General features: G+C 35.8%; 4 protein-coding genes and 1 long non-coding RNA gene across 6 annotated transcripts in view; 3 read left to right on the forward strand and 2 right to left on the reverse strand.

Annotated features, from left to right (window-relative positions):
* Positions 1-2,574: 2,574 nt before the first annotated feature.
* LOC120344450 (small ribosomal subunit protein uS7) lies at positions 2,575-6,692 on the reverse strand. Its single transcript, XM_039413675.2, has 6 exons — positions 6,654-6,692; positions 6,414-6,524; positions 4,263-4,472; positions 3,643-3,735; positions 2,993-3,127; positions 2,575-2,684 (listed from the first exon to the last, which is right to left on the reverse strand). The coding sequence occupies exons 2-6, from the start codon at positions 6,522-6,524 to the stop codon at positions 2,616-2,618; spliced, it is 618 nt and encodes a 205-aa protein (XP_039269609.2). The 5' UTR covers positions 6,654-6,692; the 3' UTR covers positions 2,575-2,615.
* An 8,949-nt stretch (positions 6,693-15,641) lies between these two features.
* Positions 15,642-31,411, reverse strand: LOC120344155 (epsin-2-like). Its single transcript, XM_039413247.2, has 5 exons — positions 30,790-31,411; positions 29,475-29,576; positions 28,354-28,589; positions 22,981-23,218; positions 15,642-18,476 (listed from the first exon to the last, which is right to left on the reverse strand). The coding sequence occupies exons 1-5, from the start codon at positions 31,276-31,278 to the stop codon at positions 17,802-17,804; spliced, it is 1,740 nt and encodes a 579-aa protein (XP_039269181.2). The 5' UTR covers positions 31,279-31,411; the 3' UTR covers positions 15,642-17,801.
* A 22,787-nt stretch (positions 31,412-54,198) lies between these two features.
* Positions 54,199-56,458, forward strand: LOC120328802 (uncharacterized). Its single transcript, XR_013475428.1, has 4 exons — positions 54,199-54,612; positions 54,898-55,095; positions 55,382-55,457; positions 55,943-56,458. It is a non-coding gene; the product is annotated as an uncharacterized LOC120328802 (long non-coding RNA).
* Positions 56,459-61,914: 5,456 nt separating this feature from the next.
* On the forward strand, positions 61,915-62,841 carry LOC120344736 (zinc finger BED domain-containing protein 5-like). Its single transcript, XM_078113180.1, has one exon. The coding sequence runs from the start codon at positions 61,915-61,917 to the stop codon at positions 62,839-62,841; it is 927 nt and encodes a 308-aa protein (XP_077969306.1).
* Positions 62,842-66,520: 3,679 nt separating this feature from the next.
* LOC120344796 (uncharacterized) overlaps positions 66,521-72,089 on the forward strand; it is a 5,979-nt gene continuing 410 nt past the window's right edge. The window contains exons 1-11 of one of the 2 annotated variants that reach the window (XM_039414103.2): positions 66,521-66,844; positions 67,344-67,489; positions 67,802-67,942; positions 68,222-68,297; positions 68,427-68,577; positions 69,099-69,200; positions 70,095-70,196; positions 70,310-70,627; positions 70,931-70,990; positions 71,234-71,385; positions 71,811-72,089. The exon at positions 71,811-72,089 is cut by the window's right edge and continues 410 nt beyond it. In XM_039414103.2, the coding sequence (XP_039270037.2) occupies positions 66,540-66,844; positions 67,344-67,489; positions 67,802-67,942; positions 68,222-68,297; positions 68,427-68,577; positions 69,099-69,200; positions 70,095-70,196; positions 70,310-70,627; positions 70,931-70,990; positions 71,234-71,385; positions 71,811-71,889 (1,632 nt within the window). In that variant the 5' untranslated portion in view covers positions 66,521-66,539 and the 3' untranslated portion in view covers positions 71,890-72,089. The remainder of the gene's footprint in view (positions 66,845-67,343; positions 67,490-67,801; positions 67,943-68,221; positions 68,298-68,426; positions 68,578-69,098; positions 69,201-70,094; positions 70,197-70,309; positions 70,628-70,930; positions 70,991-71,233; positions 71,386-71,810) is intronic. The other variant, XM_039414105.2, reaches the window with a different exon arrangement.

The raw sequence follows: 72,089 nt of genomic DNA on the forward strand, positions 1-72,089 counted from the left end.
TATAGTCAATTACTTGCAGTGGGCAGAAGTCCACCATACACGGTCACAATGGATTTAGGTTTCAGAATTTGGAATCAAAATCAATTCAAAGCAATTTCAGAAGAAAGAAAGTCTTGATTCTATTAAAGATAACATGAGGCGATTGCCCGATGCAGCGACGTTGTCGCGACATCGACCAAAAGCGTTTATTTCCCCCACGTTTACAGCTTTCACAAGTCGTAACACTCCGGGTTGTTATATTTCATATTGGTAGCAGCTTTAGAGGCTCTCTCAATTTTTTTTTAGACTACTCGAAATGTTAGGAAGTTTTACAAATGGGTCATCATAAACGTTTCTACAAATTACGTACAAATTTCAATTTAATGATAACAACATCATTGCATTATCACTTTTAAAAACATAGGTCTGCGATGCTTCCCTCGTTATCATTTGCTTTCCTTATAATCATGGCGCACAGTGATTTCCCTACACCCCCCCTATAGGGGGTGAACACCCCCCCTAAAATTTCAGGTGAATTTTGAGGTGAGATTCCACACTGTAATTCCTAACTCAAGTATAATTGTATTCAAATATAACGCCTATGGCATATTCATCAGTGTAGATGAGGGGTTCCAAACCGCAGTCTGCGGGCCAATTACGGCTCGCGTGACGATTTAAAATGGCCCGCCGAACTTGATTGAAATAGTTTAACCCTTCATGTGGTACCTTTTGAGTTTTAGATACCGACTATTGTTACATCATTATCACAGTTTAAGGACGTTTATTTCGAAACAATTGAATTATATCGGTATCTTATGTATACGTATGAGTATTAGGATTACACACTGCAGTATTTTAGATATCAGCCGTATATTAGGAAAGCTTAATAACGTCACAAAACGAAAACTAGGCACCGAAAACAGACGTTTTTTAGATGAATGACAGCGTTTTTATTTTTTTATTGAAAAGAATCAAATTTCAGCGATTTGTCTTCTTACCAACAAAATATTTCAGTTCTGAAGGAATACAACATTATGCGCCATTATGATCAGTTGACGCGCGTATTTCAAAATTTAATTCATTGCATAATTCATACAAAAGTCAAACAAACATGTTCAAAAAAATGTGAAATGTGTAACAAAACAAGCCATAAGTAGTAGCCATTCATACAATGCCACTATCAGTTGCAAATTACTTGTTGAAACCTAGTAGTATATAGTTACGGTTGAAAGCCTTGCTTTATTATCTATTTCCCGGGAGTTCTATCAGCTAAATATTATAATTATTGATTTCATTACATAACAAACTGCGATGCTAGGTGTATCTAAAATCAAGCTCAGAGCCTATTTTGGTGCCTATTTCTCAAAATTTTCTCAGGGCGCTTAAGCGCGCCCTGAACCCCAGCCGTGCCGTCCCGCACTTTTCCTCGCTGTCCTTTTCTGGCCCTACAATTTTATTCTGCTGTGGATTTTGGCTCGCCGTCAATCAACTTGGGGGGCCCCTCTTGTACATCGTTTCTTATATACATACCATTTTTTTAAGAATACAAATAGCCTAGTTTTATCCCAAATAGCAAATTATTTACCATCCCCTAATTTTCGAAACACCCCCCTAAATGGAAAAGCTGGGGAACATACTGATGGCGCAAGAGGTACTGACGCATATTTCACTGGCGTTGATCATAATTTGTTTGCTCAACTGATTATGAAAACAGTTCTTATCACTTATTTTATAGCCTGTTTTGCTAATTATGAAATCGCAATAAACTTATATACAACCTACAACAAGATATCATGAAGGTTGTACCTATGGGAATGTTAAATTATAGGGCAAATATTAATATGTATATTTATATCAAATTAATTAATTGGATGTAAATGTAATGTGAAGTTTTGTATATTTTAAAGCAAGGGAATGAATGTGATACTGATTAATATTGATCCCCATAAATAAGATGATATATCTTTTTTTTTATTACAAAATTTTTGAGAAATTGGGTTTGCATAACTTTTGCTTTTAAAATGAATTATGTGTAATATATAAATAGTACATATATATATAAAAGGGAAACATGAAACAATTTAAAACAAAATTATTGTTTCTTTTACTGTCATTCTGATTTTCCTTTCCAGTAAAAACAAAGCCAGGAATGAGGGATATTTCAGGAAATGGTCAAGGTGTATAATGTGAAAGAGCCTGAATCTGTTAGTTACATATTCATGAATCCTGGAAATTTTGATTATGTTTTTGACCATTAAAAAACACTCGGGAAGAAAATAATGCCAGGATAATTGCAAATCTCCCCCTCTAACTGCACTAAGCAGAATTAAAAACCAATGCACGTCGTTCACAAGCGGGATTTCCAGAAACATAAAATATACATATTGGCAACAGCACCAATGATAACCTTGTCTCTAGTCTACTTTTTTACACTCAACCAATGAGATGCCATTGACCAAAGCTACATGTCATATATTCAAGCTTATTTCGCTACCCTACGATGGTACAACCGATTCACCCACACTTAAATAAATAAACACTCCCTGACAAGTTTTCAAAACTGAACATCCCTTTACTCCAATTAAACATTGTCAATAGATGTTGAACATGTTTTATTAACAAACAAGATCACAATTCTAACGATTGGATTTTGCAACACGTTCCAATTCATCCTTCTTCTTGATGGCATACGAATTCGATGATCCCTGCGGAAGAATTGAAATCGATAAATTAAAAACTACAAAAAAATTGTTAGTTATAAAGGTCAATCAGATAGTTATGGGTCTGAATAACAAATCACAATAAACATATTACAGGGTAATTTTCAAACACTAGTACATAGAAATTAACAGAATGCCAAAAATTCATAACATACCCCTCCAAATTGATGATTCCAAGAAGAACATGTCACAAAGGTGCAAGTCAAAGAATTATAGTATAGTATATTGCAAACATTTTTAATCAATAACAAATACAACATTCAGTAAAAAAGTATATCAAGAAATGATATTACCTTTGCAGCATTAATAAGTTCATCTGCCAAACATTCAGCAATTGTTTTGATGTTACGGAAGGAAGCCTCTCTCGCACCCGTACATAAAAGCCAGATGGCTTGATTGACACGACGAAGAGGTGACACATCAACAGCCTGAATAAGTTACTTCCATAAGTATTTTGCTACAAAACTAATGAATTCACTAAATAACCAGTATAAAGAATTTGTGGTTCACAGTAGAAAATTTGATCATATACATAGTCTTAATTTCGCATTATGTAAATGGAAATATATACTGTGTGATTCTTGGTGACCATTTTTGGTGTCTGAATTATATAATTAAAAGTGAATCTAATGCTGGCAAAACAAAATGATCTTCAAAGTGCAGTAAGTTTATTAATAGTAGTGACTGGCGGAACTAATAGGTATTTGATTATATTTAAACAATACACATAGGCCGTCGGATCACAATGAAATATAGCAGAACCCTGGACTGCACTGGCGGAACCCGATTAAAAGCAGTCCAGGGAATTTAAGAGCGTCGAAAGTAATATCCACCTCAAATTTCGCCAGACTCTGTATTTTACTCTTGCTTCATACAATTCACAAATAGTGTCATTGCACTTTGATCATACAAGCATTGTACAAAATGAGCATGCTTCGCTTACCTGTCTCCTGACTGTACCAGCACGTCCAATTCTAGTTGAATCTTCTCTTGGCCCACCGTTGATTATTGCATTGACAAGAACTTGGAGTGGGTTCTGCAAGGTAGTAAGTATATATGAAGAAATATATGAAAAATAGAAGTTATACAAGACACGAAAATAGAGGTATTTAGAATACTGATGAGTGAAAAGTTGACCTTTGACCACTTTTACATAATACAAATTATGACCTGGTAACTATGAACTAGAATGCTAATAGACCCGTACCACACTTGCACGTTTTGAAAATGAAGTTACGGGAGTGGAGCATAAAGATATCCCACCTTGTGTTATAAAGAAAGAAAATTGAAAAGACCATCTTAATTTTCTTTTAAATCTTATCAACATTTGATATTATTGAAGCCATTTCAGTATACTATTTTATAGTGTTTCAGGTAGCTTCCTCAGCAGAGTTATGAGAATATTTCATCTTTCAAGTGTATATGTTCCCGACCCAGGCAAAATTTAAAACATGATGGTGTACTGTCACACAAAATAATAGGTTTATAAAGCACTTGTTTAGAAGGCAACCAGATTTCCGAAGCAAACCGAGTGTATATTATGTATAAAACAAAAATATTTACCTCCGATGTCAATAGATGGATGATTTCGAATGCATGTTTCACAATGCGTACTGTAAGCAGCTTCTTTCCATTGTTTCTACCATGCATCATCATTGAATTGACCAAACGCTCAACAATTGGGCATTGTGCCTTTCGAAATCTTTTCACCTGGTACCTACCAGAACTGTGGGGAAGATATTTGGAATACTTGTCCTTTACAGGAAGGTAATCCTAAAAAAAAATGTTTTCAAAAATTTATATAAGCTAAAAGGAACAAATTGGACATAAAACTCAATAATACGAACATGAATTAAAATATAAAAGTAAAAAAAAGCTGAAACATTGTACATGGTCCTAGCAATAAATCTTTAAGCCATTTTCAGAGTTACGTCCCTATGTGTTAAAGCGGGGATTCCTTCGATTTTTTTTCATTAGTTTAATATTTTTCCAAAAGCAATATTGCACCACTCCAATTTTAAAAGACATGATTTGCGTCCCTTACAGTACTTTCTATCATTGCTATTTCGCTCTGTTTGCAGAATTTTACACTGTATTCAGTATTTAGTAAGAAGGGTGTCAATGTGGTAGTCAACGTTATATATAATCTATTTAAACTGAACATCAATAATATTGCTTTTATAAAGACCACAAATTCTCACGATAGGATTTTCATATTAATCTAGGGTGAGTGGAATAACTATGAGGCAGTTTAATCTTGTGGCAAACCACGAAATTGAAGGTTTTCTAATGCTCCGCATGATTCGCCGCCCCTTAGCCTTCCTTGTTCAGTTGTGTGTGACACTATTTTAATAGTCTCATCAAAGTCGGGTATCGAAGCTATAAAATGTACTGAATGTATGGCTACAAACTGCAGAACTGGCAAATCCTGAAATTGGTCGTTTAACAGAAAATAACTTGTCAGAGTTTTATGCATTTCTATGTTAACCACTGCACATAGCAAATTTGTTCAAGTGCAGAAGTGGGGTCTGGTATAGTTTAGTACCACAAGTACTTCCTCTGGGCGTACCATAACAAATTTTGCACATGTTATTTCTAACCCCCACCTGACTATGTCATCCAAAAATAACGTCACAATCACGTCATAGAGCTCGCCAAAGTTTAGCTATGATCGCCCGAAATGGCATCTGCGCTGACAATAACGAACTCACTAATGCCAGCAGTCTCTCCCATAATAGGATCGTTGCGACAAGGAAACGAGAGAAATGGCTTGCTCGGTGTCGTGTGATCGTCTGCAGGTTTTGAACGACCATCCGTACGTACATTTTGGAAGTCTTTATTGCGCCACTGTGACGTAGTCAGGTGGGGGTTAGGAATGACATATGCAAAAATTGTTAAGCCAGGCCAACTAGAAGTACATGTGGTACTAAACTATACCAGACCCCAGAAGTGCACTGAAAGAGCAAATTTAAAAATATCAATGGTTTAAAAATTAGTATTGCTAGTTCAGATTTAACAGTGCTGAAAGTTTAGTTAGGATAAGATATACAATTCCTGCCAATAATGCGTGCATGCTTGGTGACGTGGTCAGGTGGGGGTTGGGAATGACGGGTCTGGTATAGTTTAGTACCACATGCACTTCTAGTTGGCCTGATTCAACAATTTTTGCATATGTCAATCCTAACCATCACCTGACTACGTCACCCAAAAATGACGTCATTTCGACGTCACAGTGGCGTAATAATGCCCACCAAAGTATGCGAATGGTCCCCAAAACGCGCAGACGAGCACCCGAAATCGAGCAAGCTATCTCTCTCGTTTTCTCGTCACAACGATCACAATAGGAGAGAGATCGCCGGCTTTAGCGAGTTCGTTATCGGCGGCGCAGATGTCATTTCGGGCGATCGTAATTATACTTTGGCAAGACCTATGACGTGATGGCGACATCGTAGTGACGTAATTTTTGGATGGCATAGTCAGGTGGGGATTAGGAATAACATATGCAAAATTCGTTATGCTACGCCCACTGGAAGTACCTGTGGTACTAAACTATACTAGACCCGGAATGACATATGTAAAAATTGTTGATACCACTGTCAAGCTATACTAGACCCAATTCTGCAATTCTTGGAGTTACAGTATCACAAACCTCTCGACCATTGGAGCATCTGCAGACCGAATATTTACAAAGTTTGTTAAAAAATATAACTTTACCGTGAGTGATATATCGTTAATTTGAACATCACTGGTGGTCCACCGTCCGAAAAGTTTGATTTCAGGCGCATCAGCTACAATAGCTTCTTCAGCGAGCTCCTCGGACGTCATCTGTAAATGTATAAATAGATGTTATAGAAAAAATATAGGCATAAATAAAAGAAAATACTATCAATTAACATAGTTCTGTAAAGGCGATTAGATTAATACTGTATTTTTAACACTGGAAATGGCACCCACGTTTTCGACTGAATCAGAAGCAAAAGACCGACGAAGTCATTCACTCCACTTACTTGGGTTAACCGCCACTATCGGCGCTATATACATATATATCTTCGTATGCTTCATGCGCCCCGCCCCGTCTGCATATGCATATGATTGTTATTTGCGTAAATACGCCGAATTCAGAAGCATAAACCAAGTGCTTAGTGTTTATGCTCAATATGCTACTTTAATTAGCGTTAGCGATGATACCGCTAAGAGAAATGAGAAAATCTCAATACACAAAGGAAAATATGGGACGAATTCAAAGAAGAGAGAGAGAGGCTTATGTTTTCGTCAACCAAAAAAGAAATAACAGTCATCCTAATAATAAAAATAATAATAAGTAATACCTTTGTTTGGTGTAGACAGGAAGGAGTGAGACGACCAGGCGGTCATCAAAGTCAACTCCCCCCCTTCACGCTATTATGTTTAAGATTCACAGTTCCAGATGACTAAATATTAAGGTTTTTTAATGTGCGTATTGTGACACAGTTACATTTTATTTTTGCATTATTGTTTCGTGTGGCAGTGCTAGAAGCTTACTCACTCACTCGCATGCTATATCAGGGGCGGGCGCGTATTTTTACGTTTTTAACTTTGTCTTTAATTTATGCTCGTCCTCCAGGTCCTCTGCATTTTGTTTGTCCATTTGCTGTTGTTTTGTTTTATGCCAGAGTGACCAAAATAAAATCGGTTGATTGAAGGTAAAACATTTCAGAGTTTAAAATAATATTCACAAAATGGAAGAATAAAATTGGGGAGGGGAATAATAGAGTAAATCATTTTTATCTGTGTATGTGGAGTGGGGTTTCAAAATTTAAAGAGCTTCCAATGGGTTTCCGCATTTAGACAGGGATTTCACAGATAATTACACTGAACGAATTCAAATAATTTATGTATGTATGTATGTATGTATGTTTATTCGTCTCGTGATAGTGATACATAAATAAATGAACAATTATTATTATTTAAGACGGGATGCATGCACAAGACATACTGGCCTAAAATACAAATGTGCGGCATGCACCTCTTTTGACAAATATGAAACAAAGAACATTAGATTAAATATGTATAATGTGGCGCCTTATATGAACAGTTGTGTAAGGTGGAGCGGACGATGGGTCGGTTGGTGTGATGAAAATCAGAAAGTAGCAGTGGCGGCGCGTCAATAGGGCCAACCGGGGCAATGCCCCGGTTGTTTTTTCGATATAATAAAAAATATTCGAAAAATACCTCAATATCGGTTGCACAGACTGTCTACACTAGCCATATTCTCCCGACATGGTTCATTTTTCGCTCGCAAAGCCTTCGCCGAACGTCGACGGGGCGACGCCGATTTTGCCCCGGTTGCTCATTGTATATCGTATTCTCTCTTTTATCTTCCACTCGCCGCGTTTGTCTCGTTTGTTTTCTGTTTCTTTTACTAAATCATCGGGGCCAAAGTGACTATAACTTTGATCTAACTATTGACTTTGATCGAGGCTAGCCCCGAAATTATGACGACACAATGCCGACGTTTCTTACAACAACGTGTCGACATATTCACGCATTCCTTCTTGTTCGTTGGTTGCTTGAAGAGTTGATAGTTTCCTCGCCTTCGTTTTTGTCGCTTGTTTCGCTATTTGAATCAGTTAGAGACCTTTAGTCCATTTGCTTTCGATTTTTCACATTCCTTTTGAGCTCCTCACTTCTTTCCGGCTTCGCATTTCTTAGCCTTAGACCTCATAATGAATAAGGTTGATGCACTACTTCGCACTCCGTTTTCGCAACTGCCGCTGGAACAAAAATTAGAGGTACAACGTCTTGGGCCTTATCAACCAAAAAATTGTTCACTGGAACAATCCCATGACGGAGGAAAGCGTCGGCGTACATTCTGCGCAGAAACTTGGTATAAAAAACACGAATGGTTGTGTTACAGCGAGGACAAAAATGCACTTTTTTGTTTTTATTGCCTACTTTTTGCTACCGCCCGTGACTCCCGTTGGTGTAAATTTGGTTTTAGAGATCTTAAACATCTTTCCGAGCGTGCCAGGGATCATCAATCTTCTATGGAGCATCTGGACAATGCAGTAAAATACCGAACATTCGGAAATGTTAATATTGCAGCACAGTTGGATGAAGGACGCGCGGTTTCTATTCGTCGGCACAACCAAAACGTCGAGAAAAACCGCCATGTTCTCGGTCGATTGATAGATGTTTTGAAGTTCATTGGTTGTCACGAGCTGTCCCTCCGTGGGCACGATGAACGGGCTGGCTCTTCTAATAGAGGGGTATTTTTGGATAATACACCGCATCCCTAGATACAGTATTGAGAGATCATCTTGATGCCGCAACTGTTTCGAAAGGGACATTAAGGATATCCAAAATGATTTGCTCGACTCAATGTATAAAATTTATTTACAACATTTGGCTCTGGAAATTGAGAATTGCCAGTTCCTTTCGATTCAGTCTGACGAGACAACTGACATCACGTGCGTTTCCCAACTGGCTGTGATTTTTCGGTTTGTGAAAGATGGTAAACCTACCGAGAGATTTCACAGCTTTGTACCAATCGTTGATCGCACGGCTTGCGGGATATCGGCTGTACTGAAAGAAGTGTTACAGCCTTACAACGCGAAGTCAAAATTGATAGCTCAAACTTATGACGGCGCGGCAGTCATGAGTGGGTCGAGACATGGTGTTCAAGTTTATATGAAAGAAGATTTTCCTCATGCGCATATTTTACATTGTTATGCACACCAATTTAACCTCGTTATTAAAAATATTAGCTTGATACCCCTCTCGTCCGTATATTTTTTGCAAATATTTCGGGGTTTTCTTCATTTTTTTCCGTTTCGCCGAAGCGCTCTGACCTCCTTCGCCAGATATGTAGCCGCCGTCTCCCAGCTTGTGCACCAACACGTTGGAACTTCCAATCACGCGTGGTGCAGGGCGTGTCCGAAATTAGGTCTGAGCTCATTGAGTGTTTCAATGGCATTCAGAGCTCTCCGGTTTGGGACGAACGCTCTGTGAGGGAGGCGACAGGTCTGTGTGTGTGAACCACACAGATTTTGGTGAATCACTTCAGTTCGCGTATCAAATTCGTAGGTCTTCTTGTTTAATTTATAAAATTAAAGCCGAATTTGGTAAGAATTGAACGAAAAATAAACTCAATGAAAAGCATTTCAACAAAACCTATCATGATTGCATTTTTGGCAGAAGAAAAGAAATGTATAAAAGTAGGCTACTATTTATTTAAGGCTAATATTTTATAAAAAGAAGTATTGTTTCCATGTCATGGGTTGTGCCCTAATTGTATTAGAATCACACTAGTATAATATAGTTTCCTGGGGTGAGGGAAGGGAGGTATATATTTGATTTTGTGCGATGACCTATATGAGAAAGAAAGGGCCCAGCATGATACTTTGACAAAAAGAATTGTTTCTATTGATGGCTGGATTGAAGTTACCGTATATGTGATTAATTAGCAGAAATGTTTCATTTCATGGCATTGAAGATATAGCTAACGAGAATTTACTTTGACTTGCCAGGTTAAGAAAAACAATCAGTCTTTCAGGCAATGCCATCAAATTGGCAAGAGTAAGGCCTAACAAGCATTATTTCAGCGTAATTTTATAATTATAAATATTTTGTTTGCAGAGGAGTGTCGAAGTAAGATATAAGACAAGTACATGACAAATAACAAATATAAACAAATATAATAGTGGTTCCTCATGCGCATATTTTACATTGTTATGCACACCAATTTAACCTCGTTATTAAAAATACGTGTCTTGATACCCCTCTCGTCCGTATATTTTTTGCAAATATTTCGGGGTTTTCTTCATTTTTTTCCGTTTCGCCGAAGCGCTCTGACCTCCTTCGCCAGATATGTAGCCGCCGTCTCCCAGCTTGTGCACCAACACGTTGGAACTTCCAATCACGCGTGGTGCAGGGCGTGTCCGAAATTAGGTCTGAGCTCATTGAGTGTTTCAATGGCATTCAGAGCTCTCCGGTTTGGGACGAACGCTCTGTGAGGGAGGCGACAGGTCTAAAGCGTCTGCTAGAAGATGGTGAGTTTTCATTTTTTCTCGCTTTTTTCTCCACAATATTCTATCACGTGGATGTATTATACGGCGCATTGCAGTCAAGGCTAATGGATGGAGAGTCTGTGCAGTCGTGTATTTCAGACTTCTGCGATGCTGTATCTCGTATCCGAGAAACAATAAAATACGACGACACATGGAGTGCTTCTTTACGCCGCGGGCAAACAACGCAGCGTTTGATTTTGCCTGCAAAGGAATGCTGTGACATTCTGGTGAATCAAATAGGCGATCGTCTGCGCACTGAACACCTTGCCGCGTTCTCTTTGATGAACCCCAAAAATTTTTCAAAATTTGCACGTCAATTTCTCATCCATTTGTTGGCTACTGTCTCCAAATTTTACCCCATGATAAACGTGGGTAAATTGGAAAATGAATTGCGATGTATATACACCAATCAAACTTTTTTGAACATCACATCAACTTGCGCGCTCTATGGGTTCCTCATAGATAACACTCTAGTAACTACCTTTGCGGCGTCTGCAAAATTTCTGGACATCATTTTGACGACGCCTATTTCTTCCGCCGACGCAGAGCGAACATTCAGCACGTTGAAGCGTATTAAAACGTATCTCAGAAACACAATGAAGCAAGATAGATTAAATTCCTTGGCTGTTTTATCCATTCACAGAGACGTTATTTCTGGGATGCATGACTTTAATCAGCGCGTTATTGAGCATTTTGCTTCCAAGAAACCGCGGCGTGTTGCATATATGTTCAAAATTTCCATAGGTGCAATGGCATGCAAGTGCAATTGTCGTGGGTTCAAATGTAATTGAACCATATTCAAGCAGTAGAAGTCTAGCAGCATATATATCTATGAGTGAGCGACGCATGTCCTTATCTTTGCAATAACTTTCCTTTCTTCATAGTAACGTTTTAAACCTTATTTTAGGTTTTGTCTGCTTTCCCGAAGTTTCTGTTAATATGTCATTATATTTATCTGGGTAAATATTGCCTTTCCTTTTGAAAGAGGTTTCAAAATAAACTATGTCTATATTTATTAATCCCTTGACTTGGACCGGTTTTAAAGACACTTTCTTATCGTTAAAAATTGTCGCTTTGCCGATTGGTTGTTACCGATGGAATGGTTTTTATACTCATAAAATGATGGGAGAACTTACAGCGCTCATCCTGTCCCCGTAGATGGGTGTGACTTGGTCCCGCAGTAGCTTGCCCCGGTTGTCAAAATGACCACGCGCCGCCACTGGAAAGTAGTAAGGGAGGAAGGAGTATGCAAAACTGTTTATACAGGGGAGGTTATAAGACAAGACAATATATATAAATAGAGACAACAAAACACAAATACACATTCTACATAATAATGAAATCAAAATTTAGGCGTAAATACTGCACCTTTGAACGGTGAGACCGTATAATTTGAATAGGCGAAGTATAAGAGATAAATTAGCGGTTCTTGTGCCTATATGGTACGCGTCACTCAGGGGTGCTAGTGGAGTCTTTGATAGAATATGGCTATTTCAGCAAAAATGTGAATCACACAGATTTTGGTGAAATACTTCAGTTCGCGTATCAAATTCTCAGGTCTTCTTGTTTAATTTATAAAATTAAAGCCGAATTTGGTAAGAATTGAACGAAAAATAAACTCAATGAAAAGCATTTCAACAAAACCTATCATGATTGCATTTTTGGCAGAAGAAAAGAAATGTATAAAAGTAGGCTACTATTTATTTACGGCTAATATTTTATAAAAAGAAGTATTGTTACCATGTCATGGGTTGTGCCCTAATTGTATTAGAATCACACTAGTATAATATAGTTTCCTGGGGTGAGGGAAGGGAGGTATATATTTGATTTTGTGCGATGACCTAAATGAGAAAGAAAGGGCCCAGCATGATACTTTGACAAAAAGAATTGTTTCTATTGGTGGCTGGATTAAAGTTACCGTATATGTGATTAATTAGCAGAAATGTTTCATTTCATGGCATTGAAGATATAGCTAACGTGAATTTACTTTGACTTGCCAGGTTAAGAAAAACAATCAGTCTTTCAGCAAATGCAATCAAATTGGCAAGAGTAAGGCCTAACAAGCATTATTTCAGCGTAATTTTATAATTATAAATATTTTGTTTGCAGAGGAGTGTCGAAGTAAGATATAAGACAAGTACATGACAAATAACAAATATAATAGTGGTTCGAGTCTATATTCGAATCAGAGTCGCAGCAAATTTCGAAGTTTATGTTGCAAGGTTAGTTATAGTAATTCCAATTCCCAAGTCGAAACGCTGATATCACATGTCAAAACGTATATAGGCTACTGACCTACAATAAAATGAATAAATCTGAGTCACATTGACACTAGGGCTTGAAATGTCCCTGGCAGAGGTTGCGCATTTTTTACTTTGATGATACAAAAAGAATTCTCAAAACTAGCACTAGGGAACATCAACGAGATGTTAAACAGAATGAAATTAGAAAAGTCGGCCCTCTAGAAACATGCCTTTTCATCAGATCACAGCTTTGATTTGGGAAACGGCATGGTATTAGAAAATGGAACCCACCACAGAAAATATAAACTATTTCTCGAATCATATCACATAGACAAAGAGAAGAATTTGATGAAGAAGACTTTTTTGTCCTGAACTTAAATACAATATTCAACTGCAATAGTCGGTTTAACATGTCATATAAGGTCTAGTTTTTATGCCGAGCTTGCTCTGCTATTTTTCTTTATCTAGGAGTGTTAACTGTAATGGTGAGAGAGATACATTTCCAAACATTTGAGCAAGCAACTATTTCCATATACAGTAGGCCTACAGTCAATTTCTAATCATTAATTCACAAAAAGCCTCAAATAGTTTTGTTTTGAATAAACAATTTGCTATTTTATTTCATAAATTGGAGACGGGGCTTTTCTGAACTACTTTAGCATTTACTCAATCTTGTAACAATCGATTTTCCTTTATTACAAACCTCAACAATAGCAGATGCATCAATTTTCCCATTTGCGCATATATATTTTATCACGTGTCTCTTTTCCGGACCTTGTGATAATATTCTGAGAAAGTGAAGAGAAAAAAATAATGGTCAAGTGAAACGACTGAAAGAGAAGTTCTCCGAGTGGATTCGTTCAGAATTACGTTGGAAAATATTAAATTATGTCGGCTTGCAAAAATAGAAATAAAAACAGTAAAATTATCAGTGGCAATATAGACTGTCTCTGATAGCTTTTCAAAGCTCATCATAAACTATCACAATTTAAAAAAGAAATATATATATACTATTTTCATTTCCATTTTTCATTCATTTTCTAATCCCACTCGATCTTTTATTTTGTAATTTATGTTCAAAAAACTTTAAACAATGGGGAAATTATTTTGGAACAGCTTTCTGACTTTCTTTACAACGAATTTTATTTCTTCACGTAATTTTTGCATTAATTTTGCTCCGAATAAAAATTTTCAAACTCACGTTTATAATAATTTCTAATTATTTTGCAGATACAACATGATTTTTCATAGTCTAGAAAGAATCATTTTCTGAATCATCATGACTGACTGAACAAATTCTTATTCTTCTTCGCCTAGCGTTGAATTGTTAATTTAACCAAAGGTATAGTTTGTTGAATTTCCGTGGTTGGTCACAGCAGAATCAGCATTATCTTCATCCTCAATGATGTTTGATTTTGTCAGATATTCCGGTGTAGTTGAAAGTTCCATTTCTGAAAACAGGATCATTTTATGCCTATCATCTGTGCTTTGTTTTTGTTTCTCAATGAAAAAAATTTCTGGTTGTTTATGATCGGATGTTTTCGCACAGTCTCCTTTATTTTTCTCCGACCATTTAGACTTTAGAGAAACGTTGAGATATCCCATTTTTTCATTTTGCCAGAATTACTTGAATCGCCAACAGCATTGACCTCATGTTCATTTATTAGCAGTTTAGTTTTGTATGACTTGTTTTCATCAACAAAACTCACTGAATAACCTTTTCCGCCGATAACACTCGCAAATTTATCGGCAATTTTATGGCTGACTTGGGCACGTTTCAATGCTTGCAAACCTATTTGTCTCCGTAGAAATCTTTTTTTCCTCCGAATGACTAGAAATACTATTATTTTTAGAAAGTTGTCGAGAAATCTCGCTAAAGATTTCGAGAGACGGAGTTGGGTCTATTTTTATCTGTACATCTACAGTCTCAATACAATACGTCTCGGTTCGACCACATTTTCAATAGACGCTGATCTCAATTCTGTATTGCCAGCAAGTATTTTTAATTCGCATCTGTTGTAGATATATATGGTGTGGCAAACCATTTCTATTTTAAACTTTTCTCATTTATTTACTATGTAATCTATCTAAAGTTTCTCCTCTCTTCTATAAACCATACTTGAGCTGTTGTTTGTCGTCCTGATTCTATAATCAGTTTTTATTTGTTTTCATCGCCTGTTGTGCTGATTATGGACACGAAAGCCGAAACGAAGTGGTATCAAACCCTGGCTCTGCGATTTCGCGCTAAGGGTTAGGAATAAGGTCATCACCTGGTTACCCAGCCTTACTCCACTCCATAAAAGTTCGATGTGAAAAACGAATCCCATAAAGCGCACAGAAATATTTGAAAAATTAAAAGTAACAGCCTTCTAGTGACACCAACAAGCGTTAATCAATGAAAATTTCAAAGCAATCGATCCAGTAGTTGAAAAGAAAAGTTTTTTTTCCACAACAACAACATAATAACAAACCGATCCATAGGTCCACTTCGCATCCAATAATGACATGCCAGAAATAAATGGGATTTCAAGCAAACACCAAATCTTTAGTTTTTCATCATAAGCCATTCCTGGACTGACCACTCTATCCTTATCGCAATTGAAGGATAGTATATGTGCTGAGGAAAAAGTTTATAAAAGTTGGAAATAGGGTAGGTATGCACTTTGGACATTTATTAATAACATACCAGGTTACATGAAAGGAAAATTCAACGATAGCGTTGTTTATAACAGTAGAACTGTACAAAAATCAAAGAAGCGACTTCTCAGAAATGAATCCAACCTCAAGTTTGGCAGCAAAGATTTTTAATGTCCAAAGAATCCAAAATCAATTGTGATTAAAATAAAACTTCCTTTTTCAGCAGAAGCTACTGTATTATCAGTGAAAGTCCTTCAGGGAAGGAGCCTGACATATAAAGTATGCTGTATGCTGTAATGAAACCATTCCAACCTGTGTAACTTTGTGTACAGTAATATAAGATATTGTATCACACTCTACATTTATAAAGTTGTTGCCAAAAATGGTGTATAGATCATTCTAATAGAGTGGAAAGATCAAGAAAAGAAGCCTTTTGTAAGAAAGCTAAATACAACAGAATATAGCACACTACATATGGGTAGACGACTATGCAAGTAAATATCATTAATTACGCAATAGATATATACAATAGTATGAAAAATAAAGATACACTACAAATGCACAAGGCAGTCACTGACATAAAACACGGCAACAACAAACTGCACACTATATTTAAATAAAAACGCCAAAATGTTTTGGTAATCTCATCTTACCTCATATATATCAACTGCATAATTGAATCAGATTACCCGATTCACACCAAGCTTGTTCATATTGTCATTTCAATTAATATTTGTCCAAGACAAAGTTTCGAAAACTAAAACATTCGATTCATTTGGTCAGAGTTAGGTGTGTTGGATCATAAAACCTAATCCAAAAAAAACATTTACAGTTGATGAATAACATATTAGGCAAAGTATAGTCATTCCAGGAAGAAAATTGCAAAAATATTCTAGCAATGAAGTTAAAATAGTTTGTGTTTTCCAAGCACAAGTGAGTAATCGAATAGGGCAGGCATCAGCACCATCAATTTCAACATTCGATATTGCTGATTTTTTAACATACTTGACTGGATTAAACTGGCTCCTCATTTACAATGGAATGCTGAGTTAAAACCAAAACATTGTTAGAAATTAGGATATTATCTTATTATAAGCAACACAAATGACGCCTAATAAATAACAAACGTACTATGAAGAAAAAAAGCCAATATAGCATATCCAATGCAGTAAAATAATCTACAGTCACAAACCACCATCATTGCAATGATATAAGAAATTCTCTTCAACTCTTGGCATATCAACGAGACATGTTCTATGCTTTTCATAAGGAAATTCTTCATTGAAATCACCAGTTGAATATTATTCTCAAAATAAAGAACTTGCTGGAATGAATGAGAAAATTTATATATGCTTCTGGACAGAAAAAGCAACAGATTATGAACCTTACAAGAATGATAGAATATTCTCCTCATTTTTATTTAAAGAAAAAATGTTCAACAAATTCTGAATATTTTCAGTTGAGGAAGGACAAAAAAAGTGAAGAAAACCATGCTATAATTTATTACTGTACAACCAAATACGATTATGAAAAAAAAATTATAAATTTTTATACAAAATTATAAAAAGAATGTAAAGTTAATAAGTTTATTGACTTGAGTTTCTTGACAAATAACTGTGAGCTGTTTAGATATACTGCAATCATTAAGTTACTGACTTACATGTGTTATAAAAAGACTGATAGCTGTCAGTGATGAAGTGAAATATGTAAGTATGTTTGATATGTCTGACATAACAGGAATAAAATATTGAAACATATCTATATTCCCTATATCATTTGCAGATGATTACTGGTAGAAAAAAACTGTGGCCTGGTCTATTTACTCTAGACTGGACTTCAAATTTAATAGATTTCTGTAGATGTATAAACGCAAAATGACTTCTTATTTAATATAGAACTTTTTGTTATACATATTTTGTTTCTTATAAGTAAAGTCATAAATTATATCATAATATATATATGAATATACCAGAATTCCCAAAACATAAAATTTCATCCTGTTTGAGTTTATTATACAAAATGGGAATTGCATTGCAAAGATATATCTTCATTGAATAAAATGTTTAATTAAACTCACTGAGTATTTCCGGTTACAGCCATTAATGAGAAAACTAATAAACAGAGCAACTGATGTGATATATTAGTCAAGTGAAAAGTAAAACAAACAGCAAATATTAAAGCATAAAAGGATTTGCTTTATTGTCCTGCGTCATTTGAGGTTGCATACCCATACCCATGTTGGGTTGCATTGCTAAGCTATTATTTGCCATCATACCCCCAGGTGCCATCCCTGTCATACCATAAGTGGCCATCGGATTAGGAGACGGCACACCATATCCCGGCATTGCCATTGGATTCGTTTGCATTCCATAGGGGGACATTGGGGTCACCATAGTTGGTGCTCCCATCAGAGATGCTGGAGGCACAGTAGTGCCTAGTGTGGGTCGAAGTGATGGACCCCCTCGTATTTGATTAATGCTTGGTTGAGGTGTTGGCTGGGGGAATTGATATGATGGTGCAGGGCCACGGGGCATTGCAGAACTAGTAAATGGATTGCTCACAGCTTTATTGGAGGGAGCAGGAGTGACGAGACTATCAAGATTCACGAGATCAGCTGCTTCTCCAAGGAAATCGTTGGCAGATTTTTTTGGCTTCAAATCAGTCGAATTTATGTTAACAGAAGCCAATCCGAGAGTGTCAAATTCATCCATAAGATTTTGTACTCCAGTTGTATTTTGCGTGGGCTGTATACTAGACGTTGCCAATGAAGCAAAAGGATCGAAACCATTACTTACAGCAGGCTGTGCAACTACTGTATTCGGTGAAGACCATGAATCGCCACCCTGCACCTAACGTAAAAGGTATATAATAGAATAGATATTAACAATTGTTTTACGACTTAGATTTCACATATACATTTATTCAAAGTAACCTGTATAAGAATAAATTAGGGATAGAGACTAGAGCAAGGATGCCCAACCCGCTACCCGTATGTGGCCCGCCAAGCTGTTCACTGTGGCCTGCACTATAAATCAGTTTATAAGCAGACTTTTCAAATTTATACTATTTTATATAGGCTAAACTTAAAGTATGTTTTCCCGATTTTGGTGTGAATAAATAGCATGTATCAAGTCTTGCGATGTGGTGGACATCAATGTTCATTTTTTTTTATTTCTCGCAATACTGCGCTGTGCAATCATTCACAGTGAATCGCTGAGAAAATCTTTTATAAAAATGAATTTTCAACCCAAATTAATTCCATTCTGATTATTTTCTCTCGCTCGTGTTGACTTTGATCCTCCTTATCATCACCGTAAAATCAAACAAGATAGATGCCCAAATATATGGACACCAGGGATGGCCATTTCCGAATACTAAACTATTCCGAATACATTCTAAAATAATGTTTTCGAATCTGGAATTCCGAATACATTCTAAAATCGAAAATAACACATTTTTGTTTTAGTTGATTAAAACCCAGTAAATTAGGAAATAAGTTTCAATAGAAATATCAGAATGAAGCCACAGACCAACAGTATATGTACACAAAGTAATTGATAGTTTATAGCTATTAATAAAAAATAATAGCAACTTGTGACACAGTCAGTTTAATAAAATTATTCACTTTGTACAAATGACCATATGAAAAGATAGCCAAGGAGTTGTCTGACGCTTTCTATCATTTGTACCATGATATTACCATAATAGTCGAGTCTATTGACAAAATAACTACTTGCATTCAGATAATTGTGTATATTTTCTGAGAGTAATAAAATTTATTTGCAATACAGGCAACAACAATCGAAAATCCATTATGCCTTCAAAAATTCTGATATTTAAGCCTAGAGTATTCTACTACCTACCACAGTATATTTAGGCTTCCCGCTGCTTGTCAGCAGGGAACCTATTGTATTCCTGTGTTTTATTATTATTATTTATTATTATTATTATTATTATTATTTATTTTTATTATTTTTTTTTCAAATTGGTCCTACAAACTTGAAATTCACCTCAAATGTGCAGAAGTTCTCAGCTAGCAATAAAATGCAAATTTTATGCATGACTGACCACGCTTTCACGCTCCAGTGAGCAAAACGCGTTTTCAGTTTTTTTGCGATTTCCTAAAATTGATACATGCTATTGGGTTGAAATTCATAACAATGATTAATGGACATGTTCCGGATACGATATGTCAAGGATACGCATGAGTGACCTCGGCGATACGCTCCAGTGAGCAATATAGGATTTTCATCTTCTTCTCGAGAACGACACTACTTAGAGACTTGAAATTTACATCACATGCAGATAATGAGCCCCCCACCATAAATGGCAAATTTTATGCATGACTGACCACGCTTTCACGCTCCAGTGAGCAAAACGCGTTTTCAGTTTTTTTGCGATTTCTCAAAATTGATACATGCTATTGGGTTGAAATTCATAACAATGAATAATGGACATGTTCCGGATACGACATATCAAGGATACGCATGAGTGACCTCGGCGATACGCTCCAGTGAGCAATATAGGATTTTACATTTTAATCTTTTTCTCGAGAACGACACTACTTAGAGACTTGAAATTTACATCACATGCAGATAATAAGTCCCCCATCGTAAACTGCATATTTTATGCATGACTGACCACGCTTTCACGCTCCAGTGAGCAAAACGCGTCTTCAGCTTTTTTACGCGGGAAGCCTGTTAAAGCTGCACGCAGCTCTAGTTATTATTATTATTATTATTATTATTATTTTTTTTTTTTCAAATTGGTCCTACAAACTTTAAATTCACCTCAAATGTGCAGAAGTTCTCAGCTAGCAATAAAATGCAAATTTTATGCATGACTGACCACGCTTTCACGCTCCAGTGAGCAAAACGCGTTTTCGGTTTTTTAGCGATTTCTCAAAATTGATACATGCTATTGTGTTGAAATTCATAACAATGATTGATGAACATGTTCCGGATACGATATGTCAAGGATACGCATGAGTGACCTCGGCGATACGCTCCAGTGAGCAATATAGGATTTTACATTTTCATCTTCTTCTCGAGAACGACACTACTTATAGACTTGAAATTTAAATCACATGCAGATAATAGGTCCCCCATCATAAATTGCAAATTTTATGCATGACTGACCACGCTTTCACGCTCCAGTGAGCAAAACGCGTCTTCAGTTTTTTTGCGATTTCTCAAAATTGATACATGCTATTGGGTTGAAATTCATAACAATGATTAATGGACATGTTCCGGATACGATATGTCAAGTATACGCATGAGTGACCCCGGCGATATGCTCCAGTGAGCAATATAGGATTTTACATTTTCATCTTCTTCTCGACAACGACACTACTTAGAGACTTGAAATCTACATCACATGCAGATAATAAGTCCCCCATCATAAATTGCAAATTTTATGTATGACTGACCACGCGTTCACGCTCCAGTGAGCAAAACGCGTCTTCAGTTTTTTTTTACGCGGGAAGCCTGTTAAAGCTGCACGCAGCTCTAGTTGTATATAAATTTATGTGAACCATATTGTTATTATGTGTAACATATTGTTGTGTTTGGAGTTAGAAATAAATTAGTAGAGAATAGATGACCACCACTGCCAGCGCGCAGCCAGGATTTTCGAAATCGGAAATTCTCCTTGCCCCCTGTAACACCCACCGCGATTCCGCGCTCGTTAAAAGAGCCGTCTTGTCAGCGTAAAATGATCATTCTGTTACGTAAAATATTCAATCCATTACAACTACGAGATTCTAAAATATCTTTATATATTAATTTAATGTGTCCAACATAACTGCGGTTGCTTCTTCTTACGTCAAAAAAAAACATTACTATTCGATCCACGGCAATCTATGACCTAAAATTACGAGATAAACTGCTTGATGTATATAATTTTAATATGTATTTTTGCAATCTTGCCAACTCGTTATCGCCGTTAGAAAAATCTCAAATAATTATATAAAATCCTGTTAAGTGTAGAGAATAATTCATTTCATACAATGAATATACATATAAAGTTTAGCAGTAAATTAGAAATACATATTCATCGCCGCGATTATGCCACCTGTTAAAAGAGTCGACTTTTACAACAAATAATATAACAACGAATGTATATTTTTCTGTTGTGCAAAGTGATGAATTCGTGACCAACACGGACATATTTAAAATGTCTTGCTCTTATTAATTTAATTGTATTCAATTTAACCTGCGGTTGCGTCGACAAAATAAAATCCTCACCTCTCTTATATACCATTGCAATCCGCGGCCATAAAAATAAAAACGTGAGGTAAACTGTCCGATTAAATATTGTTTTTATCCGTATTTTGCGAATTCGGCAAATATTTAGGTGTACTTGTTAACAGTGACTCCGCTCGATCGAAATGCTCAGAGTAAAATATCTCAGAGTAAAATTTATTTCAGCACAATAAAATTGATTGAATATACTTTAGATTAATTATATTATATACATCCTCACAACCAGGGTAAAAGTCGCTTTTCAAACCTTGTATCGTGTTAACCCGAAAATATTCGACGGCAATTTAAAGTAATGGATAATCAGGCAAATCCCGCCCTCAATTAGTGACGATATGTTTCTAAACGCCGACCAAACATAATGTGAATTATAACGAAATTTTGCGATTTTCACAGCCTAGAAAAGCGTTTTTTAAATTTTCGCGGGCCTCAATAAAACTTATGTTGTTTACGGTTTTATTTTCAGTATTTTAAATTGCCGCTTTTCAATCAAAAAGTTGCGTTGTCTTTAGAAACTCGCCGCCAATGAACGTATTTACCAGATTCACAATTCCGTGCGCGTACAAAAATAAAATAAATGTTATCGTTATCGAGGAACAAATTTGTGGAAAATTTTCGTTTTAGAGAAAATAACACAATCGTAAAGGCGTTAACGGGCCTAATAATACACGTTACGCTGATGAGTGATAAAAACAATCACGTGCAAGTTTCTATCGAGAATGTTTTCATTCAACGGAAACGTCTTGAAAGCGGCGTCGAAAATGTGTGACGTCAAACAAATATCCGATATTCTTATGAACGTGAATTCCGATATTCGAATGACGAGATATTCGAATACTTTATTCGAATTGGCCATCCCTGATGGACACAAATATCAATACTAAGTAGTACTGCTGTACTGGTATGCAATCTGTCACAGCAGACTACCACATTTCTAAATTGTATTTTTTTTTTCTATTGCATATTTAAAAACTGAGTTATGAAAAAAATTGGTAGCTTTATTTAAAAGCAGGTAAATTTTCCGGATGATAATTGATAACAAACTTCAATAGGTAAACCAAATAAATAGCAAAAAAAAACACAATTTCATTACCTTGATTTGTGGTTGTTGGTTGCCGCCACCCCATGGATCGATTGAATCAACAACAACCGGAGGCGTGACACCCCAGGGATCTTTTGGAATAGACTGAATCTCAGGTCTTGACATCTCTGGTGCGGGACCCCATGGATCAGCGGGTTGCTGAGGTTGTGGTGCAGCCACTGGCAAACCAAATGGATCAACGGCAGGGCTATTGGAGGCTATTGGAGAGGCAGCTGCAGCAGCTTGATTTCTGAAAAAGTAATAAAACGGATGAATTAATCAACAATTAATCAAATCAACTGGTCTTGGGTGGGGGATTGGTAGTTAATACTATATTCAGTTTTTTATGAGGAAATTTGCTCAATGAAATGTCACACTCAGAAATTTGAAGACTGCTCTCTGAGCAAAGTTAAAGTGCCAAAAGCTACTGATATTATATCAATTAATTAAAGTGTGGAATGGCGCAGAAGTGGATATTGACGCGAAACATAAAGCAGTTAGAGTCAATGAGCAGTTGTGAGGTAGGCTAATGAATTTCACAGGACTGGTGTTCTTGCAAAAAAATAAGAATTGTGCATAATAAATTTTTTTTGTGTGGTAGGTATATTGTTCACTTCTACCTGATGTATAGCTTAGCAATTATAGAACAACAGTTGTTATAATTTTAAACTAAATTGGATTTTTTTGAGGTCTTAAACAAATATTATTCTTAAACTTTTCTGTCAATTCAAAAATATGTGGCTTGGTTGGTAGATAATTCTGATATTGGAATATTAAAGTAGATATTATTAATATTCATTTAATTAATATTGAGATATACCGAATGCAAGGATCAATAAATAACATGATAAACAAAATCTCCCAAGAGACAATAATATGAAATATTGATAAATAAAATGGAAAAAATCAACATTAATTAAATTTCAGAAATCATGTACCGGTAACTGATTAGAAAGGATGCTAGGAATTTTGCTGTGTGAATATCTGTTTTCGAAAATGTATATATCAAAAAAAAAATTTGTTTATAAAAGTTGACAAAACTGAAAAAAAAAAAATAGAATTTTATCTTTAGGAAGATTTCAAAATCATCAAGGGTTCATTGTATATACCAGGGATGGCAAACCAGGTGGGCTATGTATCAGAGATAGCAAACCTTAATGGCGAAGGCACGAATGAATGCAAAAAATATAACATTTCAGTGATAAAAATTGCGTATAAAACCAGATTTAATTCAATCCAACGATATTGTGAACTACTATAATACACCAGTATGCAGCTGCTGGAACAATATAGTTGTGACATTTATGACATAACAATACAATTGATCTGTTCATTCCTCACAACTTGTCTCGTAACAGTGGTTCACTTTCGGAGGTACGTTAACCAAAGACAGTGTGAAATGTTTTTGGAGGTATACGTAATTTTACTGACTTGAAGACCACAGAAATAATGATGATGCAGGATGGTATATAACTTAGAAAGCCAATCGATAAATATAATTTGTTGTGAGTTGAACTTCGGATCTTCCCGGAATTTAGTCAAATCCACAATTTTTAGGACTTTTAAACCAGTCCTAATTCTCTATTTTTACCTTCTGGCACCGGTTGCACGATATACGTTTACATCTGTAAAGCACAGTACAAAACCATATTTGGTCAAAATTATATATTATATAGTAGCTTGATTAGCTTTTCAAAAAATTTCTTTCCTCCGCCACTAACGACCGTCATACGAAGAAAACTTGCTAGATTTCAGTACTTCAATGTTTCATCAATGTGTACCTTCCGATGTGCTAATAAATCTTTTATTGTATGCGCCTTTAAATGAATGAACTAATAAAATATGTGTTAGCACAAAATGTTTGTATTTTTGGTTGGTGTAGGCTGGAGTAATTGTTTGCTTATGAATGAACAATAAAAGGCGTTTCAAATCAGATTGTTAAAATATTTATTACAAGAGAGTGCACTTTTACTCAGAGTAGGATAATCCGTATACCTCAAAGTCAGTAAAACTCAACGATCAGTAACTTTAGAATTAACACACAAACACACGATATTGGTACACCTTATTGGTACCCATACCGATACCACATTAACTATTTTTGTTGTAGGCATGTGACACAGAACTCAGCAGAAACTGCCAATCACCCTTATGCAAATTCACCTGAAACCGCAAAACCACAGACAAGAATATTATTTAGCAATCCCATGGGATTTTAAATTCTGCATATCCCTGAATTCAATGTAAAAATATTATGAAAATTCTCTTGAAATCACAAACAACAGTATTATTAAATGTAATACAAATTTTTGTAACAGATGATTACCGCTATAATCAAGCAAACTGATTCAACACAGAGTTTCTAACACAAATTGCATTCTCATACATTTTTGCCCCCCGCAATGGAGTGATTCCAATTCCACTAGTATCCAAGTCATGTTCATGTAAAGCCCCATGGTAGAGCATATAAAACGACCACTCACTAATAACACTTATCAGTACAACGCCGAGCAAAAATTCGTCAATGTATTCAAGATCGAAAAAAAAAAGTGCATCTTAAAATTGTTTAACAGCTACCTACAAAAACGTTCCGTAAATAGATAGTACTGACACTGACGAGATCTGCCCATCTCTAGTATGTATGCGAATCCTATTATCTCACATGGTTTCAAAAAGTTGAGTGCGAGAAGTCACCTCAGTCATGATATACCGTTAAGTGTAGCATTTGTAAAGCTCAAAATTACATTATACCAATTACCAACCAAAGGATTATAAGACTTGCAGAAAAGATGCAACAACAAGTTTTTTATTGATATCTAACACGGTGGACCTCAATTTAAAATAGTAGCCTAAAGAACAAAGGCCGTTAGTGGAGAAGCTTTAGAACAGTCGTTCCCAAACTTTTAACAGTTGGGACCCACTATTTATTACCACAGCTTATGGCGACCCATTTAACTTTTTATGACATAACACAGAACACAGCAATGGCTAATCATCGCAAAACTACCGTGTTTCCTCGAAAATAAGACCTGGTCTGAAAATAAGACCTACAGTAATTTGAATTTCAAAAATGTTTTTAATTGAACCCTACCTTTGAAATAAATTTAAAATGTGTGGGAGAGGAAAGGTTCAATGACCTGAGGTAAGGTGAAGATCACACCACTATTCAAGATTGTGTGATGTCACAATCACAATTATGACATTTGTCACTTGGTTTTTGTATAGGAAATACAAATAAAAACAATGGATGACGGTTTTTATATAATGTTTATTGAAAAATCTCGTGATTTTCTACAATGTAATTTTATTTTTGATAAATGAACACAAACGACCTCTTTCAAAAACAAACAAACATAGTGTTGTTCTTCATAAAAAAATAAATCTAAATCCTGTCTAAATTTCGGGGAAAAATAGTAAGAAGTGCTGTACAATGTACAAAACTGTTATGCGTAAAAAGCCACATGGTCATTCTTTGTGTAGCAAATTTCTGTTCCTTTGAGAAGATCGTAAGAATGAAACTTTCACAGATTAGAATTTAAATTCAATTTAATTTCTTTTTTTTTTTTGAAGATTTACGTATTCGAGTCGCCACCGATCCTAATAACCAGTATATTTAATCAAAGCTTTCTACATATTTTCACGACCCACTAATATTTCTTTTGCGACCCACCAGTGGGTCGCACCCATAGTTTGGGAACCGCTGCTCTAGAATATTCAGCTCTTAATAATTAATATATGACTATTATTCCAATTATTATTAAAGTGTAGACAGGGACGTGCAACCTGTGGCCTACAAGGAAAATTAGTGCGGCCCGCGGAGAAATGCCAATTTCAAATGGTGTGCAGCCGTCGAAACTAGTTTTTTTTTATTTAGTTCAATCTGGTATGTGCGAGTAATTCTAATCCCTTTGTGTTGCAAAGCCTATAGTCGAGTCCAATTCATTATCTACGCCTATATTTACCATCAGACAGAATAAAATAGAGAATACTAATTAAAACAATGTTTATCTTAATTATTTTGCATAACCGAATTTGATTTCTATGAATTTAGAAATTTTGTCTTGGTGAATTTCTCTTGTGGAACAGACTCACTTCAGAATTTTTAAAAATATAGAATATATACACAATACTGAGTGGCCATTCCTGGGTGTAGGGATGGTTACATTGTCGCAAATGCCATTTGAATGGTCTCCCCCATTAAAGGCATAATGGGCTGTAATATAGACCATATACAAACAATCATTGAAACTTCATTGTAATTATGTTCAGACGTAATATATGTAAATAAAATAATATTTCCAACATCATTGCCATCTGTATTAAATATATCATTAGTTAAAAATTGTATTCAGAGAATGATAAGTTTGGTAAAAATCGATTTTAATTCATTAAATAATTCAATTTGGCATCACAAGCTTTCATATGATACTAATGATGACAAGATTTCATTTTATTTATTTGAGTTACGGTAATCATTAATAGAGCAGTTTCTTCCATTAGACAAGTGGGCTAGCTATTTAATACAAGTTTATTTGGAATTCTTACGAATGATGAGTAATCAGATGCGATGACCAGTATTGTGTGATATATTTAGTGATTATCAATAACCAAACACATGTTATCAATATTCCATGTCATTATGCTGTGGCAAAATCAATGCTGGCACAATTATTATTCTCCATACCATGTAGGAAGAAATAATGAATATATATTGTGTACTTTTCCTTGAAATAGTCAATACTAAAAGTTTTTACTGGCACTTCTTCGATAATTTATGGCTTTTCATGCAGTAAAGTTTTGTTGTGTAACTTATTTTATTGTAAAACCAATATTCTGAGGCAGGGACTTTTCATTTAATGCAAAATAGATGAGTTGAAATCTTAACTAATCATTAATCGTCCATACAGGTAGCTGGTACCGTAATTCTCTCCAGATTAAGTATGTAAATCTTCATGGCAAAAATACTGTAAGTCTTGGAGTGACTGTACATTCATTATTTATCGTAAAATTATAAGTTACTATAAGAGAATTTAAACATAACATCTAATTGATTAGTACCAATTTTTGACATAAAGTGGTGGAAATAAGACGTCCATGAAACTGACAGAGCTGAAGTAACTCAGTCTATAAAAGAACGTACCGCTGGGCGCCGACCATATTGATCATGATCACTATCAAAAATACTGTGAGTCTTTGAGTGGCTGTACATTATTTGATCGTAAGTTTCACTTATAGTAAAATTTTACCAAATTTGGAGGAAATAAGACATCCATGAAACTGACAAAGCTGAAGTAACTCGGTGTATGAAAAGAATGTACTGACAAGAGGCAATAGTTCTGCTGTCTGCACAACAATCTTGTAGAATTAAAAATTGTATTGATTTACCTTCCCCATGGATCATTCAATTGTGCTGCTGCGTTTGTGAGATCAAGAAGACTGGACTGATTGTTTGATGTTGGGGCAACTGCTGGTTTTGCATTTTCAACACTTTTGTTTAGTGCCATTTTTAATCGAAGATCATCGCTGTCATCTACTTTCTTGTCTTGTTCTGCTTCTTCTTTACTCATAGCGAGAGCTAATTGCAGCTGAAGTTCTTCTTCGCCTGCTGTTTGAGGTCGAGCCTGAATAAAAAAAAGCTTGCTCGAATCATTTAAAGATTTATCATTCACACTTTGTAGTTCCTGGCTTGACAGTTAATATTCTTTCACTTCTCAGAAGTTCATGTGACATTGACATTTCTTCGAGAAAATATTTACAAAAGGAGAGTATAGAAATTTTTTTCAAAGTTTTGATATCCATTTATGACACATGACTGTTTTGGTCAGGTGGAAAAAAAACAAAAAAAAGGTTTAATTTTTTTCGATTAGGTAAAAAATTTGAGAAAAACTGTGAATAAAGTTAAAGCTTTTAATCAAAACACAATAAATAGCCAGCCAGTTTCCTTTTCACAACCTCAAGAGAGTCAGAACTTCATATTTTGTCATAAGCATAACTAAGAGAATCACAACTCCATCAGAGCTTAACAAACTTTTTTAGTATAAATATTATCACTGCACGCTAATAAATTTCAAATTTTGCCATAGCATAGCACACTAATGATCACAATAGTGACAATACTAATCAATTTAACCTGGAATAGCCAAAACACACTATTTAACTAGGCATCTCCAATAATATTGTTTTATGCAAAATTGAACTAATCTTTCTCTGCAACAGTCTTGAATAAATGTGACATCACAATGACTCTTAAATATTATGGTCCTTATCATGGTGCAGGAGGATTAGATAAAATGAATCGAAAAAAATTAAGAAGAGGATAGTTTAAATAGAAAACAATCACAATTAGCAAAAAAACAACAAATTTATATTCCTCCTACACCTTTCATGACACATGTTAGGTCTCTTTCATGGGCTACTAGTATGTCACAGTTATGGATGTCTGGTATGCATTTTTCTGCACCACATCAATTTTTTTCTTTCATCAATTCTTACAATCCTATTCATACCTGCTCAAGTTCTGTTGACACTGGTGAAGATGTGAGAGCTGTGTGTCTGGTCTCCGGTGTACGATGAGTTTGCGGTGTTGAACTTCCATGCCCATATGAAATCTGAAGTTTTGAATAAAAGATTATATATTGCTGTATTTTAAACATTTCAACTCTAAAGTGATCTTCGTTATTGACTAAACCTAGGGAAATCCACGGGCAAAAAAGAATCTGCAATCTTGAATAAATAGTAGGGAAATAATGAGCCAATGTAGGTCACATTTCATGAAAAACTGAAAAATATCAAAACTAATCAATAAGAAGCGATAGTTCAAATACAAAACCAAGACTGAAAATACCAATTCGTATCTTTTTAAAATGAAGCCAAAGAAAAATATGAATATTATGGGTTATGGCTTGGAATCTGAATAAAATATTCCTCTCAGATTCCAGATGTGATTTGAGAATAAACCACGATATTTGGTTAGTTGACTAATACTTTTTGTTAACAAACAAATTTGAATATGGTAGTTGTATTTTGTTTTTAAATAAAGTAATACAGATTCTCCTAATTCTTGGAACGAGCACTGTTGTAATTAGGGGGTATAGATAAGGTTAGTTCAAATAAAGTACAATTAGAAAAAAATTGGTTCCCATCAAATTTCTTTGGTAAACATTTTTCACAAACTTTTTTAAAATATAATTTACCGTTAATAAAAAATTTTAAAACCCCAATCAAAAAATATTCCAAATCACACATGATTCAGAACCAACTGTCATTACTTGCACATTGATTTTTTGATTGATTTTCATTAATAAAACTAATTTCAGCGTCATAGTGAAAGTGCAAATAACAGGATTCAAGATTCATATTTCATATAATAAATCCAAAAACTTTTGATTTAATTTCTCCCATCATCAATTTTCTAGACTGGGTACTGTGTCATGTCTTTATTTTATCAGCATATAACAAAATGTATGAAATAATATAGTAGTCGAATATTAATCTTACTGGCAGGTTTTGTGAATAACATAAATAAAATGCAATTTGATTCAAACATGCTATTCAATATTAGTTTAAATTTATTATTATTATTATAAATTTTTACACTGAATTTCAGGTTGCCTTGAAAATTAAATAATCAAAATTACATTAGAGCGATGCCTTTTAATAATCAGCATTAATAATTTTTAAATAGTGAATAAAAAATCTGAAGATGAGAATTTTAAAAGATGTCAAATGATAGGTTTTAAGGGTACAAACGAAATAGAAACTTCATGCAGGAAATCAGTTTGTGAACATCCACAACAGGGATATGAGAGCGTAAAATCATACCTGACGATCACTTCCTATACCAGTAGTGGCCTGAGCAAATCTCTCTTTTGCTTTTATTGCTCTTGCTCTTTCAGTTTTCAAACGATCTTCATCTTTGAGAAGAAGGACTAGTTGTTTCGATTTCTCTCTGACATTTAAACCTTGATCTTTCCCATCTCGATCAAGAAACTGGAAATCTTTAAGTGTTTGTATAGCAAAAATATTCTCCTTGCACTGCTGAGCAACTCTTTCTGAACCAGTTTTTATAAGATAATCCAACAGCGTAAGTGCTTTATAAACATGCCGCCAATTTTTCCCATGATCGTTTACTCTTTTCCAAATCATAGACATTATTTCCGAAAATGCGATAACATTATATGTCATATCTGCTATTTCACTCATCAGTGAACTTGAAGGACCCCAGGCATCATTTGATGTGGCTTCACGAACTTTAACCTCAGCCTCTGTGTAGTTACGAACAACATTCATGAAGTTTCGGCGAACAGACATTTTTCCTTTCCTATATATATATACGGAGATACGCTTGTGTGTTAGAATTCACCAGAAGAAAATGATTACAGATTTAAGTTACACTAATACTATAATATGACAGCCAGGAATCATTTCTAAAAATTTAGCTTATACAGTTAGAGGTAAAATCAAAAATGAAACTTTAAATAATAAGGGGATAACAGTCATGAAGAAATAAGACCTACATTTGTCCTGATGAACCTAAACAAAATATCTACTCAGACATTCATTAAATTTCTAGATTTCTCAAAAATAGCCGAGAATGGTTGAGATGGATTTCAAAAAATTTGTTTATTTTGTTTAAAAAAGAGAAACTGAATCTTATCTTCTTATTATACCCTGATAACAGTATAATCTAAATCTTAAATGAAGTTTATTGCTTAGGACAGGGGTGGGCAACCCCTGGCACGCGAGCCCATTTATTCGGCACGTGAGCGAGGCCTCAGAAACAAGATCATTCTCTTTCAGATAAAAAGTTTTGAGGCTCTGATTTATCTGATGAAACTAGGTGTTTGTTTATTCATTATCGTTTGTTAACAATCTGTTATTCATTTAAAATTTTAAACTCTTTTTGACTTTTCATAACATATGGCTACAAAGAAATATATTATGACGAATTGCTCTCAACGAATTGTGACGAGACACAGCATTTATTGGGGGTTCATTGTCACGTAATATATAGTTCGTCTGTGCCACCATTTTTCTTCATTTCTGATTGATTTATGAAGTTGTACAGCTTATGTTGTTTAGAGTTACTTGCTAACTTACTGAAATAAATTGAGTTCGAAAGAAATAAAAGCAATTATAGAAGGGAAAACAAGAGAGAAGTGCAGAAAACGAACTATCGCGTGATTGGGAAGAATTTTTCGTGTCTTAAAAACATTGCAACTGCATGTTTTTATCTACATATGCTTGTGACTTTCTGTTCTCAGTTATGAACTTTAGCTCATAATAGTCTCATAATACAGTAATAGGAGTAGCCTGAAAGATGAAACCAGTAGTTCGTAACTTTCTTTCAATGTAGCCTAAATCTCTATCAACGGTAATGCAGCAGCAGAAGTCTCACTTATATAGAATAAGAAAAGTAATCAAATCTATTTGTCGGGCTGATATTTTCCCGAATAGTGAATCTGTCTGTAGCTTACATGTTTAGAAGGTTTATTATTGCAGCATTGTGTATTTTTGCTTTAAATGTAACAAAGCATTGTTTTAAATTTTGGTCGGCACGCGGAAGAATTTTTGTCGTTAAATTTAGCCGATTTGGGCACGCGAGCTGAAAAAGGTTGCCCACCCGTGGCAAACGAGAGAACTAACTGTTCATTTCGGGTGCTCGTCTTGGATGGCAGTTCATATAGTTTGAAGGGCTCTATTACGTCACTGTGACTTCGTAATGATGTAATTTTTGAATGGTTTAGTCAGGTGGGGGTTAGGATTGATAGGTCAAAAAATTGTCATTCTAGGTACGAAACTACATGAGACCCAACCTTTTGATATCAAAATTAGGGTATGCTAAAAACCTTATTAAACCAATGGCAAGCAAAATAAAATCTCAAATAATCGAAAACACTAACACTAACTAACCTACTCAACATCACTTTTTTTTAGTTTTACTGGTAATGGTACGGTACCGTTCCCGAATTCTCGATACCAAAGTGACTATAACACTTTGATTTATAGACACTTAGCTCGATACCACAGCAGTGCACACGCCCGATGGCGCTAGTACTTGACGAATGTGGGTGAACAATTTTATACTACTATATTTAAACTTTCCTCCCCTCATATAAAAAGTAAAAAAAAACTTTTTTTCTAAATATGGAAAATGAGAAACCCGATTTTGCAAGGAAGAATTAGTATTACAAAGACTTCAAATGCTCCACATTTACAAACAATTCTACATACTCACCTGTTTTTATACCAGGTTGATATTTCAGATCACTGAACGCTAGAGGAGGGTTGGTAGCATAAAAGTCATATTGGGGATGGCAAAATAGGGATGGCGAAATACGGTCGAAAGGTGGCAGATTAGGGATGGCGAAATAGGGACGAAAAGCCAAATTGGGGATGGCAAAATGCGGTCGAAGCGTGGCAGATTAGGGATGGCGAAATACGGTCGAATGGTGGCAGATTAGGGATGGCAAAATGCGGTCGAAGCGTGGTGGCAGATTAGGGATGGCAAAATGCGGTCGATGGCTGTCACTTTTTGCCAAATCGACTGTCATAATGCGCTGTTTAGTATACAGATAACAATAAACAATTGCCTCAAAATTACAAAGAAATATGGCCAAAGTGTTTAGATTTGGGGCTGATGAAATGGATTAGTACCTGTCAAATTCGGGCTGGGAAAACACAGTCGATGAGTGTCAAAATGGGATGACGAAATGGGGTCGAAGCGTGGCAGATTACGGATGGCGAAATGCGGTTGAAGCGTGGCAGATTAGGGATGGCAAAATGCGGTCGAAGCGTGGTGGCAGATTAGGGATGGCAAAATGCGGTCGAAGCGTGGCAGATTAGGGATGGCAAAATGCGGTCGAAGCGTGGTGGCAGATTAGGGATGCCGAAATACGGTCGAAGCGTGGCAGGTTAGGGATGGCAAAATACGGTCGAAGCGTGGCAGATTAGGGATGGCGAAATGCGGACGAAGCGTGTCAAATTGGGGGTGGCGAAATAGGGTCGATTCCTGTCAGGTTAGAGATGATGAAATATGGTCGATGCGTGTCAGATTAAGGAGGGCGAAATAGGGCAGTGGGTTGACGGGTGTCATGTTAAGGATGGCAAAATGCGTGTCAGATTTGGAAACGAACATTGTCAAATTTAAGGAACTAATCTGATCAGTGTTTCACATTTTAAAATTCATTTAAAAGGTATTGTCCGATTTTACATCGTGTCTTTATTTTATGATTAATTTTAATGTTTTATATATTATTACATTTTTCTCATCAAGTCTTGAACATTTTTTTTATATTTTTCTGATTAATAATTTTAATACAATCTTTTAATGTTTGATATATTATTACGTTTCTCTCATCAAGTTTTGGGTACTCCTGAAGTATGCGCACCAAGATGTCGCACAACCTGAACCCTAACCTGGTACACAACCTGAGTTCAGGTTGTGCGCCAGCTTGTTGCGCATATTTCAAGAGGTCTGCATTGGCTGGTATAGCATTGTGGATCGTGCCATCATTTATGAGGTCATATGTTTTATCTCTTTTGTCATGGAAATTTCAATTTTTTCCTGGTATTATTGTCCCTACAATTTTTTACGCCACCCCGAAGCCTGCGATATTTCTATTCCAAATACTGTTATTAAACAATTCTTTTCAATTACAAATATTTTAAATTGCTCAAGTATATATGTAGAAGAATCCTGTTTTGCTTTAAAATATTTTGGCATAATTCACGATCACACTGCATGCAGAGTTCATTCTCCGTGTTTCGTTAATTTCAATTCTCAAAATTTCTTTCGAAGTTAATTGGTTTTATAATTTGAATATAACCTTTTGATGTAAAGATGTGTTCGATATATTATGCTATAAAATGATTTTTATGATATTGGGTGAATTCCTATCTAGAGGAGAGTCTTTGAATAGGAATATACGTTGTAGTATTACTCACTTTTGTATAATATTATTCATGAAAACGCGACAAACTATTTGAACTGCGTAAAAATGAAAATGCGACTTTTGTATAACACTGGCAAAGAATCTACAAAAGGCAAGGTAATTAAACATAGGGATTTTGGTATAAACAGTTCAAAAACCAACTAATAGAAGATTTCAACCCAAAATGTTGGAAACCACCAAATTCATCCATTTTATCGTTTTTCAGAAAGAAAATGTCGAAGAATAGTTTGACTTTTTAGGAATCTTCTTGCATGCTTTACTTCTTGAGGAACATAATTACCATTACTTGGTACAGAATCCAACCCATGTCTTACTGGATAGCGAAGGAGCAACTTATAAATTAATGTGTTACGTGTAACGCAAGTCTTGTTCTCTGTTGCAATTGAATTCCAAGCAAAGACGCATTTGCGACGAATTTTTCGTGCTGTTTGGAATAGGGTGGGTTAGACTTTGGTGCTATATATATCCGCATTGTTTAATATTTAATGGTGCTTATAACTGGCGTAGTTTCGTGCACCGTTATTTCGCGTTCAAATGCGTTTGATGAGGGATTAATTTTGAGCTAGTAATACGTTCAATATTCATATCTAATGATTGTAATATTTGTTCTGGTGAGTATAAGATACAAAAAGCCTTTCTAGATTTTCAATTGAAATCAAATGAAATTATACTTTCAAAAACTTATAGGCGAAATGTTTTGAAAACATTCTGCGCTGAGCAGGGTCTCTATAATTGTACGGACATTTAGCGAAATAAAGCCAGTGAAATACTTCCCTGAATATTCGACATTTACACTGGAGTCAAATTACTACTAATCTGCAACTGAAAATTTTCAACCTAAGTGTTTTTGAACTTTACAAAACAATCTCAAACATGTGATGGTCAGAAAACGCTAATGTTTCATGTAGTAGTCAGGGAACACGCAATTTGATGGGTTAGTCTAGCAGGAATGGCGAACCTTTTTAAAGAATTGGGTCGAAAATTATTGTTGTATTGTAGAAAAGAAGACTGTGGTTCGTAGACAGGGTTGTCCAAAACGAATCAAATATTCGAATACATTTTCGGCTGATTTTCGAATAATATATAGTCTCTTTTCATCGTAAACACGGTTTTTCGTTTTTGCGGGAATCTTCAAACGATTTTACACATTCATTTCCATTACGTCAAGAAATTGAAGATTATTCAATGTCGTAATTGTTATGATACCCAATAAATTGTCGCAAGTCGGAAAACAAGTCGATTTATTAGAGAAAATAATCAATACTTTTTCCCGCTTTATGGCAAATAATTTTGATAATGATATTTGAAAGTTTCGACTTTTTACTGGGATGATTTTCTGTTGTGCAAATTATTCATATCCATGACCGATACCAGCATATAAAATTATTATGCGTTATTAATTTAGTTTTGTTTAACGTAACTTATGGTTGCGACGACAATTTGTGAGCATAAAATGTGTAGTGAACTGCCCGATATTATTCATTCTTGATTCCTATTTTTGGATTTACTGAATAATAAAAGTATTATTACTCTGAAATCTACTGGAATTTGTGGACTCAAAATGTGTGGCAAGGTGCCCGAATATAATTAATTGCTGATTCGTATTTTCGTATTCACAAAATAATATTACTCAAAAATACACTACACGGACTTAAAATGTGTGGTAAAGTGCCCGAATATAATTAATTGCTGATTCGTATTCACAAAATAATAAAAGTATTATTACTCCAAAATACAACGGCAATTTGTGGGCTTAAAATGTGTGGTAAAGTGTCCGAATATAATTAATTGCTGATTCGTATTTTCGTATTCACAAAATAATAAAAGTATTATTACTCCAAAATACAACGGCAATTTGTGGGCTTAAAATGTGTGGTAAAGTGCCCGAATATAATTAATTTTTGATTCGTATTTTCAGACTCTTGGAAGAATTGTCCCAAGTCGGAAAAATAATTTATACTTTATCCCGCTTTTTGGCAAATAATTTGAATAATGGTTGGTATTTGAAAGTATGAATTTTTTACCAGGATGATTTTGTGTTGCGCCAAATATTCAAATCCATGACCGATACCACTATTTCAAATGCCTTGCCATATTAATTTAAATCTGTTAACGTAACTAACTCATGATTACGTCGACTTATAAAAGAATAAAAGCGTTACTATCCTAAAATATATATCGCAGTAATCTGTGAATATGAAATGCTTGGTAATATAGCCAGTTATTCCATTGTTTATTGCATGCAAATTCCTTCGCATATTATAGATAGGGGTGGGCAAAATCGAATATTTTTTTCGAATCGAATAGTTCGAATATTTTTAACGAATACCGAATAGTCGAATAACGAATATTTTTTTATACACAACAGGAGGTCTACAACGTCGGTCGATACTCCCTTTGAAAATTAATAAAGACATTGAAAAATCGGCTACAAAGCGTTTTTTACTGGTTAATTTCGTCATAATCATGATTGTTTTTGTCACCGTGACCGTTTTTGCGGTGATATATAATCTATAATACCGCCCTTTCTGTTATTTGCAAGTATTAATTCTTTCGCGTCGGCGGACATCGACGTTTATATTTCGGGTTTACCCATGCGTTCACGTCGGCAACAGCTGTTAAAACCATTAGGGATTGATGTAAAAACCCAAATTAATATTATTCTAATTTTTATCATTTGCGTTAGCTTTCATATTACTTATCAACGTTTGTAAATTTACCGTCACAATATTAAGCGAACGGTGATATTATTATCGATACCGGGATGCAGATATTTATTAAGACAATACCGTAATTAACTTTGCTATGCTTTTCTATGGTGTCTATGTTACTTTACAGATAAACCTCGCAGAGCTGCGATTGCGTCAATCCCGAATGTTGATTTAAAATAGTGACTAAATAATTCGGCAATAAAGGCATTTCTGCGTGGCCATATGACGAGATGACGTTAATACAGCGCTTCTTGAATAATAATTTGCATATGCGACCTAATGCTGAAAAAATTGCACTTTTGTGCCTAATAGATGGCCAGGCGCTATTTATAACTAATTCTTCCAAGTTCCGACGTTTTCTTTCAACAAACCGCGCGGTCATTATAGCTAATATCGTTACCGAGTAATTCACAATTTGATTTACGGAATTTGCGAATTCACTTTTACTTCTCTTGACAATTTTGACAATGTCACGCCCTATTTATTAGTGCAAAAATGCTCAAAATATAACGAATGTAATCATTTCCGACGATACAACAATTCGTAAACGAGACAGTGCGCGTTGTTACATCGAAATTCACGATTGATTTTACGCCATACTCCTGTTCACGATTTCTACACTCCACCCGCCATGCATGCCCGAGTGAAATGTTTACACTTTCGAAACATTATTTGGTCAAGAATGAAAGGGATCACCAAAGAATTATTTGAAAGTACATTAAAAGAACTATGTCCTGCCATTTCTTTTCTGGTCATAGCTTGTTCGTGTTATACTATGTATATATGGTTTCACGCAAAAGTTAATTCAACTTTTAATTTTCGTTAAACAAATTCATGTTTGGTTCATTCATGAAACGGCTAATCACGTGCCGCCAATCATACGGAGTTTAAAATCTGGAATATTTATTTTAAATACCTCATCTGATTTAACGTTTCTAAATTTAGGGAACGGTGTCGGTACCTCTTTGTGCAACATAGGGAATTGAAATGAACGATCAAAACGCAAAGAAAACAAATAACACCACAACGCAAAAACGATTTTTCAAATTTGTCTGTTAGCGAGCGAGCTTGTAGGTGAATTCTCGCGCAATTCACGATCGGTTCACAGACGTTCCGTATCCAAGCGAAGCGACGCAGATCACGTGGTACCCGATATTCGAATAGTAAAATGCCATTCGAATAATTCAATATTCGAATATTTCGCCCAGCCCTAATTATAGATAAGCGTTTTTTGAACTTCAAATGTATTCGAAACAGTGAACTATTCGGTATTGGCCACTCGTAGGTATTTAATTGATGAGAAACCCGCTGCCGCAATTTTTCCGTGAGACTCATAATCTTTGAAGTTGAAAGACTAAGGTAATATCTTGTACTCGATTTTATGTAATTTGTGTAATACTAATTACCGAAATATGTTCCAACGCTACGGTAAATATTCCCGTGGTTTCAAAAGAGCTTTGAAACGGGATTTCACTGTATGAGAATTGCATTTTTAGATTGGCTTTCTGCCATGTTGAAGTCACTACCACTCTAATCACAACCCCCTAACGACTACGTGATTGAAGAGGCGTTAGAAACTCTTCATTTCATTTTCAGTTTTCCACGATAAAAACAGTGAATGAGGAGGCCTCTTTATTTCATTTTATTCAGTTTTCCACGATAAAAACAATCTCAAAACTTTCCAAGACTAGACTAACATTGAAAACATATTGAACGGTATATATGTAGGGATGAATTAAATGTCCCCGAACTAAATGACCAGAGAGTTTGACAAGCCCGTGAATCGATGCACTAAGAACGACCAGAGATCGTAGGTTTTATGGTATTTTCAAATTTGAGGTAATGGCATTGGTTACTTAAGATATGTAAATGGTGAAGGACTCAAAGTAAGGTATAAGGCATTAAAAAGTGGTATAATGGTCTAGTTGTTGTCACTAAGTAGGTTTAAAAAAATCATCATCATCAATCATTTCAAAATTGAGCAACATTAAAGTTGGCTCATGTAATATGATATGATTTTGAAAGTTTTATATTATAGAAACGAAAGCGCACTGACATGAGAGTGAGAGTATATTCCTTCAAACGGCCAGAATGAATCATGTATACAGCACCTAATGAAAGTGATGAATTGAATATTCCCGTTTTTGAAGAAATACCGTTCACAAGCAGAAGAAATATATGACATTGGAAGGCATAGAGAGTGAGGGATAAATGCTAATTGGAGTGCTTAGTATCAGCAATAGTGTCAGCATCAGCATTTCCCTGATTACAGGGAATTAATAAAAATAGAAGAAAGAACACCAATGTTAAATTATAAATTACAATAGTTTTTCATTCTGCTTTTAAGAAAATTACAAGCAGGACATTCATGAGAAAACATGCAAATGTTAGTGAACGATGCATGTTTATTCATACATGCGCGCAAGAAAGAAGTTGTAAACGGAAATAAAGGGTGACCGTACATTTGAACCCATGCGTATATCCACGGGTTCAATCTATATGCGGGTGCTAAAACCCATGGGTTAGGGTTAGTATGGGTTTAACTATCCGTGAAACAAAAAAAATTCCATAGGTGCAATAGCATACAGGTGCAATTGTCATGGGTTCAAATGTACGTGGGTTCAAATGTAATGGAACCGAAATAAAGAGATGACATTTGAGATAACATGAAGCACATAATTTGAGATGACATGATGCTATAAAGATATCGGGTATGAATGCAAAATGGGAAATCCTACATCATTTACAGTAAGGTTCAAAATGTGAACACAAAAATTGGGATATCCAACCAATACAAAATTATTACATTTTGAGAAATTAATTTACAATATTTTATAATAATGAAAGCATATAACACCAGTATATCATATTGATTCGAAATGTTGTCACACAATTACATGTGTTTCCATGCATAGTTTGGCATATTAAAACATGAACTTAACCAAAGGACTTAGTAAATGCTAGGACATTATCTGGGGGAAGACATATTTTCACTGCAAGCTTTCATGATTACACACTGAAAACTATTGCTACAGAAAGTAATCAGGAAGTTCATTATAGAATATATATAACAGCATATGCACCCACCCACATAAATAACAAGTTTATCTTATAACAAGAACAAAATAACACAGTATGGAGTAGTAGCAGAGAAATTGTTATTTTAGGATTGCAGACAATGCATTAGTACAAAGTGGTTATGATTCATGAATGAAAATCAGATCTTATTGATTGACTTCAAAACAAACAAGGACTAGACAAAGTATAAAATATCGTGTACACAAATGCTACAGTCCCCATAAATAGTGTTTAATAATTGGCAAAAAATACTGAAAGCAAATTAAAACATAATTCTGTATCTTGGAAAAATGTAATCTCAAACAAATACAATTTAGTATGTTGCACGTTATTAGAAGAAAAAAATAAATATTTGGAATTTGTGTACACAAGTTGAAGTCAGTGACATTAATTTGAACAGTAGCACAAATAGAGCTATTAGGTTATTAAACGACGCTTCCGTAGTATGTGCACTGAGATGGCGTACAACCTGATAACCCTAACCTAGTACACATACTATGTTCAGGCTGTGTGCCATCTTGGTGCACTTGCTGGGACGGGATGCACACACGGGAGCACCTATTAAACATATAAAGGTATTCAATCTCAGCGATTGTGTGATCTCAGTGATTTTAGGTAGGGTTAGGAACTGAATTTTATGAGAATGTCTTCAAGACACGAAAATGGAAATCACAAAAGTAAGTGAGATTGCATACTAGTGGCAAGTCGAAATGATAAAATATTTGTGGAAGTAAAGGATCGGACCAGGAGAATGCACTCTTTCAAATGTTTGTGTAAATAAAATGATAACTATAGGGCTGACTATGTGCTATTAGGTGAAATCTATGAAAAAGTTGATCTGTCATAAAAATGTTTAGATTAGCTGGATGGATAACCTTGGATGCAACAATTGGAATACAGTTTTCATAAAAAACAGTAGCAATAAATAAACTATAAAACAAGATTAACAATGAGAGTGATTTTTATGATTGATCCAAGTTACATTAACAAAAATAGGAAAATTATTTTAATAGAAGCAATTATGGCAAATAAACAACTCTTACTAACATATGGATTAGCAAACATACACTAAAGTTTAATGTTTTATATGCCCTTTACAAATAACAAGTTTAGGTCTAATTTCTCATTTAACATTTGCCTTATAAGCTAAAATGCTGAATAAATATTAAATATTACTAGATTAGAATGGTTTCTTTATGAAATTTGAACATAATCATATTCAAAGAACTAGTGAAATACTACACGAAGCTATTGTGTTAGAAAGTATCTTCAATACATTTTTGTACCAGGGTAAAGTTACTATAACAAAATAGGAACCTCTATCAGCTGAACGATTATTATCTCTTTTTAATGAATTGTCCGAAGCAATGATCAGCAATGATACCAAATCTGAACTGAAACGTAAGTTTCAGCACTTCAAATTCATAAACATTCTCAAGTTTCAGAATATTTGCAGATTGAACCAATACACAGTAGAGTATGAGAGCCGGTCATCAACTTCAAAACACAGTTTTGAAGTACAGAGATAGTTTTGGAGATAAAACTATATTAAGTCCCATGTCACAATTCATTTGTGGGCATGTAGTGGACATATGGATCGTTTTGTTATTATGTTGTTGTTCTTTGACACATATTGAAAAACCGCTTTTCTTGTTGATTACTGGACGAATTGCTTTGAAATTTTCAATGGTTTAAGATTGATTTGCCTGAAGGCTATTACTTTCATATATTTCCAATATTTCTGAGAGCTGCATGGAATTCATTTCTTTTGTGCTATGACCTCATCAAAAATTGCCACCATGTGGCGGTTCATCGTGCGAGCGAGTCACGAGGTCAGCGAACATTGGTGCTTCTAGTGTTTAGCGAACCGTCAAAGGTAAGCTGGACTACTGCTTCGCTCAGGCTGTGTGTCCATATATTTGAGCATCGCTCTGATTTTCTGGCACAAATAGACTCACTTCAGTCATTGCAGCAATATCCCTAAAGACTAGATAACCTTAATCTTCATATCTGAAATTATATCAAAATACTTGACAGAGTTTCAAGTAGTCATTATAGACTTAATGTCATTTACGATAAAATTTTATAATGGAATTGGAAGTTCGGAGCTTTTACTACAGTTAATTAACATGATATGTGTCTCGCTCGGATTAACGATAGGATCTACATATCTATCCCAGGAGAGAGATAATGGACCAGATGGTGGAGGAAGCTGTAACCGACCAGCGGTTATGTGAACCACCCAACTGCGACGAGGAGTCCAGTAATCCTCTCGCACATAACCATGGGGTGACGAGCGTATTCCTAACGATCTCCACATTTAAACCTGCGAACCTACACAGACTGACATAGTGTAAGTAATAAGAGGTGCGATGCCAAGCTTATTCCGCTTACAGGCTTAGCACGATGAGCCACACCACTGCTAATTTGAAGTCAGACAATTCAGCAATTAAATATACCGGTATCAAATAGTTAGAATGCATATTAACATTTTGCTTAGGTCTGCGGAGTTCACTCAAACAGTCAAATGTCTTTAGCAGTTTCACTTTTTAGTTTATCGCTCGCTCCACACAATGCCTATAGTGGTGGTAGCATAAAAGTCATATAGGGGATGGCAGAATAGGGATGGCAAAATACGGTCGAAAGGTGGCAGATTAGGGATGGCAAAATAGGGTCGAAAAGTCAAATTGGGGATGGCGAAATGCGGTCGAAGCGTGGCAGATTAGGGATGGCGAAATGCGGTCGAATGGTGGCAGATTAGGGATGGCAAAATGCGGTCGAAGCGTGGTGGCAGATTAGGGATGGCAAAATGCGGTCGAAGTGTAGTGGCAGATTAGGGATGGCAAAATGCGGTCGAATTGTGGTGGCAGATTAGGGATGGCGACTTTGAGAAAGTGAAGGGCATGGTGTCAGTGGTACCGTACGAACATTTTAAGGTTCTTAAGTTTAGCATGTAGCCTGAATGTATCTGCATATGCCAGGATACGGTACGGAAATAGGTACCACCTACCGGTACCGTAGTGAGTACCGGTTCCGGTATGTGGCCCATTACAGCATTAATCTGCCAAGGCTAATCCAGTCCCTGACGGCATGGGCAGCGTAGAGAATGGCAGTAGACAGAAAATACGGTAAGAGATTTAACATTCTTCTGGTCCAAATTAGGCTACTCTGGCAGTTGTTTTGGTGGTAATTACAAGGACAGTACGGTACCGGTACCGTACCAGATACGGTACGGTATGCCTTCGTGGTGGAATTATTGTGTGGCAAGATGTAGGCACGAACACGGTACCGATATGTCAAATTGGGACTGGTAGGTACCAGTTAACATTGCGGCATTGTGTGGAGCAAGCGATAAACTAAAAAGTGAAACTGCTAAAGCCATTTGACTGTTTGAGTGAACTCCGCAGACCTAAGCAAAAAGTTAATATGCATTCTAACTATTTGATATATTTAATTGCTGAATTGTCTAACTTCAAATTAGCAGTGGTGTGGCTCATCGTGCTAAGCCTGTAAGCGGAATAAGCTTGGCATCGCACCTCTTATTAATTACACTATGTCAGTCTGTGTAGGTTCGCAGGTTTAAATGTGGAGATCGTTAGGAATACGCTCGTCACCCCATGGTTATGTGCGAGAGGATTACTGGACTCCTCGTCGCAGTTGGGTGGTTCACATAACCGCTGGTCGGTTACAGCTTCCTCCACCATCTGGTCCATTATCTCTCTCCTGGGATAGATATGTAGATCCTATCGGTAATCCGAGCGAGACACATGTCATGTTAATTAACTGTAGTAAAAGCCCCGAACTTCCAATTCCATTATAAAATTTTATCGTAAATGACATTAAGTCTATAATGACTACTTGAAACTCTGTCAAGTATTTTGATATAATTTCAGATATGAAGATTAAGGTTATCTAGTCTTTAGGGATATTGCTGCAATGACTGAAGTGAGTCTATTTGTGCCAGAAAGGGGATCAAGAACTTTATAGTTTGCACTTTCAACAAGAGAGCGATGCTCAAATATATGGACACGCAGCCTGAGCGAAGCAGTAGTCCAGCTTACCTTTGACGGTTCGCTAAACACTAGAAGCACCAATGTTCGCTGACCTCGTGACTCGCTGCGCACGATGAACCGCCACATGGTGGCAATTTTTGATGAGGTCATAGCACAAAAGAAATGAATTCCATGCAGAAATATTGGAAATATATGGAAGTAATAGCCTTCAGGCAAATCAATCTTAAACCATTGAAAATTTCAAAGCAATTCGTCCAGTAATCAACGAGAAAAGCAGTTTTTCAATAGGTGTCAAAGAACAACAACATAATAACAAAACGATCCATAGGTCCACTACATGCCCACAAATGAATTGTGACATGGGACTTGATATAGTTTTATCTCCAAAACTATCTCTGTACTTCAAAACACCGATGACCGTCTCACATACTCTACTGTGTATTGGTTCAATTTGCAAATATTCTGAAACTTGAGAATGTTTATGGATTTGAAGTGCTGAAACTTACGTTTCAGTTCAGATTTGGTATCATTGCTGATCATTGCTTCGGGCAACTCATTAAAAAGTGATAATTATCGTTCAGCTGACAGAGGTTCCTATTTTGTCATAGTTAACTTTACCCTGGTACAAAAATGTATTGAAGATACTTTCTAACACAATAGCTTCGTGTAGTATTTCACAAGTTCTTGGAATATGATTATGTTCAAATTTCATAAAGGAACCATTCTAATCTAGTAATATTTAATATTTATTCAGCATTTTAGCTTATAAGGCAAATGTTAAATGAGAAATTAGATACTTGTTATTTGTAAAGGGCATATAAAACATTAAACTTTAGTGTATGTTTGCTAATCCATATGTTAGTAAGAGTTGTTTATTTGCCATAATTGCTTCTATTAAAATAATTTTCCTATTTTTGTTAATGTAACTAAAATTTTTATCAATCATAAAAATCACTCTCATTTTTAATCTTGTTTTATAGTTTATTTATTGCTACTGTTTTTTATGCAAACTGTATTCCCATTGTTGCATCCAAGGTTATCCATCCAGCTAATCTAAACATTTTTATGACAGATCAACTTTTTCATAGATTTCACCTAATAGCACATAGTCAGCCCTATAGTTATCATTTTATTTACACAAACATTTGAAAGAGTGCATTCTCCTGGTCTGATCCTTTACTTCCACAAATATTTTATCATTTCGACTTGCTACTAGTATGCAATCTCACTTACTTTTGTGATTTCCATTTTCGTGTCTTGAAGACATTCTCATAAAATTCGATTCCTGACCCTACCTAAAATCACTGAGATCACACAATCGCTGAGATTGAATACCTTTATATGTTTAATAGGTGCTCCCGTGTGTGCATCCCGTCCCAGCATGTGCACCAAGATGGCACACAGCCTGAACATAGTATGTGTATCAGGTTAGGGTTATCAGGTTGTACGCCATCTCAGTGCACATACTACGGAAGCGTCGTTTAATAACATAATAGCTCTATTTGTGCTACTGTTCAAATTAATGTCACTGACTTCAACTTGTGTACACAAATTCCAAATATTTATTTTTTTCTTCTAATAACGTGCAACATACTAAATTGTATTTGTTTGAGATTACATTTTTCCAAGATACAGAATTATGTTTTAATTTGCTTTCAGTATTTTTTGCCAATTATTAAACACTATTTATGGGGACTGTAGCATTTGTGTACACGATATTATATACTTTGTCTAGTCCTTGTTTGTTTTGAAGTCAATCAATAAGATCTGATTTTCATTCATGAATCATAACCACTTTGTACTAATGCATTGTCTGCAATCCTAAAATAACAATTTCTCTGCTACTACTCCATACTGTGTTATTTTGTTCTTCTTATAAGATAAACTTGTTATTTATGTGGGTGGGTGCATATGCTGTTATATATATTCTATAATGAACTTCCTGATTACTTTCTGTAGCAATAGTTTTCAGTGTGTAATCTTGAAATCTTGCAGTGAAAATATGTCTTCCCCCAGATAATGTCCTAGCATTTACTAAGTCCTTTGGTTAAGTTCATGTTTTAATATGCCAAACTATGCATGGAAACACATGTAATTGTGTGACAACATTTCGAATCAATATGATATACTGGTGTTATATGCTTTCATTATTATAAAATATTGTGAATTAATTTCTTAATAATGTAATAATTTTTTATTGGTTGGATATCCCAATTTTTGTGTTCACATTTTGAACCTTACTGTAAATGATGTAGGATTTCCCATTTTGCATTTATACCCGATATCTTTATAGCATCATGTCATCTCAAATTATGTGCTTCATGTTATCTCAAATTTCATCTTATTATTTCGGTTCCATTACATTTGAACCCACGTACATTTGAACCCATGGCAATTGCACATGTATGCTATTGCACCTATGGAATTTTTTTTGTTTCACGGATAGTTAAACCCATACTAACCCTAACCCATGGGTTTTAGCACCCGCATATAGATTGAACCCGTGGATATACGCATGGGTTCAAATGTACATGGGTTCAAATGTACGGTCACCCTTTATTTCCGTTTACAACTTCTTTCTTGCGCGCATGTATGAATAAACATGCATGGTTCACTAAAATTTGCATGTTTTCTCATGAATGTCCTGCTTGTAATTTTCTTAAAAGCAGAATGAAAAACTATTGTAATTTATAATTTAACATTGGTGTTCTTTCTTCTATTTTTATTAATTCCCTGTAATCAGGGAAATGATGTTGATGCTGACACTATTGCTGATACTAAGCACTCCAATTAGCATTTAACCCTCACTCTCTATGCCTTCCAATGTCATATATTTCTTGTTGCTTGTGAACGGTATTTCTTCAAAAACGGGAATATTCAATTCATCACTTTCATTAGGTGCTGTATACATGATTCATTCTGGCCATTTGAAGGAATATACTCTCACTCTCATGTCAGTGCGCTTTCGTTTCTATAATATAAAACTTTCAAAATCATATCATATTACATGAGCCAACTTTAATGTTGCTCAATTTTGAAATGATTGATGATGATGATTTTTTTAAACCTACTTAGTGACAACAACTAGACCATTATAGACCATTATACCACTTTTTAATGCCTTATACCTTACTTTGAGTCCTTCACCATTTACATATCTTAAGTAACCAATGCCATTACCTCAAATTTGAAAATACCATAAAACCTACGATCTCTGGTCGTTCTTAGAGCATCGATTCACGGGCTTGTCAAACTCTCTGGTCATTTAGTTCAGGGACATTTAATTCATCCCTACATATATACCGTTCAATATGTTTTCAATGTTAGTCTAGTCTTGGAAAGTTTTGAGATTGTTTTTATCGTGGAAAACTGAATAAAATGAAATAAAGAGGCCTCCTCATTCACTGTTTTTATCGTGGAAAACTGAAAATGAAATGAAGAGTTTCTAACGCCTCTTCAATCACGTAGTCGTTAGGGGGTTGTGATTAGAGTGGTAGTGACTTCAACATGGCAGAAAGCCAATCTAAAAATGCAATTCTCATACAGTGAAATCCCGTTTCAAAGCTCTTTTGAAACCACGGGAATATTTACCGTAGCGTTGGAACATACTTCGGTAATTAGTATTACACAAATTACATAAAATCGAGTACAAGATATTACCTTAGTCCTTCAACTTCAAAGATTATAAGTCTCACGGAAAAATTGCGGCAGCGGGTTTCTCATCAATTAAATACCTACGAGTGGCCAATACCGAATAGTTCACTGTTTCGAATACATTTGAAGTTCAAAAAACGCTTATCTATAATTAGGGCTGGGCGAAATATTCGAATAGCGAATCGAATATTGAATTATTCGAATGGCATTTTACTATTCGAATATCGGGTACCACGTGATCTGCTTCGCTTGGACACGGAACGTCTGTGAACCGATCGTGAATTGCGCGAGAATTCACCTACAAGCTCGCTCGCTAACAGACAAATTTGAAAAATCGTTTTTGCGTGTGGTGTTATTTGTTTTCTTTGCGTTTTGATCGTTCATTTCAATTCCCTATGTTGCACAAAGAGGTAACGACACCGTTCCCTAAATTTAGAAACGTTAAATCAGATGAGGTATTTAAAATAAATATTCCAGATTTTAAACTCCGTATGATTGTCGGCACGTGATTAGCCGTTTCATGAATAAACCAAACATAAATTTGTTTAACGAAAATTAAAAGTTGAATTAACTTTTGCGTGAAACCATATATACATAGTATAACACGAACAAGCTATGACCAGAAAAGAAATGGCAGGACATAGTTCTTTTAATGTACTTTCAAATAATTCTTTCGTGATTCGTTTCATTCTTGACCAAATAATGTTTCGAAAGTGTAAACATTTCACTCGGGCATGCATGGCGGGTGGAGTGTAGAAATCGTGAACAGGAGTATGGCGTAAAATCAATCGTGAATTTCGATGTAACAACGCGCACTGTCTCGTTTACGAATTGTTGTATCGTCGGAAATGATTACATTCGTTATATTTTGAGCATTTTTGCACTAATAAATAGGGCGTGACATTGTCAAAATTGTCAAGAGAAGTAAAAGTGAATTCGCAAATTCCGTAAATAAAATTGTGAACTACTCGGTAACGATATTGGCTATAACGACCGCGCGGTTTGTTGAAAGAAAACGTCGGAACTTGGAAGAGTTAGTTATAAATAGCGCCTGGCCATCTATTAGGCACAAAAGTACAAAAGCGCAATTTTTTCAGCATTGGTCGCATATGCAAATTATTATTCAAGAAGCGCTGTTTATTAACGTCATCTCGTCATATGGCCACGCAGAAATGCCTTTATTGCCGAATTATTTAGTCACTATTTTAAATCAACATTCGGGATTGACGCAATCGCAGCTCTGCGAGGTGTATCTGTAAAGTAACATAGACACCATAGAAAAGCATAGCAAAGTTAATTAGCCTACGGTATTGTCTTAATAAATATCTGCATCCCGGTATCGATAATAATATCACCGTTCGCTTAATATTGTGACGGTAAATTTACAAACGTTGAAAAGTAATATGAAAGCTAACGCAAATGATAAAAATTAGAATAATATTAGTTTGGGTTTTTACATCAATCCTTTATGGTTTTAACAGCTGTTGCCGACGTGAACGCACGGGTAAACCCGAAATATAAACGTCGATGTCCGCCGACGCGAAAGAATTAATACTTGCAAATAACAGAAAGGGCGGTATTATAGATTATATATCACCGCAAAAACGGTCACGGTGACAAAAACAATCATGATTATGACGAAATTAACCAGTAAAAAAACGCTTTGTAGCCGATTTTTCAATGTCTTTATTAATTTTCAAATGGAGTATCGACCGACGCTGTAGACCTCCTGTTGTGTATGAAAAAAAATTCGTTATTCGACTATTCGGTATTCGTTAAAAATATTCGAACTATTCGATTCGAAAAAAATATTCGATTTTGCCCACCCCTATCTATAATATGCGAAGGAATTTGCATGCAATAAACAATGGAATAACTGGCTATATTACCAGGCATTTCATATTCACAGATTACTGCGATATATATTTTAGGATAGTAACGCTTTTATTCTTTTATAAGTCGACGTAATCATGAGTAATCATTTATTAATGACGTTGATCATTAATGACGTAATCATTAATTATATTCGGGCACTTTACCACTCATTTTAAGCCCACAAATTGCCGTTGTATTTTGGAGTAATAATACTTTTATTATTTTGTGAATACGAGAATACGAATCAGCAATTAATTATATTCGGGCACTTTACCACACATTTTAAGCCCACAAATTGCCGTTGTATTTTGGAGTAATAATGTTTTTATTATTTTGTAAATACGAATAAAGAATTAATTATATTCGGGCACTTTACCACACATTTTAAGTCCGTGTAGTGTATTTTTGAGTAATATTATTTTTTGAATACGAATCAGAAATTAATTATATTCGGGCACCTTGCCACACAGTTTAAGTCCACAAATTCCAGTAGATTTCAGAGTAATAATACTTTTATTATTCAGTAAATCCGAAAATAGGAATCAAAAATGAATAATATCGGGCAGTTCACTACACATTTTATGCTCACAAATTGTCGTCGCAACCATAAGTTACGTTAAACAAAACTAAATTAATAACGCATAATAATTTTATATGCTGGTATCGGTCATGGATATGAATAATTTGCACAACAGAAAATCATCCCAGTAAAAAGTCGAAACTTTCAAATATCATTATCAAAATTATTTGCCATAAAGCGGGAAAAAGTATTGATTATTTCCTCTAATAAATCGACTTGTTTTCCGACTTGCGACAATTTATTGGGTATCATAACAATTACGACATTGAATAATCTTCAATTTCTTGACGTAATGGAAATGAATGTGTAAAATCGTTTGAAGATTCCCGCAAAAACGAAAAACCGTGTTTACGATGAAAAGAGACTATATATTATTCGAAAATCAGCCGAAAATGTATTCGAATATTTGATTCGTTTTGGACAACCCTGTCTACGAACCACAGTCTTCTTTTCTACAATACAACAATAATTTTCGACCCAATTCTTTAAAAAGGTTCGCCATTCCTGCTAGACTAACCCATCAAATTGCGTGTTCCCTGACTACTACATGAAACATTAGCGTTTTCTGACCATCAAATGTTTGAGATTGTTTTGTAAAGTTCAAAAACAATTAGGTTGAAAATTTTCAGTTGCAGATTAGTAGTAATTTGACTCCAGTGTAAATGTCGAATATTCAGGGAAGTATTTCACTGGCTTTATTTCGCTAAATGTCCGTACAATTATAGAGACCCTGCTCAGCGCAGAATGTTTTCAAAACATTTCGCCTATAAGTTTTTGAAAGTATAATTTCATTTGATTTCAATTGAAAATCTAGAAAGACTTTTTGTATCTTATACTCACCAGAACAAATATTACAATCATTAGATATGAATATTGAACGTATTACTAGCTCAAAATTAATCCCTCATCAAACGCATTTGAACGCGAAATAACGGTGCACGAAACTACGCCAGTTATAAGCACCATTAAATATTAAACAATGCGGATATATATAGCACCAAGGTCTAACCCACCCTATTCCAAACAGCACGAAAAATTCGTCGCAAATGCGTCTTTCCTTGGAATTCAATTGCAACAGAGAACAAGACTTGCGTTACACGTAACACATTAATTTATAAGTTGCTCCTTCGCTATCCAGTAAGACATGGGTTGGATTCTGTACCAAGTAATGGTAATTATGTTCCTCAAGAAGTAAAGCATGCAAGAAGATTCCTAAAAAGTCAAACTAGTCTTCGACATTTTCTTTCTGAGAAACGATAAAATGGATGAATTTGGTGGTTTCCAACATTTTGTGTTGAAATCTTCTATTAGTTGGTTTTTGAACTGTTTATACCAAAATCCCTATGTTTAATTACCTTGCCTTTTGTAGATTCTTTGCCAGTGTTATACAAAAGTCGCATTTTCATTTTTACGCAGTTCAAATAGTTTGTCGCGTTTTCATGAATAATATTATACAAAAGTGAGTAATACTACAACGTATATTCCTATTCAAAGACTCTCCGCAGATAAGAATTCACCCAATATCATAAAAATCATTTTATAGCATAATATATCGAACACATCTTTACATCAAAAGGTTATATTCAAATTATAAAACCAATTAACTTCGAAAGAAATTTTGAGAATTGAAATTAACGAAACACGGAGAATGAACTCTTCATGCAGTGTGATCGTGAATTATGCCAAAAATATTTTAAAGCAAAACAGGATTCTTCTACATATATACTTGAGCAATTTAAAATATTTGTAATTGAAAAGAATTGTTTAATAACAGTATTTGGAATAGAAATATCGCAGGCTTCGGGGTGGCGTAAAAAATTGTAGGGACAATAATACCAGGGAAAAATTGAAATTTCCATGACGAAAGAGATGAAACATATGACCTCATAAATGAAGGCACGATCCACAATGCTATGCCAGCCAATGCAGACCTCTTGAAATATGCGCAACAAGCTGGCGCACAACCTGAACTCAGGTTGTGTACCAGGTTAGGATTCAGGTTGTGCGACATCTTGGTGCGCATACTTCAGGAGTACCCAAAACTTGATGAGAGAAACGTAATAATATATCAAAATTAAAAGATTGTATTAAAATTATTAATCAGAAAAATATAAAAAGAATGTTCAAGACTTGATGAGAAAAATGTAATAATATATAAAACATTAAAATTAATCATAAAATAAAGACACGATGTAAAATCGGACAATACCTTTTAAATGAATTTTAAAATGTGAAACACTGATCAGATTAGTTCCTTAAATTTGACAATGTTCGTTTCCAAATCTGACACGCATTTCGCCATCTTTAACATGACACCCGTCAACCCACTGCCCTATTTCGCCCTCCCTAATCTGAAACGCATCGACCATATTTCATCATCTCTAACCTGACAGGAATCGACCCTATTTCGCCACCCCCAATTTGACACGCTTCGTCCGCATTTCGCCATCCCTAATCTGCCACGCTTCGACCGTATTTTGCCATCCCTAACCTGCCACGCTTCGACCGTATTTCGCCATCCCTAACCTGCCACGCTTCGACCGTATTTCGCCATCCCTAATCTGCCACCACGCTTCGACCGCATTTTGCCATCCCTAATCTGCCACGCTTCGACCGTATTTCGCCATCCCTAATCTGCCACCACGCTTCGACCGCATTTTGCCATCCCTAATCTGCCACCACGCTTCGACCGCATTTTGCCATCCCTAATCTGCCACGCTTCGACCGCATTTCGCCATCCCTAATCTGCCACGCTTCGACCCCATTTCGCCATCCCATTTTGACACTCATCGACTGTGTTTTCCCAGCCCGAATTTGACAGGTACTAATCCATTTCATCAGCCCCAAATCTAAACACTTTGGCCATATTTCTTTGTCATTTTGAGGCAATTGTTTATTGTTATCTGTATGCTAAACAGCGCATTATGACAGTCGATTTGGCAAAAACTGACACCCATCGACCGCATTTTGCCATCCCTAATCTGCCACCACGCTTCGACCGCATTTTGCCATCCCTAATCTGCCACCATTCGACCGTATTTCGCCATCCCTAATCTGCCACGCTTCGACCGCATTTTGCCATCCCCAATTTGGCTTTTCGTCCCTATTTCGCCATCCCTAATCTGCCACCTTTCGACCGTATTTCGCCATCCCTATTTTGCCATCCCCAATATGACTTTTATGCTACCAACCCTCCTCCACAATGCTGCAATGTTACTGGTAGGCTACCAGTCCCAATTTGACATACCGGTACCGTGTTCGTGCCTACATCTTGCCACACAATAATTCTACCGCGAAGGCATACCGGTACCGGTAGTCCGATGATACGGTACCGGTAGTCTACCGTTACCATAGTAATTAAAAGTCCAAGGGTGGAGATCAAAAAGGTAGTTTAACCTCGAATCGGAGTTTAACTTTGGATCGGCGGTTTAAGTCCGGATCAAAAAGGTGGTTTAACTTTCTGTGACGTAAATCTCGACTTAAAATCGGCGATTTTTTAAACCTGGTCTGGAGGTGGTTTAACTCGGTTTGTCGAGTGCATTAGGATTGCGGCGCTTGTCGTGTTGGATGTTATCGCTTACCGTACAATCTATATTGTATTCTGGGGCGACAAATGGAGTAGCAGGGAGCTCTGTACAAGCGTCACGACGAATAAATAATTGTATACCTGTACCACGAGGCTGCGATATGTAGCATTTGCGGTGGTACCTGTGCTGTACCGGTACCTACCGTACTACGCCTGAACAAAAGTATTCACAACGTGGAATTGGGCTAGTAAGGTAAATACATACGGTACCTGGCGTATTGATATATTTCTGTATTTGCGTTTTTTTGATTTTCTTAGCAGTTTTTGTGAAGTTTTATTTTAGCTTAGATTGTAGACTACAGTTGTACCAGTAGTATATTGCTATATTGGTTCTTGTCATAAACAGACATAGGGCCCAGTCTTTTAGTATAGTTTCGTTGGTAAGCAGTTGCGCAGTGGTACCGTCGAACAGATACTCCTAGTCCTAATTCAGTAATATAAACTTCAAAATGTTTTAACAAAAATGATATATTTTCAGATATTTAGATCTACCAGTGCCCAAAAGATTCCTCTTGGTTATATTTTGTGTATGAGCTGAACTGAGATTTACCTACGATATCCATGTATCACTACTGCACTGTACCCCGGTGTATGTATCTTGTCATCGGCTAATTCACAAGTCTGCAAGTTCCCGAAGTTGGATAAAAAAAATAGGCTAGAAGCGAATAGATAGCAGGTTGGGTGGATATTTTGATATACACCAATGTAAAATCATATTGCATGTTATTGGTATGCTGTATGCACATATGTACGATATTTATGGTATTAATGATTCTGACTCTTGCTATATAAAATGAAATTAGAATATTGTAGTACCATGCCCATGAATTTCACCAAATGCAGGAATGAGTATATTGATAACTATATATTGCCAATAACTTATTATGAATGCAATGGTTCATGCTATCATAACTATTTCTTTAATGTAACATTGTTTTCTGATTTTTCATTTATTTCTACAGCTGTTTCAAGTCAAGTAAACTGTCTGAGTGCCATGATGATGATCAATTTCATCAGCTCTATTGGAAGAGCGAATTTGTGAGTTTATCACTATTTAAATGCCATATTATTTGTATGTGAACTGTCCTAAATTTATGTAGTATCAGCTGTTAAATGAAAATTATTTTTAATTTGTGTGTATATTCTGTGTTATTCGTATAATGTGAGGATACTTTTATTCTAGTCATTTCTTTTTACATGCAGGCAAAACTAGTATCACATGATTTTAGAGTAGAGCAAAGTTGTTCGACATGCAATCACAATCGAAGACAAAAGAGCCTTCATTTAATATCTGAAAACTAAGAATACTCTACTGTTTTACTTTTCCAAATTCATATAATTAAATATACATTGGATTTTACGTAATTCAAAACTATCATTTCAGAATACAAAAAAATCTGTACAAATTCGAATACAAATTATTCGGTTTTAGTCCTTGCCTAGGTCGAATTTGCTTCTTTAATATCTAGCGCACTTCATCAATATACTATCTTTAACCCTGTATTTTTATTTTTATTGTTCAGGTCATGAAGACAAACAACTGTTATGGATAGGATTATAGTAAAAGTGTTGTCAAGTCAAGGTTGCAGCAGTGCTTTATTCTACGCCTTTGTGTCCAACAAATATGTGGAACCCGGTTAACTTAAGCTTAACAAACAAATAATTCTTGCAATAATTCTAAAACATTTGGAGGAAACATAGTTATGTCAATTTTTCGTCACTTGGCGAGTCTTCCGCAGAAGAAATAAATAAAACCTTCAAATAGCAACGAAAGCAACAACTATGATTGCACCTGTGTCTGTGTGCATTACGTTGACACATTCCTGTCTCAAAGCTGTAGAGCCAGGATAAAATTTAGCACCTCTTCCGAATTGATTCTATGCTTTTCCATTTCTTGAATGTCAGTACATTTTAGCAGTCATTTGAACAAATGAATATTAGTTATTTTTGCAATACAAATTTTCAAAATAATAAAATGTTAAATATGTAGAAGCCTGTGGCCCAGAACTTGCCAGGGATAGGTTTTCAGCTGAAGTGTGTTCATTTCGTCTGTTTTCACTCTAAGTAGGATGTGGGTTCTGTAATTTAAGTCTGTTTGTTGTTACGCTGAGGTTTTAGGAGTAAAATATTAGATTCAGTTGGTGTTGTAGACCGGGGTCGTCCAACTCGTGGCCCGCGAGCAATATGTAGAAGCATTTCTAGGTGTTTGCAAAAATAGCCTGTCAAGACAGACCATAACTCATGGTGTTGAAGAGCTTGGGAATTCTATTGCGGGAATTTTAAATGCAGAAGCGGAAAATTTTTTATTGTATATCTGGCGCTTGACGATGCGCTGACATTAAGTTTACTGCTCAGTTAGTGACTTGCTATCTTCTTGCGGGTAGTTAATGATGGTATAAAATCACCGTGGAGACTGCAGCCATTGCCCCTGTTAGGGGTACGACTAGAGCTGTGATAAAAATGATCAAGCGTCTTGTCTTTGGCTAAACTTTCGGGAATAACCACTGATGGCGCCCGTCAATGGTTGGAAAACAAGTTTTATTGTTCTAATAATTGTGAAAGTTTGATGTGAGGGTATTTTTTTTATTTTTAACCTGTAGTAGTGTAGCAAAACTAGATCATAACTACCATGTCAAGTGGCCCGCGCAATTATTAATGAATCACGTGTCCCTTCGACCAAAAAGGTTGGATTTATGATAAATTGTTATTATTTTGACATTTCGGGTAATGCGCGTCAGCTCTTCGTAGGTCTGCCGCCCAGCTTGTTTTGCTTTGGCAAAATCAACGAAATACATCAAAAACTGACTTTGCAAAGACAGCAAATTACAACAAAATCGGGTTCGCGTTGTCATCGCCATGGGAATACGAGGTCAAAGAGCAACATGCCACGACGTTTTGATGAAATGCCTCGTGGCGTCGGACTTAAACCAGGATTAGTTAAGTAACCGCTAAACTGGGTTTTTGATCTCCGTTTAACTTTCGAAGTTAAACCGAGTTTAACTAATCCGAGATTAGTCTTAATCCAGGTTTAAGTTAAGTCAAATGTCTTTAGCAGTTTCACTTTTTAGTTTATCGCTCGCTCCACACAATGCTGCAATGTTACTGGTAGGCTACCAGTCCCAATTTGACATACCGGTACCGTGTTCGTGCCTACATCTTGCCACACAATAATTCTACCGCGAAGGCATACCGGTACCGGTAGTCCGATGATACGGTAGTCTACCGTTACCATAGTAATTAAAAGTCCAAGTCTGGTAACTCTGGCATATGCAGATACATTCAGGCTACATGCTAAACTTAAGAACCTTAAAATGTTCGTACGGTACCGGTATACGGTACGGTAACACTGACACCATGCCCTTCACTTTCTCAAACGTCGCCATCCCTAATCTGCCAACACAATTCGACCGCATTTTGCCATCCCTAATCTGCCACTACGCTTCGACCGCATTTTGCCATCCCTAATCTGCCACCACGCTTCGACCGCATTTTGCCATCCCTAATCTGCCACCATTCGACCGCATTTCGCCATCCCTAATCTGCCACGCTTCGACCGCATTTCGCCATCCCCAATATGACTTTTCGACCCTATTTTGCCATCCCTAATCTGCCACCTTTCGACCGTATTTTGCCATCCCTATTCTGCCATCCCCAATATGACTTTTATGCTACCACCACTATAGGAACGCTATGGCCCTTACCCCGAGAATCGATTTCCTTGTTTACTTCGTGACATTCGCCAATCAGCAAGATGAAAAAAGTGGCGTAACAATGCTCCCTTTTCGCATCAGCTCTGACACTTTTCTAACTCAGACAGTTTTTCAAGGGTGGTCGTAAACATTACCTCGTTTTCGCGTTTTTGAAGTCTCTTCGTTAGTTTTCAGTTGTGTTTCGGAAACTTAAATATAAATCAGATAATTCAATGATCACTCAGAGAGATGACTTCTGGACTTGACACCAAGCAGTCCTGCCAATAGATGATATCCACGCGCGACGTTCCGGATTTTTTGATAACAGTGGAATATAACTGAAGATCCATTTTGTTGTCCATACTATACGTACAGCCAACTGTACAATACGAAATAACCATTTTCAACAGCCAAACAAAACGGAAACGTATAATCCGACTTGCAACTGACAGGAGCCAGCTGGACGTTTTTGTTTTTTGCCGTCCAGTAAACAAAGTCACGTGACCCGTGCAAGTCCCCTATATCAATTCTCGTGGAATTCGAAGTGGGAAGGAGTAATTGAAAAAAAAAGCGTCAATTGGCCCTACATTGCTGTATTACATAATAGCATAGAATCAAGTGGGTGGATATTTTAATGAGTGACTCTAAAACTTATAAGTGGAAGATTATTAAACTTGATCAATCAAAAGTTCTGAAATTTGTTTCCTTGTTGAAGGATAATCTATTCTGGAATTCAAGACTATACCGCAATATCCTAATATCACAATGCCTGGTATTCATGACTTAGTCCAGGGCTACTCAACTGGCCGACCGCGGTCCAAATCCGGACCTTTCGAGTATTGGATTTGGACCGCGCCTAATTATTGGACACGTTTAGTGGCCATAACGATCGTTTCAATATTATGTTGTTGTTGTTCTTGTTCTTTCACACGATTTTAAAAAATCGCTTTTCCCTTCGAATACTGGACCAATTGCTTTGAAATTTTCAGTGGTTAAAGATTAATTTCTTCGCTAGAAGGCTATTACTTTTATTTATTTCAAAATTTTGCGTGAATTCTATGAAATTTGATATTTCGTCTAAAATTTTGCTGTATTATTTTTTATCCATGGGAACACGGATTTTAGTCAGTGTCATGACTGGCTGTACGTTTTGATTCTGCAAAATTCTTGCTACTGGAAATTCAGAACTTTTTTGAGGGTACCGGTAGCGTCAAAGGTACCGGTAAAGACTGATTCTCTCTGGTCTAACGTGTCCATATATTTGTGCGTAGCTCTCTTGTTATTTATTTTGGATCATTAGCCCCACTTTTTGAATTTCCTATTATAAAATGACTTTCATAGTTTTGAATATATACGAAAAGAACTATAACACCATAATAAACAATTTTAATTTGCTACTAATCATCAGTCGGTCGAGAAAGTGCTCGTATAAGGATGCCGAAATATTATTTCTGGAAAGACCGGACCCAAATAATTTTAAAGTGTTGTTTGCGGACCTTCGATAAAAATAGTTGAGTAGCCCTGACTAGTCTACAGCACTGCGTCGAGGATACCAATTTATTGGAAATTCCCGATAAGAAAATAGCGGTCGTACTGCCACAAAGCACCACCGAATTAGCCTTCAGGTATCGTCCAATTAATTGACCCTGTAACTAAACTTTTTGTTGACATTGTAGCCTACATAAGGACCGAACAGTGGAATGATATCTAATATAAAACTTTGTGGAAACTGCATGAATGGCTACACAAGAAGCAACCCCGAAACTACTTTCCGAGTTTTTATGTTTGTTGTTTTCTTTTTAACTTTGTTTACTAAGCAAAAAAGCAGCTAATCACTTAGATGTTATAATTGACATTCGCATTTCAGCATAGGCCCCGTCACATAATTCTCGTTCTTATTGTTTTTGTACTCTTCAACACTTGCGTTCACTAAAATATCGTGCAAGTCATCTTCACCTGTGAATTTTATTTTCTCATGCTCATGTATGGTTGATGATATTATTCTTTGTCTTCAGAAAGATTTTCGCGAGTTTTTTTTTGTCACTTATGTGAATGTGAGTGAATGGGCACACGCGCCAATTACAGCACTCTGGGTTTCGCATATTTCCCAATCTTTTCATCGCCCCTGTCTGTGTTTTTTTATTTATTTTTTGTTTTTGTTCTGTGACCTTGATCACTATCACAGACAGGCTCTTATACTGCCACTGTTATAAAAATATTGTTACTGATGTGCATACATCTAATCAGGCCTTATGGTACAATAGAAAGTTGCAATATTGTAGGTAACCTTTCATGTTTACAATTGGAAAGAACATGATATTTCTGAACTAAAAAATTTTAGTTTCAGACATTACATATTATTTTGATTTTATGAAAGGTTGCATTTAAAAAAATAATAATGAAACTGTTTGTTCCCCGAAGTATGTAGAAGTCGTGTCATTTAATATTCCCAATGTGAAATGGGACATATATTTCGAAAATTTGTTTCTATTAACTATTGGAACAAAGTCTTTCAGAAGAAACTATTTTTGTAAAATCTATAGTAATCAACAATACATTACATGGGTTTGGACTAGTCACTAGTGGATACAAGTATGTGTGTATTTTGTAAACAACATATTGAAACTTTATTGGATTTATTGTCCCATATTATCAAAACAGTAAATATGAATTTCGTCTTGGTATGAAGGTACACTTTTGTCGTCGCATTATACTGTAATAAGTTTCTGCGGGACAGAAAACAATTTGTTGCAATATATTATGACAATTCATTCTCTACTAATATTTGTATCATGGAGCACGGAGTTTCACAAGGATCTTTATTTGACTCATAAGCCTACATAAACGACGACTAACGACTCATTAGCCTACATAAACGACATGCCCAGGATCTACATCGATGCTCAAACATATGGACACGGGTACCAAAACGAATTAGTGCGTCTATGCAATCTGTCACAGTAGACTACTAAAGCTGCAGTGTTCGCGACTTCGCCTGACCACCAATTCACGAACGCGGAATCGCCACAAGGTGCGCAATTTTGATGACGTCATCGCATAAAAAAAGACTCGAATCTCATGCAGCCCATAGAAATTTTTGAAATAAATGAAAGTAATAGCCCTCTAGAAAAAAACTCAAGAGAATTGGTGCAGTAAGTAGTTCTAACAACAAGACGAGAGCGATGTTCAGATATATTGACACGAAAAACCAAACGAAGTAGGCCTAGTACTGGTATGCAATCTGCCACAGTAGTTCACTGGTACCGCAGTATTAACGACTTTCGCTAAGCACGAGGTCCGCCGACTTTTGCTGAGCACGAGATCCGCTGTTAATTAACTGGTCGCGGAACCGACACAATTAATTTTGTTACTGTGACCACACGAAACTTCAGATAAAAAAAGAATCCCACAGAGAGTTTTGAATAAATAAAAGTTATAAACTTCGAGCGACAAATACGATCTCTTACCACTGAAAGCAAACTCAATTGGTCAAGTAGACCAGCGTTTCCCAAACTGTGTTCCGCGGAACACTAGTGTTCCGCGAGCGTCTTCCAAGTGTTCCGTCGAACATGGGTCGAAATTGCGACTAAATTGGTCGCCATGGCGATCTCAGGATCGTAAAGTTTTGCCCAACTGGCAACTGTTCAATATCGCGTCACCGTCGGCCTAAAGCGGTCTAACGTTTTGATGATTGTGGTCTTTTCGCTACTCGTCGGCCTATTTTTATGACTGTCAGGTACTTTATCAAGTTTACTGCTATCTTTTTGGTTTTGCTATAGGCTAAAATTTTAAATCTCAATGCTGCAATGGATCTTTGGCTTAAAACGGGAAGCCTCAAAAGGTGTGAAAAGCCGGCTGTGCAAGTTGATGCACAAAGTGAAATTGTGAACGTTACGGTTTTGGTTGAAAATGATAATAATTTTTCTTCAAAGAGTAGTACTTCTGCACGAGCCAGTGACTGCAACAAACGTGCTGTTAAACGTAAATATGACGAGGGATATCTGGGCTTGGGATTCACCTGGACTGGTTCTGAAGACTACCCCGATGCGCTTTGTGTAGTATGTCAAAAGATTTTACAAAATAGTTCAGTGGTCCCTGCCAAATTGAAGAGACATCTTGAAACCCATCACCCTCACTTAGCTAATAAAAGCATATCGTTTTTTGCTACCAAACTGGTTGGAATAAAAGCAATGCAAAGAATTATACATTCAACAACAACATTCAATGATAAATTACTAGAAGTATCTTACTTAGTGAGCCAAAGAATTGCTATGGCGGGTGAGGCACACACTATTGCTGAAAAGCTCATCAAACCATCTATCCTTGATGCTGTGAAAATCTTGCTGGGCGAGAGCGATTCCAAAAAACTGGAAAGCATTCCTTTATCGAACAATACAGTAAGCCGCCGTATAGATCACATGGGAATTTATATCAAGTATGAAGTATGCTTTCGTTTACAAAAATGCGATTTTTTTTGTCTCCAGATCGATGAGTCTACAGATGTGGCAGGTTTGGCGGTATTACTTGCATTTGTTCGTTACGCCTATGAGGGTGATATTCAGGAAGACTTGCTTATGTGTAAAACTTTACCCACTTATACCACAGGTGAGGAAATATTCAGGGCTTTGGATTCGTTCATGAGTGAAAACGAAATTACTTGGGAAAAATTCATGGGTGTGTGCACGGACGGAGCCAAAAGCATGACTGGCTCAGTAAAAGGTGTGGTGACATGAATTAAACAGAAAAATCCGGAATGTTCCAGCTCTCATTGTGCTATACACCGTTATCAATTGGTAGCAAAAGGAATGCCTTCCGAACTAACCAGGGTTTTGGATGACGTGGTTAAAATTGTTAATTTCATCAAGTCAAGACCACTGAAAAGCAGGCTCTTTTCTATTATCTGTGAAGATATGGGAAGTCTCCATTGCAATCTATTGTTGCATACAGCTGTGCGCTGGTTGAGACGAAGTAAAGTGCTTGTGAGAGTTTTTGAATTAAGGGAGGAACTATTGGCATTTTTAAGGAAGACAAATTTAGTTTGTCGTGTCGTTTGCACGAGTCAACATGGCTGCAGTGCCTTGCTTATATGGCAGATATATTTTACAAGTTGAATGAATTTAACTTACGCATGCAAGGCAAGTACGAAACCGTTCTTTCAGTCAAAGATAAAGTTACCGCCATGAAAAGGAAACTCAAATTTTGGAGTGAAATGGTGAATATCAACGATCTATCTTGCTTTCCTTCCCTGCAAAACTTTCTTGCCTACTTATGCGAAACAGGGTTTTCGCCAGTGGCGGCGCGTCAATAGGGCCAACCGGGGCAATTCAAAATTTGCACGTTAATTTCCCATCCATTTGTTGGCTACTGTCTCCAAATTTTACCCCATGATAAACGTGGGTAAATTGGGAAATGAATTGCGATGTATATACACCAATCAAACTTTTTTGAACATCACATCAACTTGCGCGCTCTATGGGTTCCTCATAGATAACACTCTAGTAACTACCTTTGCGGCGTCTGCAAAATTTCTGGACATCATTTTGACGACGCCTATTTCTTCCGCCGACGCAGAGCGAACATTCAGCACGCTGAAGCGTATTAAAACGTATCTCAGAAACACAATGAAGCAAGATAGATTAAATTCTTTGGCTGTTTTATCCATTCGCAGAGACGTTATTTCTGGGATGCATGACTTTAATCAGCGCGTTATTGAGCATTTTGCTTCCAAGAAACCGCGGCGTGTTGCATATATGTTCAAGAGTGACCGTACATTTGAACCCATGTGTATATCCGCGGGTTCAATCAATATGCGGGTGCTAAAACCCATGGGTTAGGTTAGTATGAGTACAAATATCCGTAAAACCAAAAAAATTTCCATAGGTGCAATGGCATGCAAGTGCAATTGTCGTGAGTTCAAATGTATTGGAACCATGTTCAAGCAGTAGAAGTCTAGCAGCATATATATCTATGAGTGAGCGACGCATGTCCTTATCTTTGCATTACCTTTCCTTTCTTCATAGTAACGTTTTAAACCTTATTTTAGGTTTTGTCTGCTTTCCCGAAGTTTCTGTTAATATGTCATTGTATTTATCTGGGTAAATATTGCCTTTCCTTTTGAAAGAGGTTTCAAAATAAACTATGTCTATATTTATTAATCCCTTGACTTGGACCGGTTTTAAAGACACTTTCTTATCGTTAAAAATTGTCGTTTTTGCCGATTGGTTGTTACCGATGGAATGGTTTTTATACTCATAAAATGATGGGAGAACTTACAGCGCTCATCCTGTCCCCGTAGATGGGGGTGACTTGGTCCCGCAGTAGCTTGCCCCGGTTGTCAAAATGACCACGCGCCGCCACTGGTTTTCGCGGTACGTGTCCACCAAGACAAAGTACAGGAGCCGATTGAATGTCGAAGCGGAGATGTACATTCAGCTATCCACTATTACACCTGATATTAAACGTCTTTCTTCTTCTGTGCAAGCTCATCCTTCTCATTAAATTTGAGTAAATCCGTCACACCGCGACCCCGGTCACACACAATTAGTACTGTATATATTTATTCATCAGTTTTGTTTGAACTTTAGTGATGATAAATAAAGAATTGATTGACACCATTTTTTTTTTACAATTTACCCTCTCAATTCTTGGTGTTCCGCGAGGCGGGATAAAAAGCGTAGGTGTTCCGTGGCTGAAAAAGTTTGGGAAACGCTGAAGTAGACTATAGTTAACGAAAAAAGCAATTTTTTAGAACAGAAAAGAAAATAATAACTACTAACAACAACAACATAATAACAAAACGATCCATAACCCATAAGTACATTTCGTGTCCAACAAGCCGAATACAAAAGCGGAAGCCACCTGAAAAACAGTGCTTAGCCCAGATGCAATGAAACCGGGGTCCGCGGACCTCAGTGCGGTCTTTAAATGAAAGGTCAAAAGGTTACATTGAAACTTCTATTTTAGTAGAAATTTTATACTTTTACACCAATGGCAAGGGACAACTTCAGTTAGGTAGTTAAAAAAGAGGAATTGCATATTATAACTTTTAGTTGAGTTACTGTAAAGTGTTTAATTCATATTAGCCCCGTTTCTGATAAATTATACAAGTGTTGTACTACAGTATAGAACTTTTATCAACTCTAAACTATGCAAATTATTTTAAGATTTTTGCAATGCCTAGTTCTAACCAAATATCAAGTTTGTGGGTCATGACGTTTGCTCGTGATCCGGTTTTGGTATGAATTGACATTTCGCTTGTTTCCAAAAGATTTTACTTCCGATAGGTAGTAAAGGTAATATGCCAGACGATTCGTGAAATGCTATTGTCTTGACTATACTATTGTTGATCCAGCTTCATGCTACATACTAATTTGTCTTCTACAATGAAGCTATCCCAATTATAGTAAACTGGCAACCTCATACAAGATATTATTAGTGGGTGTTCATATTTTATTTCAATGATAGTTTCGAGAAACATTTTTAGTTTAACCGTAAATATATACTACTACGTTTAACTACTATAGACAGACACAATCGTATCGCTTCGAACTCGACTTCCGGACAATGTACCAGAAATAGAAATGCGCTTTATATCGATAATTTGCATTTATTTTCACATTCGTCGATAAGAGCCAACTGGAAAAAGCTTCGAATACATAGTGAGTGAATATAATTAGGAATATATATATTGCGATTGACATTTTCTCATCGCTACTTTTCTATACCTTTCTTAAAGAAGTTTTGAGATGCTTCATCGGTGTCATCTTCTAGGCCAAAAAAAACATTCATTTTTCAGAAGAAACTCCACGTTTTGTTACGTATCTGAGACGGAGATACAGAGAAAAAAAGAAATTTTGCAGATTATGTAATGCATGTTGTGTTTTATCCAAAGTTTGAGTATACCAGACAAAATGTCGCTATCCGATCACGTTTCATTCGAACATTACGCCAGATGATGTTAAATGCCAGTCATGCGTTCATTGATTTCTACTCTTGTCTAGAATTCGATGATAGTTGCTTGTTTTGAACGGCATATCCATAAATGCAAAATTAGAAGTAGACAATTACTGAATATGATGTTTAGTGGATTTTGGAAATAGGGTTCGTGGGAAATTACAGGCTTTAACTCGCGATACCATTGGCGCATAACTTATTCGTAACTTCTAGTAATAAATACATTGCAATGCTACTGAGATGTCGATTGTCAATAAATTTACTCAGAACCAGTATCTGTTCCGATCTTGGAACTCTCATTGAAGCAACTGTTACCGTAACTAGTAGAAACATTTTGGTTCAAAGTTAGGTAAAATGCCGCTTTCGATTACTGGGTAAATTTTGCTAACTTTTTGGCACTTGGTTCCCCCTACTAACGAATTTTCATAATATTGTTTCCGTCCATATTGCAGAATATCCGCAGTTAAACATAAAGATCATGGAGTATCCTATACGATATTCGGATACGATTGACAAGCAAGATGTATATTCGGGAGATGGTTCAGGCATTCAATTCATTGACAATACGACTGATGCTTCCAAAATTATTTTTCAAGACGAAACGACTGCAATGTCGAACAATATGAGCATGCGTGAAAATCAATTTGCAACTACAATATTTGTAAATGGAACTATTCCGAATATAATATCGCCCTCGACGGGATATAAATACGTTTTGTACATCGGCGGTGGCCTGTCAATTGTATCTTGTTTGATTGCTTTGTTTACGTATGCATCTTCAAGGTAACTATATTTACTATTTTAATTTATAGTACAAGTGGTTTTCTGAAGATTAAGCTATTAAGTAACAGGGTCTTATAAAAATGTTGTTTTCTGTTATTTCAGTTTTCAATACTGAAATTATAAACCTCTTCACCTCCTGACACGTTGGCCTCCGCGCATTGGATTCTAAACGGTTCATGCATCTGCATCTATTTATCTTATGAGTGATTCGTCTTATCGACTTTCCGGGGATAAATGAATAAATTCTACAGTGCCATTTCTACTAGATAAATCTCTACAGAGTCAAACATTCTGTAAATACGATATGATCCATTTTGGGAATTGTCAACTAAAAAATGTCTAGTTCTGTAGTATTTTCACAAATCGATTGTGAGCCGTCTCTGCATTAATCAATCAATAAATTGAGAATCGAAACACATCAAACAATTTCCTGTTCGCTTTAACACCGCTGGTGTTTTTGCATTATGATTTTCTGTAATATTTCCAAATTTTATTGCAGAAAATTTCGTGTAAAGAGACCGCATATGATCACAATCAACCTATGCATTTCACTGATAATATTTTATATCGGGATCGTGATGTCAGTAGCAAGCATGGACGTTTCTAACATTTACAGCATAAACCCTTCGAAGTCATGTATTGCAGGTATGTATTTTTCTGAACAAAGATCTTGATCAAAGACCAACAAAATGTACAAAACAAGCTAATACGAACTCACTCAGAGTTAGAGATAACGCACCAAGTATCAAAAAATGGCCTCTCAGTTTGGAAGAAGATATAGAATGATATTAAATTTGTATCAAGGTACGGTACACCATTTTACTCTAAGTTGGAGTACATATCGATGTGTGCTATTATCTGTAACAAAGTAATACATATATCCCCAATAATTCAAAAATACTGTGCAGGCTTATTAAAATTTTTTACTCTAATGAATTTCATTGTATCTTTTTACAGCGGCTTCCTTATTTCAATTGGGATTGTTATTTGCATGGACGTGGGCAACTGTGCATTGGGCTTATCTTACGTATTCTGTTCACAAAATAGCTGCTCCTCATATTTCACATTTTGTCATCAAAATAACCTTACCTGCATACGGCAAGTACAATATTCATACACAAATTCATTTGTTTCATGGGCGTGTAAAATCAATACCGGGAGTGTATGATCTTCTCTCATGTTGTTGGACTTTTTATACCGCATATCTGTTCAGTCAAAAAAAATTATATTGTGAATTGTTGAATAAAAAATAAAATTTGATTTTTTAATAGTGCTTTTTATGTTTTTTTTTTAAATAAAAATCCCCTCGATAATGGACCTATATTATTTCATATACGCAAAAGTAAACATCATTTTGAGTATCCTTTTTTTGTTCAGGTTTTCCCATCATTCTCACTGGAAGTATTTTAGTCACAAATTCAGCATGGGATAACGCTTATATTTCTGCACAAACGTAAGTTAACAAATATTCAAATAGGAAAAGGTAATGGGCATGTTTTTCTAACCAGGAGAGAGCAGGCCAATAAGCAATTTGTGAGTGTTGTCACAAACAGGTCAAAATAATTCTTTTTCTATATTTCAGGTGTTTTTTTAGACTCGGCCAACCACTGACTGCTGTCATCAATTTCTTGTATCTAGTGACATGCTTTGCTATAATGGCATCATGCATTGGGTATTGCATTGGCCGGCTTACTTGCAGAGACGACAAGAATCATGTTGCGTCTACTCGCCTAGTAAGAATTTTGTTACTTTTGCAGTGACACTTTTCCTATGAAAAAGTTATATTTTCTGAATTGGTAAAATAAAACAAACGGCACCCAAAGATTTAAGATCGAAACTCGATACATTTTTTAGTTCAAGGAGTCTTGAAGTTGATACAAATGCTGAAATAAGCGAAATATTTGAATAACATGTATCATAGTATTTTAAATTCGAGACCTCTGGCAAGAAATTGTTAGTTTGATGATGTTTTGAACTAATTTGTTGTCAGTTGATTTTCCAATTTAAAACTTTTTTTTTATTGTTTTTGTGGCAAAACTTCTGTGATTTAACGCCATTTCATCTTAAGAAAGAATATTTTTAATTTTTGATTGAGCAATGACGACTGACAATTTGCAATCGAGCTTGTGCCAAATAATATTTGGAAATGAAATATTGCCTGCAAGAAAATCTGAAACGTGACAGGTTTTCATACCAGAGTTTACAAGATTTTGACCGGAAATCACGCATTCGTGATTTCATATTATATTTTCAGAGAATCAAAGGAAGCGTCACTAGATTGGCCGTCATCACAACAGGCGTCATCGCAATTTCCATTTTAGAATTTATTCGATCTGGAGTCGTAGAAGCTTATTCGGTTAGATACAATATTTCATATCATATATATTGATTATTTTTCTTATACAAGATTAGAAAATATATACCGTATATACCGTAAGTATGTCGTATCAAAGACACTTGCGGTCGGTATTGATTAGCATATTATGTATGCATCAATTTCGAAAACTTACATCGTATAAACCAGGGTGGTCCAAGGTTGTCGACCTCGTGGGCCACACTATTATTTTTGTATTGCGGGCCACAATAGTGCCAAGAATAGGTAAACAGTGCAATACAAATCAAACACTTTATTGTCCAAACACATTGATCATTATTTGTCCTTTATAAAGCTAAAACCACCAAAAAACTCACTAAAACCTGCAACATTCTTACGATATATACATTAAGTGTTAGATTTCAAACTCTTCATAACGAAGAAAGTGTCATAAGAAGAAAATGCGTTTTAGATTGTCACCAACACAACTTGCAGGCATATCAAGCAAGCATTGTGGCATTTTTTGGTTATTTTTATGGTGAAACAACACCAAATGGGATTTTTTGTTTACTCTTCCGTAAATGCGACGCGGGCCACAGATTATAAATCGGCGGGCCACATGTGGTTTGGACCACTCTGGTATAAACCTTACATAGCAAATGCTCAAAAATGATCATTTTCGTGGTTCAAACTATAGTCGAATGAAAAATTTGCGGCAATACTAAATTATCCAATGTTGTAATGAGTTTTTGGGACCTGAATTCGTGTGCAAACAGTTAAAGACTTTGACACAAGAAAAAAGTTACTCCAGCACCGTGTTATATTGGTTTAAAATAAGCATCCTATTAGTCTGACGTTTCTTGTTGCAAATACTTACTTAAACGAAAAATACTCACAGGAAATCGGATTGGATAAAATTGTAACATTTATTTCTAGGATACCTGGTTTGAAGTATTCAACGGAATTGTACTTGGAGCAGCTGGAATTGTCGTTTCTGTAGGATTGACATTGAGAAGCAAAGAATTTCGTCTTTATTTGGTAAGCCATTTCAAATTTTCTCTTCTAGTTCACCTGTGTTGTGTAAATTACCAAAATTTAAACAGATTTTCATTTTAAGTTTTCATCGATATTAAAATGTTCATTATTTGCAGGTGAAGCACAGTCAATCAACTGTCAGTGTTCGGAGAATTGTTAATAACTTTAGTCGAAAAGGCCGGAAATCCTCACAAAAATCTCGTTCAAGAAATCCAAGTTCATCATCGATAAAATCCTCCAAAGGTGTAATGTGCGATGTAGTGCGACCGCCTAAACCTGTCCCTCGTGAAAGTTTAAAAGGAACAGTTTCGATATCATCAGCGCCAAATATTCAGCCTAGTTCTGTAATTTCTCAACTTAATTTGAAGAGCCAATCAAATGAAGCAATTGTTGATCAAAATGAAAATACTGACTCATATCATGACGTAGGAAATGTGAGTAACAACATAATACAGCAATTGGTATAATCTCTAACGAAGGAAATTAAAGTAGAGCGAATGGATTCCTTACTTGCACCTTGTTGTTGTTTTCATTGCCGGCATGGCTCGAAACTGTCCATTTTAAAGTAATATATAATTTTTAAGATTAGTTGACTGACTGACTCTGAACATACCCATATTGAAGTATTAGGCTAAAAGACCTCTTAGAACATGAAAGCGCTCTACGTACAAGAAGATATTTAGGACACTCATGTGAAAGACATTATTCGCAAGATAATATTGTGTTTATTGTTGCAGGTAAACGCTAACAACTTTGGCCCCGTGCCCCGTGAAATCAAAAAGTCTTCTGTGGAAAAAGTGAGTACAAACTTAGCAATATTTGAATAACCCACCATTACTGCAATTATCTTTCTCATGCTAATAACACTATTCTGAAATTTTTTCTGTTAAATTTGATTTCATGCTCTATGCAGCCACAGAACACCGCGTTTTTTTCTGGCGCTTAATTATTATTTATTTTGAAGTCAGATGACAATGCGTGGGTTACATACCTACTCTGGTTATATTTTTATTATTACATTAATCGAAACAATTTTACAGAGAATGAAGGCAATATCGCGAATAGGTAGCCTACGACAAAGAGTAATGAGTGCCTCCTTTCGAAATTCCACACATCCGCAGGATTCAAATGATACTCCGCCACCGTCCCCTAAGCCTCGAATGCGACAACAATTGCCACGTAGTATGTGTAGGTAAGTAAAAACTATAAATATAATATTGTAATGAACAATTAACTCTTTACTAGTTCACAGTCCGTACATGCACGACTTGTACGAATCATTCAATACTAATTTCACAACTATACTATATGTATCTGTTGTGTTGCTTGCTTCCTGCCGACCGTGTGCTAAAGTTAGTACCGCCATGCAATCAATCGGTGAAACAAAGTAAATATGGTTGTTAAAGGTCTCATGTGTAACTAAAAAAATCGGGGTTCAAGATGCCAATCTTGTTACATTGATAAGTTGTTGAAAAAAAGTTGAAAGTGATAAAATCCGCTTGGCTCATCACTCGGTTATCGATGAAGGCAACGTTTGGAAATATCCAACACAATATTGCATGCACAAAATGATTTTTATTATATATATACCATAGTTTTCATCTTATGTTTTTACAGGACTCAAGTTATTCCAGAGAACTTGGTTGACCGAATATCATTGACCAGTGTGGATCTTGCAAGGCAATCATCGTTTTAATGATTGTGAGATGAAGTGACTTTGCCAACAGCTTCGCGAGTGTTATTTTTTATTACAATATCAGATATATATCTGTTTGCAAAGTGGGGGCGCATATAAAGCGCTTTAAGATATACACTCCTCCAAACTCGACAGCGTTGGTAACACCAAAGGCTGTGGGTACACATCTTATCAGTCGATTTGCACATATTGACAATCAA

Source organism: Styela clava, chromosome 5 (assembly GCF_964204865.1).
Source record: "Styela clava chromosome 5, kaStyClav1.hap1.2, whole genome shotgun sequence".
In the NCBI taxonomy this organism is placed as follows: domain Eukaryota; kingdom Metazoa; phylum Chordata; class Ascidiacea; order Stolidobranchia; family Styelidae; genus Styela; species Styela clava.

Excerpts from the sequence above, each read along its gene's own strand:
- LOC120344450 (XM_039413675.2), bottom strand. The coding sequence starts at position 6,524 with ATGACGTCCGAGGAGCTCGCTGAAGAAGCTATTGTAGCTGATGCGCCT. Across the intron at positions 4,473-6,413 it reads TTAACGATATATCACTCACG|GATTACCTTCCTGTAAAGGA; the intron begins GTAAAGTTATAT and ends ATTTTTTTTTAG. Across the intron at positions 3,736-4,262 it reads TCCATCTATTGACATCGGAG|AACCCACTCCAAGTTCTTGT; the intron begins GTAAATATTTTT and ends ACTACCTTGCAG.
- LOC120344155 (XM_039413247.2), bottom strand. The coding sequence starts at position 31,278 with ATGTCTGTTCGCCGAAACTTCATGAATGTTGTTCGTAACTACACAGAG. Across the intron at positions 29,577-30,789 it reads GTATAGGAAGTGATCGTCAG|ATTTCATATGGGCATGGAAG; the intron begins GTATGATTTTAC and ends TCAAAACTTCAG. Across the intron at positions 28,590-29,474 it reads TGTCAACAGAACTTGAGCAG|GCTCGACCTCAAACAGCAGG; the intron begins GTATGAATAGGA and ends TTTTTTATTCAG.
- LOC120344736 (XM_078113180.1), top strand. The coding sequence starts at position 61,915 with ATGGATCTTTGGCTTAAAACGGGAAGCCTCAAAAGGTGTGAAAAGCCG.